Here is a 72,089-nt window from a genome sequence, read left to right on the forward strand (position 1 = left end):
ATAAAGTTAAGAGCAATAAAAGATGCCTTGAATTACAAAGTTTTTGGCCGTATTAAAATATTTAAATATCTTATCAATAAACCAAACAAACTGACTTTAAACTTCAACAACTGGACACTAACTAAATCTTATCAATACTCACAAGCATCACATCAATATACACACAAAATTTGGTAAGAGTAACAAAGAACCAAAGAGAAAGAGACTTGATTTATCAAAATGGCTTCCTTGACCTTGAATTCCTCCGTTACCCTTGTGTTCTTTTCCGTACTAAACTTCCTCAATATTCCTCATTGTTTTCACACACAACACGCATACACTTTGTTAAATTGGCTACTCAACTAGATCTAAATATTAATTAACTAATTTTTGAGTTCTATACATTTTAGTATATGCTATTTTTCTTGATGTGTGAACTGTAAAAAAATATTTTTTAAGAGATATGGTAGATAATAAATGTGCAAATAATATCTCTACTCTTGAGGTTGATTTGAGTTCAAAACACCTTGACACATGAAAACACTTTGCATGTTAATTTTTATATCATTAAGATCTATATTGTATAATCTTAATTGATTATGTCGGGAAGTTTTTGCATGCATTTGTTTGTGGGTCACGTATTGTCGAGTTTGCATATATTGAAAGAGAGAATATTTGTATTCATGTGTATCCTCAAATTATTTTTTAAGTTTGGTTTTTCCCCCCACCTCTTAAATTTTACCCAAAACTGTTTTTCTCAAAACTTGTTTTGTTTTTCCTATTTTTGTACGTGGAGAAAGCTGTTTTTAAAACTTGTGTTGTTCATGGGAGAGTTGTTGCTCGTCATAGGGAGAGTTGCCTCTATTTCTATAGAGCTGAATTCTTTTGTGTTCTCTTAGTTCTCTATTTTCTCTTGTCCTCTGTTGTGTATGTTTACTATTTGCTTTTTGTTTGAGTTGTCTTTGTCAATACATGAAAAATAGGGGGAGAAATAGACGAAATTTGGAAAAGGTCTTTAATTTTTTGTACTTAGGGGGAGATGAAATTGTTTTTGAAAAAGGGAGAAAATAAACGTTTTTGACGTATCTAACTAAGGGGGAGAGTTAGTCTACTTTAGTCTGCATATTTGTTATATATTGTTTATTGTAAGGTTGAATTTAATCAACCATCTTGTTGGCTTTATTTCGTGCCAAATTTGCTTGTATTTTAGCAATTAGTAACCCTGTATTTAGGTGGGATTGTTGTAAGGGTAGTGAGTGAGATAGTGTGATGAAATGCTCAAGAGTGTGTAAGGAAAACAGAGACTCGCGACTGGATCTCGCAGGTGACTTGCGGCTGTAAGCCGCTAGAAGATGCACATGTGCCAGGCATGCCAGAAGTTGAAGCGTCATGCTAGCTGGAGCACTACAGGACAAAATAGGACAACTGGCCATTTTGTTATCTCGCGGCTGGATCTCGCGACTCAGTCAAGCCGCGAGCCAGCCCTGTTTTGAAAAAACCTGACTCTTCACATTCTATTCTCACCCCAGTATAAATACCCCTCATACCCACGAAAGAAAGAGAGCTTCTAGAGAGAATTTTGAGAGAGAAACCCTAGAGAAAAATAAGATTGATTCATCCACAATCTTCACATAAGAGACTCTTCAAATTCCTCAACTCTCTTCCTCTCCATTGTTAAATCCTTGAGAGGCCTTTTACCAAAACCTTTTTCTCACCATATCCATCACTGTGAGAGGGCTGTTTGGTGTTCTGGGAAGCAATTAGGAAGGAACCAATTTACATTGGTTGATGCTATGGTCAAGTAGCGGAATCCGGGAAGCTAGAAAAGAAATAGGTTCGGCACAACCTCGTTGGAGCAAGAAGCTTGGAGGGCTTAGGTACACTGGGTAGATTAGGCTTGGAGGGTCTATTACTATTCATGTATCCCAACTACATTTTCTAGTGGATTACTTACCGCTTGGAGGGCGGCGGAGAGGTTTTACGCCGAGAGCTTCAGTTTCCTCTTCGATAACATATCGTGTGTTGTCCTTGTGTTTGCATCTTCCTTCCCTTAATCTTTGCCTTTTATTTTCTGCTGTGAATGTGATTTTAATTGGCTTAGATTGTTTACCAATTTTGGTTATAGCTTGTATTCATTTTCCACACACTAGTTGTTTGTTATAAAGCTTGAAATGGTTGTTTTGTAATTGGGGGTCTAAACGTTCAAGGGTGTTTTATACACTATTTGAACTTTCAATTGGTATCAGAGCGGATACACTTTTAGTGGTTTCATTACCATAGTGTGATCTTTGACCCCCTATTGAGATGAATCGGTCTCAATCTCTAAATGCACCTCCATATTTTGATGGTAGTAATTATGCTTTTTGGAAGGTTCACATGAGAGCATTTTTATGTTCCATTGATGAATCAGTTTGGGATGTTGTTGATATAGGTTGGACCAGGCCTGAGGAAGCCAAATCCTTATGGGATAAGGCAGCACTCGCCGCATCTAATGCTAACAGTAAAGCACTTAATGCAATTTTCTGTGATGTGTCTCCAGATGAGTTTCATAGAATTTCTCACATTACCGTTGCCAAAGAAGCATGGGAGATATTGGAGACCACCTACGAAGGCACGAAGAAAGTAAAAGACACCAAGCTGCAGATGCTGACCACTCAGTTTGAGGAGCTAAAAATGAGTGAGGATGAGTCTTTTGACTCTTTCTATAGCAAGTTGAATGAGGTGGTTGTCAGCAAGTTCAATTTGGGAGAGAAAACGGAGGATTATAAAATAGTAAGGAAGATCCTTCGATCATTGCCGGAAAGCTTTCGTGCCAAAGTGACAGCGATTGAAGAAAGTAAGGACCTTGATGACATCAAAGTCCAAAAGCTGGTTGGTTCTCTTCAGACTTATGAAATGTCGCTGCCCAATCAACGGAAGAGCAAATCTCTTGCTCTTAAGACCATTAATGAAAAGATGGAAGTCCATGACTCATTGGATGAAGATGTGGTTGACAAAGATGTTGCATACCTTGTAAAAAATTTCTGAAAATTCTTGAAATTCAAGAATAATGGCAAATTTGGTGATAAAGGGAAATTCCAAAGTTCAGGAAGGGAGAAAAGGGAATTCAAAAAGAAAGATGGAAAAGAATCCCAATCTACACAAGGTGTCACTTGTTTTGAATGCAACAGGCATGGACACTTTAAGAAAGAATGTCCGAATTATTTGAAATCGAAAGGCAAGGTGTATGCCACGACACTGAGTGACTCGGATTCATCCAACTCAGATTTTGAGGAAAGCTGTGACGGAGAAGGAAATTATTATGCTTTTATGACTATTGCCCATGTTGAGTCTTCAGACGAGTTGAATTTGCTTGTACGAGAACTTGGAGAACATAGTGATGAAGAATCATTGGGAGTTGTTGAAGAATCAGATGCTGAAGAAGATGAAAGCACAGCCAATCTTCAAGAGAATTATAACTCACTCCTGGAGAAGTCGGGTGAGTACACAAGGGTGGCCAAGGCAGTTGTGAGAAAGATGAAGAAGGCAGAAGAGGACTATAAAAGTCTCCTAATTCGCTATAAGGAGGCCAAATGTGAGATAGAAACACTGAATGGTGAGCTGTCAGAAACCTACATAAAAGTGAGATTTCTTGAGTAAGAGGTTGTGCAAGCAAATGCTAAGATAGAGAGGGTCACCACCAAGAAGCTAAATGATGTTATTTCATCTCAAAAGAACTTTTCAGAAAAATCTGGGTTGGGATATACTGGAGGGAGTAGCTTATCTGGCAATATCACTAAAGAAGTGAAGTTTATAAAGGCTAAAGAGTCAGTTGAAGTTGGCCCTACTGCTGAAAAGCCCAAGATAGAGGAGAAGAGGAATGTGGAGAACCAACAAATGGTGAACAACCCCCATAATCAATTTGTGGGCAGGTCTGAATCTCGAGCCAAGTCTCGTCCATGATCACAAAGAGGTCCTAGATCGAACTATGTGTGTCATCACTATGGACTTCAAGGGCATACTCAGCCAAATTGTCAAAAGCTGAGAGCAATGAATAATGCAACTACTCCAAGTTCACGAGGACCTAGAAATGACAAGAGAAATTGGGCAGGTGAACCATCAAGAGATCAAAGTGGTGATCCCGGAATGATGGACATGATGAAGATGATTGGTGCTTTCACCAACTGCTTGGAAAGCTTCACACGAAGGTTTGAAAGCCCTAACTCTCGTACCCAATCCTATAAGGAAATTACCCCAAATGCAAGTGACGTGTGAGTGAAAAATGGTACTCATGCATAAGCATTACAACATGTCCATGCATCAATACTTCCTATGCTTTGTGACTTTGTTTAGTTGTTTGCTTACTTATTGTGTGGGTTGAAATTTGTTTGTTTGTTTTTGCATTCTATCATTTATTTCTTTTTGTTGATTTTGATCAATCTTTTCCTTCTTTTGTGTTAAAAATCCAAAAACCACATAAAAAGTAGAAAATCAAAAAGTTTGATCGACATTGTTGAGTTTTTGTCTCAAAACTTGTTTTGCCTTGTACCTTTGTGCTAATGGCTTTGTGCATTTACGAGCGTAGCTTGTTCCTTTGCACTCTTATCACTGTGGAAGAAATCTTGAAATCTATGTGACTGTTGTAAATAGATCTTCAAACTTATCATGAATGATTAGTGAATGGTTATGTTGATCTTGAGACATGCATAGACTTGTGCCTATATATCTTCCCACTCTTTATTTTTGTTTTTGCTAAAAAGAGCTCACCAAATGTAAATCTCCAAATGAAAAGAGATATTGAGCTGCAAAAACCTGTCGCACATACTAGTATTCGATTAGGAAAAAGGGAAAGCGACCAAAAAATGAAGTGAATGATTATTCAAAAAGCCATAGGCTATCTCATCAAGGTGAAATATCAAATATCACTCTCACAATGAGAGACGATTGTCTCAAAAGGATTAAAAAGATCAAATGTTATGATTGATAGTGGAGTCAAATGTAAAGCTCCAAATTATGTAATCAAGTCTTGTGGGAGGTCATATATGCATACTTCTATAATTGAGATGGGTCACATGATCTAGTGCTAATTGTGTATGCCTTGGTTGAATTGATCATTGAAACTTTACATTAGACTAAGGACTATCTCATTATTGATACCCACACACAACACACAAGTTTATGTTCAATGAATGCCATATTCATTTGTGTGATTGTACTTGATAAAATGTGTTTTCACATGCTCAATCTTTGTTGATTCAAACACAAAAAGATTTTTGAGTGTTTTAGTTGTTTTTGGAAAGTATTTTGTTCTTCAAAAACTGAAAATTTCAAAAAACCAGTGTTGCCCTGCTTTGGCGACTCAGTCGCGGGTCAGTCAAGTTGCATGCCACAGTCGCGAGATCGTGGGTCAGTTTTGGCGACTTGTTCGCGAGTGGAAGGTCTAGTCGCGAGGGGTACACATAGATTTTTGCGGCTCAGCTCGTGGCTCCCTCGCGAGTGAGACTTCCAGTCGTGAAAAACACTTAGCAAATTTTTCGAAACTTTTGGCTTTAAGTGTTTTGGCGGATGTATCTGGCGGCTATCTGCCGTCTTACCTCAGCCGCGAAAAACGCGTGTTTTGCACAGTGAAGGTAGTTTTTAAAACCATTTTCAGTTTTCCCTCAAACTTTATGTGACTGTTCACTTTCTCTCTCAACTATCTCTTTCCCAAACATTCCGTGTCACCCTCTTCGAACTCCATTTTTGCTTCATCTCAACTCAAAATCTTCAAGAAAAAGGTATGAGTTTTCATTCTCACACTTAGTATTTCTTGTTTTTGAGCTTTTCCCTTTTGATTATATGTGTTGATATTCTAATTTGCGTTGGGTTAGTGTTTCGGTATTGTTCTCTGTTCGTGCTTAGCTAGTTGAGGCTCTTGGTTTTTATGAACTTGTTTAGGTTGCTAGATTTGTTCTTTATCATTTGTCTTTCTCTTAGCTTAAGGTTTGTTGACTGACTTATACCCATCTTGTTTGATCTTATTTTGGTGTGTTGTTTCAAAATGTTTGGGTTTTGTTTGTTAGGTTTTATTGATTTGATTTTGTGGTTGTAGATCATATGTGTGCTTCTGTCTTAAGTATTTTGTGTCATCTCATTCTCATCAAAATATATGTCTCATTGACATATGTTTGTCATGTGGGTGATATTATACTCTGCAACATTAGAACTCTTCTACAGATTGTTGGTTGTTCTTGAGTATCTACCAATGGGTACACTCTTTTGAGTTGTTGGTTTAAGTTTTGAGGCTTTTCCTTTATACATGTCTTTAAGCCATCTTTGGTCTTGTTGCTCTACACTCATATCTTTTTGACACTAACAGAGTATTGATTTGTTTTACACCTGTGCTGTCCTTTGTTGTTGTGGCCTTTTCTGCTTGTTTACAGATGGCTCCTTCATCCCCAAAGAAGAAAACACCTGCCAATAAAGCAGATAAGAGAATGAAAATGGACCCTAATCTGTTTAGGTCTGTTTCCCATTTTGAGAGATATAAGAATTTTTTCTTAAAGGCAAGAATCATACAAGAAAGGTTTTTGAATTTGGAGGACTTGAGAAACACCTTTATCCCTAGTTGTTTTGAGGGGAGAGGATGGGACAAGTTGCTGAGTGATTTACCAGTTGTGTGTGAACCCCTGATTAGGGAGTTTTACTCCAATGCTATGATAAGGGAAGAAGAGCTGAGCTGCTGGGTTAGAGGAACAGAATTTACCTTAGATGCACATGACATTGATGATGTGCTAGGTCTTGAGGGGTTAGAAGATCATGAGTTCATCAACTATAAGGATAGGATGCTTTCTATAGAAATTGTATAGCAAAGGATTGGTGGACAGACAGAAGGGAAATGCCTTAATACCATAGCCTTTCCAGTGGATATGAGGTGTCTCACTGTTATCATGATGTTCAACCTGTATCCTCTAAAGAAGTTGACTACAATTAACAATGCCAGAGCTATTTTTCTGATGGAGCTCAAAGAAAAGTCATTCATTGATATCAGCTCCCACATATTTGATACAATTGTGGATGAGACTAGAACCACTTCTAGGCCTAAACTGATCTTCCCTAGTCTGCTCATGAGGATTTTCAGAAAGAAGGGTGTTGCAATTCCTCGAGACATCAGTCCCATGTCTACACCTTCAACAATTAACAAGCAAACCTTCAAGAGGATAAGTGTTTGTCTTCCAGGTGAAGAAGATGAAGGTGATGAAGGAGAGGGTGTCCCAATGGAGACTGAGGCAGAGACAGCAGGTCAGGCATTAACTTCAACACCCAGAAGGAGTGGCAAGAGGACTAGAGCATTAACTTCTTCAGATATACCTCCAGATGCATTTCAGGTCATTCTGGAAAGACTTGATGGAATCAGAGAGGTCCAGACCGAGCAGTCTGAGAAGATAGCAGCCATGTAGGACCAGCGTGATGTTCTATCAGCAAAATTTGACAGCTTCACCACACATCATGGGCAGTGACCCTTTGGCCATTCCGGTCAAAAAGGGGGAGAAGTTTCTTTTGGAGCAGCCCTTGAGGGGGAGTACTAATTTGAGGGGGAGCGGTCAAAAACTGTGTTTATCTTGTTTACTTGGTTAATGTTTATGGTTATAGTATTATGGTTTGGATATTTGTTGTTACTATGGATTTGATACACTGTGGTTATGGTTTATGTTTGGTTTAAACTCAAACTCATAGCTCTTGGATGTTTTTGAACTTGGTTTACTTTATATATATATATATATATATATATATATATATTGTTATTGTTTTTCAGTATATAATGTAGTTTGTACCCATGTTGCTTTTGTAAGCTTTTAGGGTTTATGTTCATTATCTGTAGACTTTATGGTCTGTACCATGCTTTATGCAGTCTTTATGTTTTGTTAAATCAGTACTTCTAACTAAATGTCATGCATTTTCTTGTTAAGTACTGTCACTCTTGTGCCCTTGTAGGATTGTTCCTAGATGCATATACTTAGTGTATTATGCATTGGTTGAGTGTTGGGCATGCAAGTGACTTGCATTGAGCTTGTTAGCTTGTTTGTCCAAGTGTTCATTCCAAGTGTGAATGAGCATTGTGGTCACTACCTTGTAGTGATTATTTGTTGGATTAAGCCATGGTTTGTTTCTTAACTCCATCTTTGCTTGATCACATATTGCCTGCTTCATATGCATTTCATGCTTTTCTGCATACAATGATCATGGTGTATTGTTGTGTTTCAGGAGATTCATGTTCATATGATTCAAGAGCTTCACAGTTTCTAGAGTTAGGTGTGAGTGAGTTTTGTTCAACTGTTCCCAACTCACATGTTAAGTCTAGAGTCTATTTTAGGGTTTTGTCACGGAATAGCCAAAGGTGGAGATTGTAAGGTTGAATTTAATCAACCATCTTGTTGGCTTTATTTCGTGCCAAATTTGCTTGTATTTCAGCAATTAGTAACCCTATATTTAGGTGGGATTGTTGTAAGGGTAGTGAGTGAGATAGTGTGATGAAATGCTCAAGAGTGTGCAAGGAAAACAGAGACTCGCGACTGGATCTCGTGGCTGCAAGCCTCCAGAAGATGCACACGTGCCAGGCATGCCAGAAGTTGAAGCGTCATGTTAGCTGGAGCACTACAGGACAAAATAGGACAACTGGCCGTTCTGTTATCTCGCGGCTGGATCTTGTGACTCAGTCAATCCGCGAGCTAGCCCTGTTTTGAAAAAACCTGACTCTTTACATTCCATTCTCACCCCAGTATAAATACCCCTCATACCTACGAAAGAAAGAGAGCTTCTAGAGAGAATTTTGAGAGAGAAACCCTAGAGAAAAACAAGATTGATTCATCCACAATCTTCACATAAGAGACTCTTCAAATTCCTCAACTCTCTTCCTCTCCATTGTTAAATCCTTGAGAGGCCTTTTACCAAAACCTTTTTCTCACCATATCCATCACTGTGAGAGGGCTGTTTGGTGTTCTGGGAAGCAGTTAGGAAGGAACCAATTTACATTGGTTGATGCTATGGTTAAGTAGCGGAATCCGGGAAGCTAGAAAAGAAATAGGTTCGGCGCAACCTCGTTGGAGCAAGAAACTTGGAGGGCTTAGGTACACTGGGTAGATTAGGCTTGGAGGGTCTATTACTGTTCATGTATCCCAACTACATTTTCTAGTGGATTACTTACCGCTTGGAGGGCGGCGGAGAGGTTTTACGCGAGGGCTTCGGTTTCCTCTTCGATAACACATCGTGTGTTGTCCTTGTGTTTGTATCTTCCTTCCCTTAATCTTTGCTTTTTATTTTTTTGCTGTGAATGTGATTTTAATTGGCTTAGATTGTTTACCAATTCTGGTTATAGCTTGTGTTCATTTTCCGCACACTAGTTGTTTGTCATAAAGCTTGAATTGGTTATTTTGTAATTGGGGGTCTAAACGTTCAAGGGTGTTTTATACACTATTTGAACTTTCATTTATCTATCTATATTTCCACACATGCATTAATGTGCTCTTTTGAGTGTTTCAAGAAAGATAGGTACATTCTAATCAAGACCTTCTGCCTCTTCTTGCAACTTTTAGGTTTGAAGTTTTAGATTGAGATTTGTGAAGTAATTGAGAATTTTATTGTAATTGGGTTATTCTTGTATTTGAGCCTTTCATTTTGTATTTAAGTTTTATCATGGATTACCAAAGGGGGAGATTGTTAGCTAGGTTTTAAAATTTTAGAACAATTGGCAAACCGTGAGCACAAACTTGTCTAGATATAGATCTTAGAGTCTATATGGTTTATTAAACAATGCTCAAGGTACTGCAAGTCAAAACACAAGAACAAGGAAGCTGTAGGTCCAAGAAATTCAAAACATACCAAGTTCAACCGATCGAGATGCATTTTTGTAGAAATTAATTAAAGCCAAACAACTCATTAAACCCACTAAGTGATTAGGGTTTCAGATATAATACTCCTAGTATTTAAAGGAAACCCTAAGGCATGTTTTGAAGAGACTTTGTAGATGCTCTTTTGAGATCTAAATGATACTGTGCCTTCTCCTTTCAAAGTCACTACTGGAATTCCATCTGCACATTATTAGAACCAATAGATCTAAAGTTGTTGTTAAGATCATACATAGTTGATGATTTAAAGCTTTGAGTGGGATCTTATAGTCACAAACTAGGGTGTTTGTGTTCATCAAATTCAAATAGAAAGAGTTTATGGATTTGGAGCTTCGTGTGATCACATGAGTAAGTATTACAAGTGGTAGCTTTAGATTTAGGATAATTTAGATTAAATCCTCCTCAGGTTTTTTACCTTAAAATTGGATGGTTTCATTGGTTTTCTTGGGTTATCATATCGCTTGTCTTCTTTACGTTTCCACACTTAGTGATATGATTGTTTGTGTTTAACATAGATTTGAATAATAAAACTAAGTAACAACTTGGCTAATTAATTATGTTAAACAATCTGAGTATACAGGGGTCTAAATAATCCAACAAGTGTCTCATATTCTCAATGGGAAGTAACAATATCTAATTTAGGGGAATTCATCCCCAATAATTGCATGGGTATATTGGAAATTTCTAATGTACGAGTCATATATGGAGGCACCATAGATTATTGTAAACCTTTTATGTGAATTTTTTGGCACTCATTCCTGTGGATGTAGGCACGCTGTCTAACTACGTAAATCTCTATGTGAATTTGCCCTCTTTTTCTCTCTAATTTTACTATTATGCTAAGATTTGAAATCATCAATATTTCTATTGGCCTATCCAACTAACAAAGGTAAAGGAAATTTTATTTTTTAATACATCAATAGTTGGGGGTAAGGGGATTTGAACCCTTAATTTCTTGGTTGGAAACACCAAAGTTGTCAACCAATTAAGCTACAAGACTCTTGACAATTGAAGGAACTAGTTGTAGACCCACGCAATGCGTGGGATAAATAATTATTTTGTATAATAATATAATGTGTAATTTTTTCTCTAAATTTTTTTTAAGATAATATTTTCTCCCTAAAAATTTAAAAATTTCTATTCGGTCCAATGAGGTCTATTTCGGTCTCATTCGGTCCAATTTTGGTCTCCATTAATCCATTTTAGACTAATTGGGTGTCAAATTGATTCTTTTTGTAGGTTGCCTTTTTAGGTTTAGCTCAAAAAAAAAAAAAATTCTTAATTTTTGGGTTGAAAAGTTTGAAATTTTATTATATTTGGGTTAAACTCTATAGTTTTGAGTTAAAAAATAAAAATAAAATAGACATTATAAATTAGAAATATGAGCCCAAGAAAAAGAAATATTCAAAAGTCTCATTCAGTCCACATTGGTTCTATTCAATCTAGTTTGGTCCTATTCGGTCCATACGGTCCTAATCGGTTCATTTAGTCCTATTTAGTCCATTCTATCCGCTAAAGTTCTATTCGGTCCAATTTAGTACATTGGTTCTTATTCAGTCCACTTCGATCCTATTTGGCCCACTTTGGTTCTATTTGGTCCTATTTAGTCCATTCTGTCCACTTTCGTCCACTTCAGTCCTATTCGGATCTATTTAGTCCACTTTGGTTCTATTCAGTCCATTTCAGTTCTATTCAATCCACATTGGTCCTATTCGGTCCAGTTTGTACATTTTTGGTCCAAATGGGTCCCATTCGGTCCATTCTGTCCACATTGGTCCATTTGATGTTATTCATTTTACCTTGTTTGTACTTGGTCCATTCGGTCCTATTCTATGCATTCGGTCCACTTTGTTCAATTTGTTCCAATTTGTCCATTCAAACCATTTTGGAACAATCTATTTTGTATAAATCTCAAACTCGTAATATCTAAAATCTTAAGTATAAAGCCTCAATACAATCTATGAAAATTCTCTGCTTGCCATCCTACCGCAATAGTGTCAAAACTATCATTTTATAGTGATTTGCTTCATGAACTCCTTGTTCACATAAACCATAATCTCTAGCACTCAAGGTTATTGATTCCGTACCGTACCGGTCGATACGGCCGGAATATACCGTATCGGCCAGCAATCTGGTACGCTCGACCCCTTGTTTCGTACCGGAAAAAATACCGGCCGGTACAAAAAAAAGTTTTATTTTTTTATTTTTTTAAGTTTTGTAATTTTTGAATTTTTGTTAGGACAGAATGTTAACTTATTTGCATTAACTTATTAGTATTATTTGTTTTCTTAGTATGCAATGGTAACTTTTAAGCTTTTTTTTTTTTTCCCTTTTAATTGATACTAAAGTCTAAAACCATGAATAATTAGTTCTGAATTGAGGAAATGTTTTATGGTAAACTTTTATATTTATTATAATATATATATACACAGACACATACATACATACATACATACATATATATATATATATATATATATATATATATATATATATTTATTTATAAATATAAAAAATAGCGATAAACTCGAAACGGTACACCGGTATGGCCTCCGGTACAGTATTGACATCCTTGCTAGCACTTCAAGGAACCTCCATAAATATTTTGCAACAGTAAACCTCACTTGAAATATGGTTGTAATCTCTCAAATATTAGAATTATATAATTTTTTTTTAAAGATTGGCCTTAATTTCTTAAAACTGAGTTTAAAAAAAAAAATACAAAAATGCTTATATGTGGATGTTTGCATTGGTGGGGTGGGGATGGGATAAGATTTTAGCCTTGCACCACAGGACGGGACGGGAATGAGTTTAGACTTTTTTGAACCTCCCTGCTCCGCTCTGCATTAATAAAGGTTAAATTGTAAAAATTTTATACCTTAAAACCTTACTATTTAAACAAATATATCATCAACTTATTTTCTCTACCTCTTTTTTCTCTCTAGCAAGACTGGAAATAAGATACCAATTTTAAAGTTTTCTTTCGTCTTTCTAAGAAACAAATTATATACTATTGAATCATTGATTCCATTCAACGTCTTTCTCAACAGATTTTATCATGAACATAATAATATGTTTTCTATTTGTAGTTCTTTGTGGCTGTGCGGCTATGCAACCGATTATTGTCTTTTGAAATACAAATTGTGATTCTTTCCAGATTTCATCTTCGTAATCTAATGGGCAAACTTTTGTTATTCTATATTAACCTACACTGATAGACATTTTCATAATCTACTGATAGACGTGTAACCTATATTGAACATTTTACTCATGTAATTATTTATTCCATTATCATAGATTTTATTAGGCTTGGAAGTTTAAAACTCATTGTTTCATTTTATTCATGTAATTTTTTCGTTCTTTCCCATTATTTTATATTATTTTTGTGGGAGATATGTAGAGTTTTACAGGATGAGATGGGGTTTTGCGGAGCCCCAAGAGGCGGGAATGGGGCAAGAAAATTTTTCTTGTTATGCGAGGCGGGGATAGATAAGACAAAACTATGTGAGGTAGGACCGAAGACCCCATCCTTCGGCCATGCCCTGTCCCATCGCCATCCCTAGAAAGAACCAATTGGGATGGTATTGTAACATTTAAGAGCTGAGATTAAGAGTTAATTTTTGAACTTTTTCACTTCGCTATTAGATTGGAAAGTTAAAAAGTTATAAAAAATAATAATAATAATCATCTAATCTAATGGTTAAGGGAGAAAGTTAACTTTTAATTTTTAATTTCAATCCTTGCACCAAATCTTAGTCCAAAAAGAACTATATAGAATTTTATGCCGAGCAATATCATAACAAGGGGAAAAGACTCATGCATAGGGCATGGAACACAAACAAAAGCGCTATTAATTATAGACCGCACTCTGTTTTTCTTGAACCAGATTATAGATTGCATTTTTATTTTTATTTTTGTTAATGTATGGAAGCGGTGTACTAACTTTTAGTGAAACGATTATAAGTACTCATAAAACACCTTAAAAATCTCATGAACTTATAGGGCAGTGGATCAAACGTGCAATTTAGGTGTTTACGTTACGCTCAAGACTAATGAACCCACCGCTCGAGCTCCGGACTTTCACCATATAGGAAATCCTGTTACACCGTTTGTGTAAGACAAACACAGCCCATTGGAAATTGGCAAAAAACTCCATGCTTCGGTCATAGTCCTACTCAGTCTACACCCATCGAAGACTTTACTGCTCAAGCAGCACAACAATTCTGACCAGAATCTTACATTTTTCACTTTATCATTTGTTCTTTCCCTTCTAGAAAGCATATAGAAATTAATTAAAGTTTCTTGACTCGACATGCATACCAGTATCCTGATTCCTGAGACAAAAGTTTGCATCTAATCTGCACCACTACTGTCTTTTTCAAGTTGTATATCAGGATTGATGATGCGTATATTTTTTTAATCATTCCATTCTTCTTCTTTTTTTTCCCTACTCCACTCCGTTTGGTCTAAAATTATATTTTTGTCTTGGCCTTCTTATGTTTATTATTTTATTTTTAATAATTTAATAGTTACAACAATATGGATATTAAGGAATTGAAGTTGAACCAAGATTTTTCTCTTTAAAAAAAAGGAAAAAAAAAAAAATGAAGAAGAAGAATATACTGCCATTGAGTTATAAGGTATTTGGTGTCACCTTCTTATATTATGAACACGAATGTTATTTTATCTACTATTGCTACTGTTATTATTGATAGTGTTATACATATGTATAATTTTTACAAGCCCTCCTTAGACATTTCTCATGTGTTATATTAATTATATATTTTATTGATTTTAATTTTTAACTCAAAATCAATCTTACCAATAAGAGATATGGAGTATGGACAGAAGAAATACATTTCCAAAACAACATTTTCTATATGGTTTAAAATATGTGATTTACTTAACTCATTCTTAAAAATTAAAATTAATGTGTAAGGTTTAAATAAAGTTAAAAACAATAAAAGATGCCTTGAATTACAAAGCTTTTGGCCGTATATAAAATATTTAAATATCTTATCAATAAACCAAACAAACTGACTTTAAACTTCAACATGTGGACACTAACTAAATCGATCTTATCAATACTCACCAGTCATCACATCAATATAAACACAAAATTTGGTCAGAGTAACAAAGAACCAAAGAGGAAGAGACTTGATTTATCAAAATGACATCCTTGACCTTGAATTCCGCCATTTCCCTTGTGTTATTTTCCATGCTAAGCTTCCTCAACCCCATGACAGCCGCACCCGGTGCAAACTACCTCTACCACTTCTGTGCAAACACCACTTTCAGCGCCAATAGCCTCTACAAATCAAGTCTCAACTCTCTCCTCTCTTCACTCTCTTCCAACGCCACACACAACCTCGAATTTTACAACACCACAACTGGCCAAAACACCTCCAACCCTCTCTACGGCCTCTTCCTCTGCCGCGGCGATGTCACGCCGGCAATCTGCCGAGGATGTGTGGCTGCAGCAACCAAAGATGTTGCCAACAAATGCTCCAGAGAAAAGGTCGCCGTGATTTGGTACGACGAGTGCATGATACGTTACTCAAACGAGTCTATTTTCTCTACTGTGGACGTAAAGCCTAGAGTGGCCTTGTTGAACACTCAGAATATTTCTAACCAGGACCAGCTTAATAGGCTAGTGAACTCCACGATGACTGAGTTGGCAGCTCAGGCCTCGGATTTTCCAATCGGTGTTAAGAAGTTTGGGACCAAAGAAGTGACTATGTCTGCGTTTCAAACACTGTACAACCTTGTACAGTGTACAGCGGACTTGTCCAGCACCGATTGCAATAGGTGTCTTCAAGCAGCGATAAATCGTCTTCCAATATGTTGTGGTGGAAAGCAAGGGGGAAGAGTAATGTTTCCTAGTTGTAATGTTAGGTACGAACTGTACCTTTTTTACCAGACAGTAAATGCGACACCTAACCCACTTACACCGGCTCTTCCACCTCCAATTCCAGGTTACTTATACTTTTCTCGTAAATTAATAAGTCATAGAGCTTTTATTTTTAATTAAGTAACGCTAAACATAAACAAAATTCACTATATTTTTCAAAATAATTGAGTTTGCAAGTTTTTCTTGGTTCTTGTTTGAATACATCATCACACTAACATTAGTTTCAGATGTATACATTTTTTGTTAATTTGTAGTTGTCTATAGACTTTCTCTTCTTAATTTTTGAATTATTATAAAATCATAAATTTTTTATCATAACTTTGACATGACAAACTATAAGTAATTGTTTATAATTTTTATATACATAAATCTATATCTTTTTTTTATCACTAACAGCACGTCAAAATTATGGTGAAAATTGTGGCACATAAATTATGGTCATTCATTTTCTTTTAGCCAAAATGTCTACTTACCTAATAAATTTGACAACCTTTTCTTTTATAATTGTGAGATTGACCGTTTGTAATTATGTATAACAAAAGTAGTGTTGAAAGTTAGCTAGGGACAAAGTCAAGCTAGTGGGTTACAACTATGAGTGATGCTATGAGTGATGTAGGAAAACTTTAGGGTGGGAGCCCTATTCATAGTGATATAGATATTATATACACAATAGACCAGAAAATAAGCAATTGTTTATGGAGGAATTGAACAAATTTAGTTTATTTATTATTTTACTTTTCTTTTTTAAAGATCTAGATTCCTTAATGTATAATTTGTTCTATTCTAACCCCAAGTGCATAATTTATTTGGCTAATAACAATAATTTTCCAATTGTCCCCGTTTTCTGTTACTTATGGCTAGGTTGAATCGTAGGTTTTGGATTGGCCATCAAGTGTACTTGATCTAGTAGAACTATCGGAGAATTCCTTGTTTTATTGAATTATTGGAATATCCCTTAAGAAAGATAAAGACTAATTTCATGTATAAATGGATATGACAAAGTTGTAAGAGAATTTTTTTTTATTCCTTCCCAATAAAGATGGGGAAAAAACTTTTTTAGTATTTAAATTGTTCAGTTCCTAATTAATCAATTCATAATTTAAAAATAAGAAGGAATTGATTAACTTCCTCTTGACTATTTTAGTATTTGTATAGCATGTCAATGAGACATGATATTTTTTATGCAGGAAAAAGAAAAATCTCAACGGTAACAATAATCGCCATTATTGTTCCAATCGCTGCCTCTGTGGTGCTACTCATTCTGTCCTACTGTTTCCTAAGGATGAGAGCAAGAAAGAAGTTCGATGCTGTAAATGAAGAGAGTCTTAAGAAATCCGATGATGTCCTAATTTATCATGGTATATATGCAAGTGTTCTTATCTCACTCTCATTTAAATTCGAAAGTCCACGTGATGAAATCCATAATTAAGGTGGTGTCTTCAGCTGCACGTTAGGGTTTTCTTTTTTCCCTTTTAACTTTTTTAGCAAAGTTTGTTTTACAATGATTGTTGCACTTTTTGAACTGAAATAGTAACTTTAAGTCATAATTTTAGTGCAAAATGAAAGTGTATATATTGTTGTATACAACAACCAGTATACACTAGCATTTATTGTTAAATTTTAATACACGTGTGAGGGAGTGTTAAAATATGAAATAAATTAGTGTATTTTTCTCTTTTTAGTTTGTTAAACTTTTAGGATCTTTGGTAATTTATTAGAAAAACAACAAAGAATAAATTGATAATATAAAAAATGTCACCTCTTGAGTGAGGGTTCCAATATTATTAAGGTCTCTCATTCACTGAATTTTCAAAATAGAAGAGTTATTATAGTCATTTTTAAGTAGGGCTGTCACGAATCATCATCCTTACATGATCTTTTATTTGTTCATTAAAAAAAATTACGTATCATCATATCTTCACACATTGCTCCCTATAAAGCAATCTCTTATGTTTTAATTTTTTCTTGGATGTATAGATAAAAGTGAAATAACACCTATCAATACCTTGCAATTTGATTTTCGAACAATTGAAGCTGCCACAAACAAATTCTCGGATAACAATAAGCTTGGTAAAGGTGGATTTGGTGAAGTTTACAAGGTACAAAATCAAAAGTCATTTCTTGATTTTCTTCTAATTTTCCATTTTTTAATTGTAGAAATCAAAATAAGTATATATAGAAAATTTACAGCGTACAAACTATGAATAGGTACTTAATTCTTTTCAAGTTAAGATTTTATAAAGTACATATATATATTATCAGGGTACACTTTCTAATGGACAAGAAATAGCTGTAAAGAAGTTATGGAAAAGCTGTGGACAAGGAGTGGAACAATTTAAGAATGAGGTTGAACTAGTAGCCAAGCTTCAACACAAAACTTTAGCAGGGTTATTGGGATTCTGCTTCCAAGGAGAAGAAAAGATACTCATCTTTGAATTTGTGCCCAATAAAAGTCTCGACTATTTTATACATGGTTTGTCCATCTAAACATACATCCAATGTTCTTATGTGAACAGAATTGCGTAATAGGTCACTCTTAATTGATTTGAATTTGTTATTATCTTTTTATGATTAAAAATTTTCTTTTGATGAACTTGTAGAACCCAAAAAACAAGGACAACTGGATTGGTCAAAGCGATACAAGATAATAGGAGGGATTGCTCGAGGAATTCAATATCTTCACAAAGATTCTCAACTTAAAATTATACATCGTGATTTGAAAGCAAGTAGCATATTGTTAGATGCAGAAATGAATCCAAAAATTTCAGATTTTGGCATGGCTAAGATTATTGAAGTTGAGCAAACTCAAGAGAATGCAAGCAGAATTGTGGGGACTTAGTAAGTTCAAAGTCTTTTCTTCTCCATTACATTACTAGTATTAATGAATTCATTTAAGCATCACCAACGAATAAATCAGTGAAATTTAATAAAATAAAATGTCATCTTGATACTTTGATCTAAACAACATAAGCCATAAAGTTTCTTATTGCCTTTTAGTGACACTGTTATGTTTGTGATGTCGGTTTGCAGTGGTTACATGTCTCCAGAATATGCTATGCACGGAGAATTCTCTGAAAAATCTGATGTGTATAGTTTCGGTGTCTTGGTCCTGGAGATTATTAGTGGCAAGAAGAATAGTAGCTTCGAATCAGAAGGTGCAGAGGACCTCTTGAGTTATGTGAGTATTAACCAAATAGTGAAATTTATTTTTCATATATGTAGTACCGAAAAGTGTAATTTGCTTCCCTTTCTTAATGCCAATATCATGTCCTACAAGTCATGTAACGAGACATTCTAACGCTAATTAATCATAAAATGTGAAGGCTTGGATACATTGGAGGGATGGGCGGCCCCTCGAATTGCTGGACTCGACTTTGCGAGATTCAAATTCGGTAGAGGAAGTACTTAGATGCATCCAAATTAGTTTACTATGTGTTCAAAAGGATCCAACTGACAGACCCAGTATGGCATCAATAATTCTCATGCTTAATGGCCACTTCGTCACCCTACCATCACCTCAGCAGCCAGCATTTTTCCTTCACAATAATGCAGACCCGAACATGCCTGTGGAGACTGATCAATCTACTGTCAAGGAAGCATCCGTTACTGAACTCGATCCTCGATAGTCTACAAAAGCAAGGTGCAAATGGAGGAGGGAAGAATGTTCGTAGTTAGGACATTAGATTGTATAATAAGTACAGGATACAAAGTTTTTCACAACAATTTTCACAGTGACAAGTGGTGAAAAAGTTAGTGAAAAAGAATTGTGCGCTTAACATTACTATATAGATGGTATAAATTTTAGCGTAATAAAGTAAGCGCACTAGCTGCCAGAATGTAAATATTTGTGGCTTGGGAATTCAAGATGATGTTTTGGAACTGCAATCTTCGGTGGTTAATACTCAGGAGCATAATGATGAATGAACTCAAACCCCGTGAGGAGTCAAGTGGTTGACCTTCGTTCGTCCACCCTTTACACCCAGGGTGCAGACCATGCATGAAAGGGTTTATCACATTATCTGACTGGTGCGAAGTGACTAACTTCAAGGATCTCACCTTTTTATTTTTTCTTTAAAAAAAAAAAGATGGATGAACTCGGGCATTTGACAGTTTCTGGTTAGAAGAATATTAATTTTTTTTAAGTATTTGTTCTTGTTGAAATGCTGGATTTATAAATTGATCTCAATGTAATTTCAAATTTCAAATTCTAACAAATCCTATGGTTAAACAACCAAATTGCAATTGAAATTACATAAATCCGATTTTTCATCAACAAATCCCTTTGTTCCCTCTCTCTCTCTCTCTCTTTAATCCACAATTAATGATTTAATACCCTTTCTCCCTCCCCCCCCCCCCCCCCCCCTCTCTCTATGCAGGTAATACATAACCAGGTCTTTAACCCAAAATTAGTACAATCTCCCTGTCTCTCTCAATTGTGGCTAGTTGAGAGAAATGTGCAAATGAAAGGGATGGGGAGGAAAAATTATTAAGTACTTCTAAAGTATGGTGATATGGTGCTCCCTTTATATTCATGATGAACCCCACCATGAATTTGATTAGTGCGTTCAATCATGAATGTAAGAGGAAGAAACACTACGTCACCATACTTCTCGAGTACTTAATAATTACTTGGGAGGAAAAATGTCAAATCCCCAAATAAACGCATGAACACTATTATATTTATTTATCTCTTAAGCAATGAACAAAGCATGTTGCATTCTTTAGTCTTACATAACATCGTTTCATCATGTTACATTCTTGGTTCCTTACTCTAATGTCGGCAATATTGTCTGGCTGATTTTCAATCTAAAACTACAAATTATTTTCTCTCAATATAAGCTCCACCAAGTCTTAGACTCGATCAGGTATATGTTAGACTCAATCGTGGGGTAGCTAATCAAGAATGGTATGATCTTTTTCCTCACTTTGATGTTCATCATTTAAGCTTTTCAAATTCTGATCACATGGCCATTGGGGTACAACTAAGAAGGCGATAGCAGTTTCAAATTAGGATGTATAAACAATGATTTCGGTTTGAGGAAGCATCGGTGAAAGATGAAGGCTGTGAGGACGCAATTGCAAATGCTTGGTTTGTTTCCTTCAATGGAAGTCTTATGTTCCAAGTGTGTAACAAAATAAAAGACTGCAGGACGAGGTTGTTAGCCTGGAGTAAAAATTCATTGTGTTCCTTAGGCAAAAAGATTGAGAAAAAGCGAAATAGGTTGCAAGTGCTTGAGGAAAACAACAGGGATGCATCATGGGCTAAATGTGAAGCTCTTAGGCATGAAATTAATATTTTAATTGAGAAAGAAGAAATTTATTGGAAACAAAGATCCTGTATTAGTTGGTTGCGCGAAGGTGATCATAATACAAAATTGTTTCATGCGAAGGCATCTACAAGGAGGAAAAAAAACTTAATTGTCTCTCTAAAGGAAATGGATGGTACGGTGATAGAGCAACAAAGCGATATAGAAAGGGTGATAATTCAACATTTCTCAACTCTCTTCCAATCTTAAAATTCGAATGCTATTGAAGAAGTGGTGGCCCATATTCCTAGAGTAGTTATGGAGGAGATGAATGATTGACTTGTGAGAGATTTTCATCCAAAAGAGGTTCGATTCGCCTTATTTCAAATGCATCCTTCAAAAGCTCTAGGTTCTGATGGTATGACTGCTTTCTTTTTTCAAAAGTTTTGGCATATAGTGGGTGCTGATGTAACTAATGCTGTGCTATCATGTCTAAATTCTGGAATTATACTTCGAAATATAAATAATACCCACATAGCACTAATTTCCAAAACCAAAGACCTTGAATTAATCACACAATATTGCCCCATTAGCCTATGTAATGTGCTATACAAAATCATATCTAAAATGTTAGTCAACTCGCTGAAGCTTATCCTCCCAAATTTAATTTCTGATACTTAGAGCGCTTTTGTCTCGGGTAGATTAATTACAGATAACATTTTAGTTGCATATGAAACTTTGCATAGCATGAAAAAGAAGAGATGGGGCAAGATAGGTCAGGTAGCTATGAAATTGGATATAAGCAAAGCTTATGACAGGGTTGAATGGGGTTATTTAAAAAGGGCGATGGAGAAAATGGGGTTTCAAGCAAAATGGGTGCAATTGATAATGGCATGTATAACAACTGCTCATTTTTCTGTTTTAGTCAATGGCAATCCTACAGGTTATATCTTGCCTTCAAGAGGACTGAGACAAGGTGACCCTCTGTCACCTTATCTCTTTCTGTTTTGTGCTGAGAGGCTTACCGCATTGCTTAGAAAGGCAAAAACAGATGGAATTATAAGAGGAGTGGCAGCTAGCAGAGGTGGTCCTTGTATTTCTCATCTCCTATTTGCCGATGACAGTTTATTATTTTGTTGTGCCTTAGTAGAGGAGTGCCAATAGGTCATTTCTTTGCTTAATTTATATGAGGATGCTTCAGGAAAAAAAGGTTAATACTGATAAAACTTCTCTTTTCTTTAGTAGCAATACTGGCTTTGAGACTTAAGAATCAATCAAACAGGCATTGGGTGCAGAGACAGTCCTAGAATATGAGAAGTATTTAGGGCTGTCTAGTATAGTGGGGCGTAACAAAAAAGCAGCTTTTGCCCCAATCATTGAAAGAGTCTAGAGTAAACTAAAGGGATGGAAGGAAAAGATGATGTCTCAAGCTGGAAAGGAAATTTTAATTAAAGCCGTGGCACAAGCTATCCCCACATATGCCATGGGATGTTTCTTGCTACTGAAAGGTTTGCATAAAGATCTTGAAAGGATGATGAGTAGATTTTGGTGGGGTCAAAAGATGCAAGAAAGGAAAGTACACTAGTTGAGTTGGTCTAAACTTTGTATGCCCAAGACGATGGGAGGAATTGGGTTTCAGGAGCTTCATTCCTTCAACTTAGCCATGTTAGCCAAACAAGGATGGAGGCCTATGAAAAATAAACACTCCTTGTTCTATCGAGTCTACAAATCAAAGTACTTTCCCAATATATCTTTCTTAGATGCTCCATCACCAAATTCAGGGAGTTTTGCATGGAAAAGTATAGTGACAGCCAAATCTATCTTGGACAGTGGTTTGAAATGGCGAGTAGGAACCAGAAATAAAATTTGAATTTGGCAAGACCGATGGCTTCCAACTCCACCATCATTCAAGGTGGTAAGCCCATACTCCACAATATCAACAATGGCCACAGTTGATAACCTCATTGATCCAAATACAAGATCATGGCGTGTATCCATGATTGATCATGTATTCCTCCCACATGAAGCTGAAGTCATTAAATCCATCCCTTTGAGCAATAGAGCAGTGCAAGACATCCAAACTTGGGCATACACAAACACGGGTGAATATTCGGTAAAAAGTGCATACAAGATGATACAAACTCAACAATTGAGATCTTCTCAAGGCCAATCATCCAATTACTCACAATGCAGTAAAATTTGGATAGCGATTTGGGCAGCCAAGGTATGTAATAAAATCAGAACTTTCATTTGGAGAGCTTGTAGAGATATACTACCTACAAAAGCAAATCTAGCTAGAAGAAAAAATTTGTTTGATGCTAGATGTGAATGTTGTGTGGATGGGGTAGAGTTAACAGACCATATCCTGCTAAACTGTACATATTCTGATATGGTTTGGAAGTCCACATGCTTAAGGGGGACCCTATCTCATTGCACAAATCTTTCATTTGTGGATGTGGCTGATCAAATTATGCAAAGGAAAAATGACCTAGAGATTGCAATATTTTTCACAACCAACTAGATGATTTGGAATAAGCGGAATGAGGCTCACTACGGTACTCCACGTCCTGACCCCTCTTTTCTAGCCAGGTCTACTACAGCCCATGCTATAGAATATTTGGAAGCTAATTATGGAAGCTTGTCTTGAGTTTGTAAGATAGACTTGTTTTTCTTTGGTTTTCCTTGATGTAACCTTGCATATAGTTGTTGTTTTTGATAGGTGTTGGGAAAGCTTTGTAGCTAGTGCAGTTTTCTTTGGCTCTCCTTGATGTTGCCTTGTTCTTGTATAAATTTATTCTTTCATTGAATAAAATTCTGCCATTTATTCTCCAAAAAAAAAAAAAAAAAAAAAGACCTCCACCAAGGAGATTTATGGTATATCCTATGCATGTAATTACTCACACACACTGTGTGAGACTTGTAACTAATTAGAATCTACATATTAAGAGTGTAAAGTTATATGCAAGAATTGGAAGCATTATATATATTTTTCCACTTCAGTCTTCCTTTCTCTCTCTCTTAAGATGTATTTTACATAATTTCTATGTATTTTACATATGTAACATACCTCTTCCAATACATAAGATGTGTTTTCATTTCTCTCTCCCAATATAACGAATGTCCTTAAAATATTTGTTAATGAACTATTTTATAAAACGTTTTAATACAACATTTATGAGAAATATAAAAAAGTTGCTAAAAAAGTTAATTATTCTTTTTCCCCCACAAAAAGTTTCAAAAAATAGTTTTTAAATTAATGCCCTTAGCATATCTGTTAACTTTTTCCTATAATAATTATACTTATATCCAACATACCTAATGTACCTCTCCCAATACTTAAATCCCATGAAAATATTATTGAGCTATATGGAGCCAGTTTTTGTATTTGATCTGGCTTATGACCTATCTTAACTTGGAAGCGTTGTAGTTTCAAATAAAAAATTTTCTAAGGCTTAGTCTATATATATACATATTGTTACTTATATTAGAGTTTGATGCATTGTAATTGCCACTTCTAAATTTTTTTTCCCTAAAATAATGAAATTGCTGCAACTGCGTGCACGTTGTAGGCACGTTACTAAATCAAATAAAAGTTTTGTCGTGTGTGATGGTTTCTTTTGCGCAATTTTTCTTTTACTTTTCGTCTCTTAAATTCCTAACAAATATGTGGATAGCATTCATATGGGAGAGATAACCGCGAAGGACTGCCAGTTGACTCAAGCGTAGGATGATTCGGTCCTAATTGGTGACTAGGCTGGCATGATAATTATGAACCCAACCACTAGATGACTGAATGAAACCACGTGCTTTTCTAGACCCCACAAAACCATGACTGAATGAAATTATGAACCCAACCACTAGATGATTATGACCCGAAGAAAAGTAAACTCCTTCAATTACAGGAAATGGGTTAGCTGTAGACTGGTAGTTAGTTCAGAGTTTTAGATTAGTTATTTGCCCCATCAAACATCAGTCGTCAATGCCAGAGAAAACTGGGAAGGAGTAGCTCTAGAATTGTCTTAGTCAAAACCAAAATATCTGGAAGATATCTTGGATTTGAAAATAAATCCAACAAGACTTGCAATTGCTAGGGTCCATCCTATCCCATCTCATCTCTTGTCTTCTTGCTTTGAAGAAAAGTAAAAATACCGGACAAAGGATTCCGAGCCAAAAAATGACAAAAGAATACACTGTATGTGTGTATATATATATATATATATATATGCGGGTTTGTTCCGGCACATTAATCATTCATTTTAAAAAAAATTTTATAGACAATTTAAAAAGTTGTTAAAACAATGGATTATTTTTTTATATTTTCATAAAAGGTTTCTTATAACAGTTTATGAATATATACCTTAATGATACATATTAATAAAACCTTATTTATATAATCCATAACAGAGCAGGGGTGGAATTAGGATTCTTACTTTGAGGCCAAGACTAAACTATTACATTAGTTTACAATTCAAAAAAAACTTAAAGTACCACACACATAAGCCTTGCATTTTTAATTCCAAAGTGAATCAAAACTCATATATATTGCATACAAAAGTTTTATTTCTACAAAATTATTTTATATGAAAGTTTTACATCTTTCTAAACACTTTTAAGTATACAAAAGTTTTCTAATTCACTACATGGAAATGTCATATATAGCTGGGAAACAACTATTTTCTTAGGGGGCAAGTTTAAGTAAAAAAATTGGTGAGTCTTATATTTGCTTACTACTAATTTTTTTTTAGTGAGAGAAGGGATAATGAGAGATGATGAGGTGAGGTTCGAATCATAAATTCTGACGTCACTGGAAATCACCAACACCTGTAATATATATTTTTGGTTTCCCTAAGAAGGGAGAAACGTTTGCAACATATTTGAAAAATAAAAAAGGTTGAAGTTACTGGCTTGACTGACTTAATTGCGTCTACAAACCCAACAGCCCTCCCGTAAAAAACTTGCTTTTATTGCTTGCTCTCTTCTAGGCCTGGCAAACGTGCCAGATTGATATTCAAAATTCAATTTGGTTCGTTTGAGTTAGATTCAGGCATAAAACTGGTGAACCTCAAATAAATCACTATTTTTATGAACCTTATCTGGATTTTGATGGGTCAGGTCAATCCAAAATGGCTTGTATTTTACTATTAAAAAAAATTAAAAATTAAAAAAATTTTAAAAAATTTTCTAACCTCTTTTTTCATCTTTCTTAATGAAAGAACAAAATCCAAAAATCAGTCAAAGATAAAATTTGAACGATACATAAATCCTTAAGTTTATTATTTGATAATTATTATAAATAAAAAAAGTGTTTAGTATGATAATTTATTTTAATAACCTACTAGTCTATCAAATTCATACTCACCAAAACAATGTTCATAAATAAAATACTATTGAATATCTTGCATAGGTGTAGAGAGCAAGAGATTGATTGATTCATCAAAATGATCACTTCCTTCAATCCCTTCTCTCTTTCCATCGTTTTCGTTTCCATACTTAGCTTCCTCAACCTGACGACTCCGGCAACTGGCGCAAACTACCTATTCCACTTCTGTGCAAACTCCACTTTCAGCGCCAATAGCCTCTACCAAACTGGTATAAACTCCCTCCTCTCTTCACTTTCCTCCAACGCCACACGCAACTTAGAATTCTACAACACCACCACAAACCGAAACACCTCCAACCCTGTCTACGGCCTCTACCTCTGCCGTGGTGATGTAACTTCTGAAGTCTGCCGAGGATGCGTGGCCGAAGCAACCAAAGATCTCACCACAAGGTGCTCCAGAGAAAAGATTGCTGTGATTTGGTACGATGAATGCATGATACGTTACTCAAATGAGTCTATTTTCTCTACTGTGATCGTAAGGCCTAGAGTGGCCTTGTTGAACACGCAAAATATTACCAACCAGGACCAGTTGAATAAGCTTGTGAACACCTCGATGACCAGCTTGGCAAGTAAGGCCTCTGATGTTCCAATCGGTGTTAAGAAGTTTAGGACCGAAGAAGTGAATATCTCTGCTTTTCAAACGCTGTACAACCTTGTACAGTGCACACCGGACCTGTCCAGCACTGATTGCAACCTGTGCCTTCAAACAGCTATAATCCGTCTTCCAATATGCTGTGGTGGAAAACAAGGAGCAAGAGTACTGCTTCCTAGTTGTAATGTTAGGTACGAATTGTACAGATTTTACAATACACCAGAGGCGCCATCGCCATCACCTGGGCTTCAATCTCTACCACCTCCACCTTCTGTAAGTGGACAAGAAGGTAAAGTGGAGCACCCAATATCCCATCTGACTTCTTTTTCATTCTTAACTATATATTAAGTGATGGTATAGTGGTTTGTGTCAACATTCACGGCATGCTTGTTTAAGAGCTTTATGAAATTAGTACTATATTCTATAATAATATGTATTCTCTATTGGTTTGATCTTGGTGTGAATTAAAAAATTAGGCTATTCAACCAAAAAAAAAAAAAAAATTAGGTAAAATGTGATAGTCATATGACCAACTGAGTTGCAATGATGACTGGTAGGCTAATAACAAAAAGAACAGAACCTTTAACATAAGCAAGTGGCAATTAACAGTCATTTATACTCATTAATTTCTATATGTCGACATTAGATTAAAAGGTCATCATAGGTTCTGGACCAGACAATATACGTGTTCCATATGGTAGATCAATTGTACGAAGACTCTAACACAACTAGGAAACTATTCCCGATTTCAAGAATTGAAGTGTTCTATACTAATGTATACAAACTTTTATTTACCAAAATAATATAAAAATCGACGTTTTTGGATGCTGAGAAGTGTTAAGTCAATGACCTGGTTTTTATTTTTTTCCTTCAAACTACATTACATTTATGTGTTTGTGTGATTGTTTGTGGTTATTGGTATTTGGACCAAAAAACATCTCCTCTGTTCCGTAGTGCATAACTTGATTTTACCTTTCAGAAGGTACAGTGTGTGTGCTCCTAGTACTTGCGGAAAAAAGAAGAAGAAATAAATATACTTGCAATAAACTATGACTTATCTCAAATGTTTAAGCAGATGGAAAATGGTGATATTATTTTACGGTTCGAACTCATGACAGTACCTCTAATACTATGATAAACTACCATATGCCTCAAAAATTTAAGTTGATAGGAAATAGTAAATTTAGTCTCTTAGCATGTCACTAGTCCATTTGGTAATGCGCAATGGATTTTGGCAATAACAAGGTAATCATATGATGGTATTTGTGCAGGAAAAAGCAAAATGTCAACAGCAACGGTAGTCGCCATAGTTGCTCCAATTTTTATTGCCGTGGTTCTATTCATTGTGGGCTGCTGTTTCCTGACAAGGAGAGGAAAGAAGAACAACAATGTTGCAGAAGAAGCAGATGGTAAAAAATAAGTAATTTGGATATATACAAGAGCCTTGTATGTCCTCATGTCTGAACACAATGTTCTTTGTAGTGTAATATCTTACTTTAATTGTTTGATTTGTAGCTGCAAATGATATTACAACTGTAGAGTCCTTGCAATTTGATTTTGTTACAATCGAAAGTGCCACAAACAAATTCTCAGAGGATAACAAGCTTGGTGAAGGTGGATTTGGTCAGGTTTACAAGGTATAAAATTAGAATAGCCAATTTATTATATTTTATTTCCGGACAACACTAGTTAGGTATAATAACAAATTAAACACAGAAATATGAATAATTTTAAGATCGAAAGCTCTTGATGTTGGAATATATAAATTATACAAAGTAAAATTGTTTTAAATATTGGTTAATGTATATTTTTAGGGAACACTTCCTAATAGACAAGAGATAGCTGTGAAGAGGCTATCAAAAAGCTCTGGGCAGGGTGCAGAACAATTTAAGAATGAGGTTGTAGTGGTAGCCCAACTTCAACACAGAAATTTAGCAAGGCTATTGGGATTTTGCTTGGAAGGAGAAGAAAAGATACTCGTTTATGAATTTGTGCCCAACAAGAGTCTTGACTATATTCTATACGGTATTTCCACTTGAACATTTTTCTAGTAGTGATATGTCATTATGATAACTAAATAGTCATTTCTAATCAAGATTCATTCTTATAATCTGTTGTTGCTAACATGAAGTAATTGTTGAACTTGTAGACCCTAAGAAAAAAGGACTACTTGATTGGTCAAGACGTTACAAGATAATTGACGGAATTGCTCGAGGAATTCAATATCTTCACCAAGATTCTCGACTCAGAATTATACATCGTGATCTCAAAGCTAGCAATATATTATTAGATGCAGATATGAACCCAAAAATTTCAGATTTTGGCATGGCAAGGATATTTGGAGTTGATCAAACTCAAGGAAACACAAGTAGAATTGTGGGAACATAGTAAGTTCTGAATTTTTTCTGATTTACTTACCAAAATTGAGGAATGAATTCAAGCTCATCCCATCTTATATATCACTGAAATCAAACACATAGGTAGCAAATGTATGCTTTTAGCAAAGTGATTAGAAATGCTAGTTATACGACATCATTTTTAAAACCAGTCAAGAGTCGGCTTTGGCCTATGAACTCAACTTAAATAATTAGAATTATGAGAATTTGGTTAGAGTCTCCTTATTAACATTGTTATGTTCTTGGTGATGGCTTGTAGTGGCTATATGTCTCCAGAGTACGCAATGCATGGAGAATTCTCTATGAAGTCAGATGTGTATAGCTTTGGTGTCTTGGTTCTAGAGATTATCAGTGGCAAGAAGAACAGTGATTTCTATGAATCAGAAGGTGCTGAGGACCTCTTAAGCTATGTAAGTGTGAAATAGACATTGTATTTTTTTTTTCCTGGTTTAATGTCTATATCTTCTACTCCAAGTGCATAGAAGAGAACTGTGTGACATTCTGAACGCTAGTTGTTAAATTGATGCAGGCTTGGATACATTGGAGGGATGGTAGGCCCTTGGAATTGTTGGATCCAATTTTGGGAGATTCCTTTTCGAGAGATGAAGTCATGAGATGCATCCACATGGGTTTATTATGTGTTCAGGAAGATCCAGCCGAAAGACCCACCGTGGAGACAATAGTTCTCACACTTAATAGCGGCTCTGTTACGTTGCCATCACCTCAACAGCCAGCATTTTTTCTTAAAACAGACACATACATGCCAAGAAAGGGCCTGGAGTCTGATCAATCTACAAGACAGTCAATACCATTGTCTGTTAATGAAGCATCCATTACTGAACTACATCCTCGATAATTATAGTTCCTGCTTTATTAGTCTCTGTTTTACAAAGTGAGAAAACTATAAATTACAATTGCATGTTACATTTGCTTTCGAAATCGAAACTCAAATATGTTAAAAATGTTCCCAGTCGTGCAGTTTGAAGATTAGTCCTGGCCCTTTCTATGTTTTGCGTATATTATTATATTTAAGCTCTGAACATGAATAAATGGGGTTGGCGGTGGGCCTCCATGATTTAAGATTCTTTTTTTGGGTTCTCATCTATCTATAGTAATAAATTAAAGTAGAAGTTCTTTTTTAAAAAAAATATAAATTAAACATATTGCTAACCCCGCAGTTTGAACCTTTTCCCCCTTAGACCCTCAAGCAAATTAACAAAATTTATTGTATTTCAATAAAAAAAATTACTTCAAAAACTATGTAAATAGTTCAATAGACTACCTCTGTTTTCCACTTTATTAAAACTAGTCACAGATCCAAGCGGTGTGCAAGAATATATATTATTCTCTAAAAATTATTGAAAATTGAACTATTTTTAAAAGTATTATCCATTTTCGTTCTATTATTTTGGGTTTTTTTTTTTTTTTTAAATTACTAAATCATGAAATCAATGAAGAATCAAAAATCAAAAACAATGTCTACACATATCTATACTATATATAATAATGGAAGTATTGAAAAAAAAAAAAAATTTCTTCCCTTAAAGTTCCTTAGAAATGTCTCTGATCACTTAAGAAACTTTCATTGTCAAACTCTCATGTATCTAGGTCAGTGATCCTAAACCTTGCAAGAACCAAATTCCACATTTAGTATTATCAAATTCATATAAAAATTAAACCCCCAATCATGTTTTGAGATTTTCTATTTCCTTGTGACCAAACTTTTGAGGTAAATTTTTTTATCTATTGAATTGCAAAATCAAATTATTATGTGTTACACATAATAAGAAAAAGTGTGCTAAATATAATATTTGTCGAAACCAAACAGAAATTGAGAAATGTCTCACAACAAAAAAGAACCACTGAGTTAAAAAATATGAAAGCAATAATTTGAGTGTAATTACAGAGTATACTATATTATTGTTTCAAAACTAATAGAAGTAAATACATTAAACTTTGGGTTTTTTTTGTTTTTGTTTTTTTGTTTTTATAATAGAGTTAAACAAATTTCAAATGTAAGAAAACTAAAATGTCAAAGATAAACAATTTGATCGGGTAAAAAATAAAAATATAAAATAAAAATTGTACAACATGAATATAAAGTAAGAAGTTGTTGTAGAGATTTCTAATTGTTGAAAACCCTTCTAATAACCGACAAACCAATCCTAGCCACTCATAGCCCTAAAGTGATCACATTGTTGGCAACCCACAAAAAAACATATCATCCACAAACTTTAGAAATCCAATGGAAAAAATGAAGTTGGGGGAAAAGAAAAAATAAAGAAGGGAAAGAACACTCCTCAAAGGGACTTTTCAAATCTAATGCCACTTTAGCAACTTTTACGGAGGTGGAGGTAAAGAAAGCAACTGGAAATTTTATAGTGTTAAAAATAACATACTTAATTATAGGAGTGGCAATTGAAGGGTTTGAACTTCAAAAGAGCAAAACGGTTTTGAAGGGGAAAATGAAGAATTGAGAATTGGAAGAAGGCAAAATTAATGGTGAGTTGGATTTAATGAATTAAAGAATGTGTAAGGTTGTTCATGGTGAGTTGGATTTAATGAGTTATAGAATGTGTAAAGTTGCACTATTTATTTATATATTAATATTGTTTAAAAATGAAGGGGGGGGGGAAAAAAAGGTGACATGGGCAATGATGTGGATCAACTGGAGCTTAATAACAATAAATGCTACGCTTCAGCTTTTAAATATATATAGATAGGACCATCAAGAATAAGTAATTTGCACACTCTGTTAATTGTACCCTTGCTAATGCAAGGGATTACTCAAAATTAATAACAAAACCCACTAACAAAGGAAATGAGTAAAGCTACAGACACAAACTATTTTACCACATTTTTACAAATTGCTGATGTGGTTTTAGTAATTTTCAAATAATCATTAATAAACATAAATGTAATATTAGTGGTGGACCCATATTAGAACTAATAAGAATTTGTCACATTAATAGCTTGTAAAAATATTGTAAAATAGTTTGTAACTGTAACATTACTCGAAGGAAATAAGTCAATAACTAATTACTTTGAGTGAATCTAGCATATACAACATAATCAAAGCATGTACAGGAATCACAGATTACAGGAAAAAATTAAACTTCAATACTTTACCAAAAAGTGCTACTCTTTCTAGCCTACGAGACGGTTTGGATCCACGTCTTGCATCTACGTTTTTAGCAAACCCACGTTTTTTCCTTTTTTTTTTTTTTTTTTTTTTTAAAGATCAGCGCCTGTGTCACTGTTCATTGTCCATGAAAAGTGATTTTAGGCTTATGAACAGTAAAAAATTAGAGTGAACAGTAATTTTTCACACATTAAAAAATTATTTTGCTACAGTGTTTTCAGTTTTCTGTTTTAGCAAAAATAAGTTGTATCCAAATGGACCCTACATTGTCAATTGAAGCTATAGCCGAACGGCTTTCTTATATCAACCTAGTATGTCACGCAACTTGTAAAATTCAGGACTCTCTCTGTCTGTCTAAATAGAAACTGAATATTATTGATTATGAATAGATGAGAGAGTTGGTGAATTTTGTGCATGTTAACTAAAAAACGATTGATAAATGTGCCAGTTTGAGTGACTTTGGTGCCTCATATGGGTAAATAGACCCCAAAATTAGAATCTATGTACATGAAAAAAACATAAGCATATAAAATAAGATATGCCTAATTTGAAAAGGTCAACTTTGTTAAAGACATTTGGTCAACTTGATCAAAAGTCAATGTTTCAAATTCAGTCTAGCAGTTTGGTCCAGTCTGAATCAGTGATTTGACCAAAGATCGGGTTCAATGTTTTAAGTTTTAACCAAGTTAGGCCAGCTTTTTCAATCATGGTATGGTTGGGTAGGACCTAGATTCTGCTAATGTGGTAATTATGTGTCACTAACATGGCGATGGTGTGGCAATGACATGGTAGTGCTACCATGATGAGTGACGTGGCACTAACATAGTGTTCAAGTGTCTAATAATGTGGCACATATGTGCGTAAGAAACTTTAGCAAGCACCTGTGCTGTGTGAGTGACCCTAATGGCGTTGTTGAATTATCAACGCAAGGTAGGAGACTTAGGACAATTGTGAGAGCACTTGGGTCCTTGTTTTAGGTTGATTTTTTTTGTTGTTGCTTTGGTTTTTAAAGGCCAAGGAATGTCCAAGTGTGGTGTGTGACAAGAGTCCTTTCACCTTCGATCTATGATGGTTGTTAATGTGTATTAGAGTATGTGGGCTTTAGGCCCACCTTGTTTACTTGTATAGTACACTTATTTGTACTGCACACTCTGCCTCCTATATATGGGATTGATTATGAAGAGACATTTGCTTCGGTTGCTTGTATCTCATCTATTCATACCCTTTAAGCTATTGCTACTGCCAGTAAATAGGACATTTTTTAGATGGATGTCAAAAATGCATTCCTTAATGGGGATTTAAGTGAAGAAGTTTATATGCAACCTCCTCCTAGTTTCTCTGTTGAATCAAACAAGGTTTGTCACATTCGACGTGCATTTTATGGCCTTAAATAAGCTCCACGAGCTTCGTTTGCCAAATTCAGTTCTACCATCTCTCGCTTATGTTACATGGCTAGTCATTATGATTCTGCCTTATTTCTTCATCGCACTGACAAAGGCACTATTTTACTTCTTTAGTATGTGGATGATATGATCATAACTAGTGATGACCTTAGTGGCATTCAAGAACTCAAGGATTTTCTCAGTCAGCAGTTTGAGATGAAAGATCTTGGACATCTCAGCTACTTCTTAGGTCTTGAAATCACTCATTTTACAGATGGACTTTATATTACTCAAGCTAAGTATGCCTTTGAACTCTTATCTTGAGCTAGACTCACTGATAGCAAGACTGTTAACACTCCAATTGAGCTTAATGCGCATTTGACTCCCTCAGGGGGGAAAACATTGTCTAATTCCTCTCTTTACAGACACTTGGTTGGCAGCCTAGTTTATCTCACTGTCACTCGTCTAGACATTTCCTATGATGTTCACCATGTGAGCCAGTATCTGTTTGCTTCAGGATCGACTCACTATGCTGCTGTTCTGCGCATTCTTTGATACCTAAAGGGCACTCTCTTCTATGGTCTTTTCTACTCTGCTTAGTCTCCTCTTATTTTTCGTGCATTTTCTAATGTTGATTGGGCAAGACATCCTACTGATCTCAGGTCCACCATTGGTTATTGCTTTTTTCTTGGTTCTTTTTTGATTTTTTGGCAAAGCAAGAAACAAACTCAAGTGGCCCGCTCCAGTATTGAAGCAGAATATCATGCCCTTGCTGATACCATATCTGAGCTCCTCTGGCTATGATGGCTTCTCAAAGACTTAGGTGTGTCCACATCCTCTGCTACTCCTCTTTATTGTGACAACTAGAGTGTCATTCATATTACTCACAATGATGTCTTCCATAAATGAACTAAACACATCAAGATCGATTGTCATTTTATTCGTTATCATTTTGTTTATGGTGCTCTCAAGCTGATCTCAGTATCCTCTAAAGATTAACTTGCAAATATCTTCACCAAGTCACATCTTAAAGGACACCTTCGTACTTTGGTTGACAATCTCAAGTTGGTTTCACATCCATCTTGAGTTTAAGGGGGGCTGTTAATGTGTATTAGGGTATGTGGGCTTTAGGCCAACCTTGCTTACTTGTATATCACACTTACTTTTACTGCACACTCTGCCTCCTATATAAAGCCACTCATGCATATTCTATTTTAAAGAAATGCAATACAATCATTCAGTATTTCTAACAATGATTGTAGTGGTGGCTCTAAAAGTTTGAGTGAAAATCAAGACCATAAAAGCAATATATATATATATATATATATATATTGATTGGGAAGCTCGACTAGGTTGTCTTAAATTGATTTGGGTTTTTGTTGATGGTTGTAGCAACTAGGGTTTTTGGATTTTTATTTTTTATTTTTTATTTTCTATTTTTTTTTATGTTTGTTCGATTGAGACAAAGGGCTCTTGTCGAAAACAATGGTCTTTAAAACATTAAACTAACAAGCAATTGAAGGCCATAGAAAAGTGGCTTTGATACCACCTTATATTATAAGAAATTATAGATAATAGAAAATTGATATAGGAAAGTAGAAGTGAAAAAGAGAAAATACAAAGGATTACGTAGTTCAATCTAGTGTGTTTATGTCCATAGAGGAAGCATTTAACGGGTAGATCTTTGTTGTAATTGTTAAATATATTATTAACAACGCGATGTGTTATATCATATTGTATATGCTAGAGTGGATGCGGAAAGGGAAGTATAGAATAGGAAGATCGAGAAAAAGAGGGTTACGTGGTTCAACCTTATCGGCCTACATCCACGAAGGAATTACATCTTTATTGTATAATAGTGTAGTACAAAATCTATGTTACAATGAATCCTAACATGAGTATATATAGACTACTAAACCCTAAACTACTAGTACAAGTAGGACTGGGTTTGGGTCTATTACATTGGGCTAATATGTCTAATATATTTCTAATACCCTCCCTTAAACTCAAGGCCGAAGCTCGATGAAGGCTTGCGGTTGGATAAGTATGAGAAGATCACTTGGAGATGCCATGAAGAATGCCTTTGAGGAAACCAAAATGAAGAATATGTGAATTGACCAATTTTAGAGTTTCAAATGAAGAAATAGAGTCCAAAATTGGAATCTACGCGAAAAACTGAGCAAGATAGGTCCTTTCGGAAATTTTGACTTTTGGTCAAAGCTCAACCCAAAGTCAAAGTTAATAATCTAGTTAAAGTCAATGGTCAACAAAAGTCAACGGGCTATACAACCGGGTCGGTTCCGGGTCGGGTCACAGATCAACTGTAGAGACGTTGACATCATCATATGACGTGGCGCTGACTAGGATTAGGGTTAACGTGGCATTTGCTGACATAATCAGATGACGTCATGGATGACAGCATCACAAATTTTGGCACGTGGCAGGCATGTGAAGGAAAAGCCAAAACCCAGGCGGCATGTGTAACACCCGATGACCTTCAAATTTTATAGATGTGTAACCATAGTAGGATTTGAACTTGAGAAATCTGCAGCAGTGCATGGAGAAGTTGGTCGAAACGGCCTTAGCGTGTGATGGCACGTGCAACATTCAGTAAAGACCAGACTTCTGGGTTTTTCTTGAGGGAGGTCGTGGGGCATGTCTCTGTGGTTAGTTTTGTTATGCGAAGGCTTGATGTGCACAAATCTGAGAAGTTAAGTCACGGCTTGCTTGGTTGTTGGATTTTGACACAACATAGAGCCATGGTGGCTATGAGATGCCGTAAAGTCTAGATCCAGTAGACAAACATGTGTGACTTTAGATGGTGGTGTGCACGTGATAATCTTCTTTGCTGTGTAGAGATGTTTGTTTGATGCCAAGAACGAAGTTTGGCTCTGATATCATGTTAAATATATTATTAACAACACGATGTGTTATACCATGTTATATATGTTAAAATAGATGTAGAAGAGGAAGTATAGAATAGGAATATCGAGAACACGAGAGTTACGTGGTTTAGCCTTGTCGACCTACATCCACAGAAGAATCCTTTAAGGGTTACATCTTTATTGACATTATTGTATAATAATGTAGTACAAAACCTGTGTCACAATGAACCTTAACATAAGAATATATAGACGACTAAATCCTAGACTATTAGTACAAGTAGGACTGGGGTTAGACCTATTATATTAGGCTAATATATCTAATATATCTCTAACAGTAATGAACGGTGAGTTATAAAGAACCTTAAGCAAGATATATGTATAGAGATTAGGTTAATTCTAGTTAGGCCTACAATACACGTGGCCTTTCGAGTCATTACACATAACAAAATAATGTGGTTGTTGGAAAGAAATGAATACTATTCCCAACATATGGACTAATTTTTCAATCGAGTAGAAAACTAATTTTTTAAACCTAACCATCAGTAACTTCATTTTATGACCGCGAACAAAGTCAGAATTTCATGTGATAAGATTTGGACGAAGAAAAAAAAAAAAAAAAAATTTCTGGATTGTTTTTTCGTCATCACGTGCTGACTAGTCAAAACCGTCGTGCGTTAAGGGGGACCCTCCAACCTCATCTTTTTTCGTTTCGTTTGGTAATTGCCACCTCATCTTTTCTCCATCTCATTTTATGATATCTTACCTAATGCATAAACCAAGACTACAATAAGTAGATGAAAATATTGGTAAAGTGGATCTACAGATACTAGCAAATTGCAGGCAAAAATGGCCGACTTCAAAATTCCTATATCCCTGTTGATCTTATTAAGCTTGCTTAACCTGTTCAGCAGAAGTGAAGGAGCACCAACTTACGCCACTCATTATTGCTCCAATTCAAGCTTTTTCACTCCCAATAGTACCTACCAAGCCAATCTCAACCTCCTCCTCTCTGATCTATCTTCCAACTCCACACGCCTAGATGGGTTCTACAAAACCAGTGTGGGTCAAAACCCTCCAGACGTGGCCTTGGGTCTTCTTTTCTGCCGTGGTGATGTCACCCCAGCTGCTTGTAAAGACTGCATCTCTACTGCAACAAAGGACATACGAAACCGCTGTCCTTTCGACAAAATCATCCTAATCTGGTACGATGTGTGCACGTTGCGTTACACCAACGAATCAGACCTGAACAACTTAGTTCCCTTTGAGAACTTTAACACTACAGCCCAGAATGTCATCGAGCCAGAACGGTTCAACGGGTTATTAGCAAGCACCATGAATTCATTGAAGCAACAAGCTGCCAATTCCCAATCGGACAAGAAATTTGCAACGGCGGCTGTAAAGTTTACGAGCTCGGTGACACTCTACTGTTTGGTGCAGTGCACACCGGAGCTTTCTGTCAGTTTATGCTTGACAGTTTTGGAAAGTGCCATCGGTTCTCTTCCCATGTGCTGCTCTGGAAAACAAGGTGGAACAGTTGTGCTTCCGAGCTCTAATATTAGATATGAAGTCTATCCATTTTTTAATTACACGGCATCATCTACTCCACTTCCTCCTCTGCCTCGAGGTACGCTATATTTATTTATTTATTTATTTTTTACATCAATAGCATCATTAATTTTCTATAAGATTTTTAACGTTTCTGGCTTCAATTCGAGGAGAAATTATACTGTGGACCACGCCAATTGTTAACTATTTTACTTAAAGACTCATCTTTGTTTAAAATTACTGAGTGATATAGTCCATCATAAATACCGTTAACTTGTCCAATTCTTGAGAGTTATAGATGTATAGTCAATATTTGGTATGCTAGTGTTAGTACAGAGAACTCAAAATTGTTATTATGTATGAATATTTCTTGTCCTTTTTGTTGAAGGTATTTATGGTCAGTAAATATTGCCTTTTGCTTTTTTTTTTTGGAGAAAGGATATTGCCTTTTCCTTAAATCCCCTTTTTGTCTCCCATCTTAGATCAAATGATCACTTTCGTAATTTTTTAAAAAGAGACCTTCAGTTCAAATCTCTCTCTCTCTGTCTCTCTCTAAATATCGAATTATAAAATAATAATAATAATAATAATAATAATAATAATAATAATAAATTAAATTAAATTTTTGGAAAGTAAACTAACTTCTTTCTTTCTATCTCACCTTTTTATTAAATAAGCTAATAGAAAAACTAGTATACCAACTTTGTCGTAGGCTCGTAGTAATAAAGTGGAAGACATCACAAAAGCAATGGCAATTGCTTTGAGTTCTCTGTACTAACAGGGGGTTAAATATTGATACCTCTAGTATTCATTTGGTATGATTAATTTTGCTAATTTATTTTATTATTCAGTTTATTTTTATTACAATTTATGAGTTTCACTATAATTTTTAATACTATTCATAGGTCTCACTATACTATTTCAGTTAAGTTTTATTTTTATCTACCGTACTTTCAACAAAAAGTTTACAGTTTCAACAAAATAAGTGAATTTCAAACCGGCCCTAATATCTAAGAAGCACAAACACTGAAAATTTCTCTGATGTATTCGTGTTTGACATGTGTCTTTGTTACACTCGTTGGGAATAGTTGTTAAGATATGTTTTTTTAATGATTTTGATAGTTGTTATTTATTTTAAAATGTGACTATAAAAAAATATAATGTATACCTAAAGATTCATATTGATTACTTAATTAGTTGTTGTATCTCCACCGTATATGGCCTAATTTTTCAAGATTTGTAGTGTAGGAAAAGAATAGATGATCAAGAGACTCATCTTCCTGCCCTGTCTCGTGTCATATAATCTTTAGTGTATAGTATGGTGAATACATCGGAAATGGGTTTTAGTTTTCGATATCTCATAAACTTTTTACCAATTAAGTTTTCAGTACATACCCATATACATATGGCTTCCCGTGGCTCACTTTCTTTATTGATCTGATTGGCCAATTGGTGACCACTTATGTAACATAACCTTACAGAAAATAGGCCTTGTACTACTCTCTTAGCTACATGGACCTTTAATTTCCATTATGGACCATCAAAGTTTTTGCCAAGTCAATGATGTGGTTAATTTTTTTTACAGGAAAAAGTAAGTCATCTACAACAATTATCGCTATTGCTGTCCCACTTTCTGTTGCTATGGTGCTTTTTGCCATTGGAGTTTGCTTCCTGCGTAGAACAAGCAAGAAATACAATAAATTTCTGGAACCAGATGGTAAAAAATAGTTGTCTGATCATCATATATATGTCATTATCCTTGAACATTTGTCGGTAAAAATTTTGTCATTTCGAGAATTCAATATATTTAATGTTTGGTTGTGTAGCTGGAATTGAAATAACAGCCATAGAGTCCTTGCAATTTGACTTGGTTACAATTGAAACTGCCACGAACAAGTTCTCGGATGATAATAAGATTGGTAAAGGTGGTTTTGGTACGGTTTACAAGGTAGGAATATAGTTATATATATATATATATTTCAATAAATAGTTTTTAATTAGATGGCATTATAGTACTTAAAGTTATACTAAGTGTAAATTATTCCTAACCCTATATATTTCCAGGGTACTTTTCCTAATGGACAAGAAATAGCAGTGAAGAGACTATCCAAAAGCTCTGTGCAAGGTGCAATAGAATTTAAGAATGAGATTGTGCTGGTTGCCAAGCTTCAACACAGGAATCTAGTGAGACTCTTGGGATTTTGCTTTGAAGGAGAAGAAAAGATACTTATTTATGAATACGTGCCTAACAGAAGCCTTGATTACTTTTTATTCGGTTTGGCCAATCTGAACTTGCTCTTGATTTATTTTCAATTTTGTGTCCAAGGAAATGCATGGTAGCCTAAAAGTTTATACAATGACATACATGATACATCACTTTAAAATCACTTGAAATCTTAAGGCACAAATGTTTCAAAGATCTACTTGTCATGAACTTTCCACAAGCTGAATACTGGTAATTAACAAGCTGAAAATTTACAAAATAATGAGTATATATAAAGTTGATCTTTTGAATTGTATCAATTAATTTTATCATCCTTTTGAGTCTCATTCATTTCTGAGTTGAATATTTAATTTTAAAAAAATTAATAGACTCAGAGAGGCAAGGGCAACTGGATTGGTCAAGTCGTTACAAGATTATAGGAGGGATTGCTCGAGGGATTCTCTATCTTCATGAAGATTCTCGGCTTAGAATTATACATCGTGATCTTAAAGCTAGCAATGTTTTGTTAGATGCCAATATGAACCCAAAGATTTCAGATTTTGGCATGGCAAGAATATTTGTTGCGGATCAAGCTCAAGGAAATACAAATAGAATCGTTGGAACATAGTAAGTTTTTAATTGCTTTATTTGACCTTACTTAATCTAAATCAACAAAATTGCTTATTGTCTTTTGTAGTATGTTAGAATTATCGAGAAAGGAAAGATGTATACCTTTTAAGGTGATTGATAGCTTGAAAAACAAAAGACTTTACAATTATGCTACTAGAATTGGTTTCCAAAATCAATCTTGTTGATATTGTCGTATTAATGGTACTTGTTGGTAGTGGTTACATGTCTCCAGAGTATGCAATGCAAGGACGATTCTCAGTAAAGTCCGATGTGTTTAGTTTTGGCGTCCTAATTCTAGAGATTATAAGTGGCAAGAAGAACAATTGTTTCTATCAGTCAGAACATGATGAGGACCTCTTAAGCTATGTGAGTGGATCAAATTATCTCAATTTTGTGTTAAACCTTAGGAATGCCAATATTATCAGTTCCAAGTGCTCAAAGAGAAAAAATAATTGGGGTAGTTCTGGCTGGCCAGGGTCCAGTAAATAGAAAATTGTAATGATTCTGAATATTATCTTTGCAGACTTGGAAACAATGGAAAAATGGGACACCCATTGAATTGCTGGATCCAACTATAAGAGGTTCCCATTCAAGAAATGAAGTCATTAGATGCATCCATATCGGGTTATTGTGTGTTCAAGAAAACCCAGCCAACCGACCTACAATGGCAACAGTAGTTCTCATGCTTGACAGTTATTCTGTTAGCCTGCAGTTACCTCAGCAGCCAGCATTTTTGCTTCGGAATAAAGCAAACAGGAATATGCCAAAAAAGGAGCTGCAACATGAGGGTTTTTCAAGCCAGTCGGTGCCATGGTCAGTTGATGGAGAACCGATCACTGAACTGTATCCTCGATAGTGTAAGGAAGCAAGTTGTTATCCAACTTTAATTACATTTTTTTTTTTTGCCATGTGATGAAACTAGAACTTATAGCTACACATGGCTTCGTTGGTTTAAGGAATGTATAGTGTTGAATTTAGGACAAAAAGTCTGAGTACAAGTCCTTTAGTTCGAGAATAAGTACATACATGTTGAAATCTCCTCTTTTCTCTGCCCTTTCGGCCAAAAACTCAATTATAAAGGAAAAACGTGTAACTTGTAAGTGCACATATTGTGGTCGTCACATACGTGAATGCTAATTGGGCTATTTCCTGGGCTAATACAAAACCAAGAGTAGAGGACTGACATAAATGACATATAGTAGATTTAGCATTCAATGTGCTTGCACACTCTGGCTAAGCTTGAATCACCTATCAAAAGAACTCTCTAGGTTTGAGTTTTCAAGGGCAGGGAAAAAAGAAATACAATTTATGGGAGTGTTGATGATTAATTTGCGTACTTTATTGAAATGAAAACAATAAAAGCTGCTATATATTGAAAGATTTATGATCAATAATTTGATAGACAAGATAGATTTAGATGAGAACTAATAAAAATTTATCCTAAGTATTAAAATATATATTTCTTCTTCAAAGGAATTGCAATTTATGCATCTAACCCTTGTTGTTGTTTTCTGTTTTCTTTTCTTTTTTTTTTTTGGTGGAGAAATGACCTTTGAGTTATTTGTTGCAAGAAGATAAAGATCTTGAGACATAATTATAGTCCGACAAGGGTTTTAAGACATAAGGCCTACACTCACTTTCATTTAGTGGGGGTGTTATGGATAACTCTAGTTTAAAGGTTCTAATAACAGCGTGTACATGCATTTACCTCTATCCTAATTCGTAATTCGTCACGATTCAAGAAAATATTAAAGAATATAAATTCACTCGGATTAGGTTGGAAATAAATAGGATTTTCTTGGCATCTCTCTCCATTATAGTGACAGAAATAGAATAGTCAAGTCGCTTTTGTTGTCCTGCATCAAGAGGTCCCATATGCACCACCCATGTCCTCATCATACCTTTATCCCGTTCAGCAATATATTATCCCAACAAAAAAAAAGAAAAAGAAAAAAAAAAAAAAGACTTGAAACTGAACACGGATTGGGTAACTGATCGAACCCTGCCTAAACCTTGCAGTTTTTAAATTTATCCTAAGTACTTCTCCCTTTCTCTCTCCGTTCACTACAATAATGTTGATTGTATTTGTGTAGCTTTTATATAATATATAATGTATGGCAGATATGAATGAATGAGTGACTTTTACTTTCTATTTACCATTGAATGAGTGGATTGAATTCGCTACAGTTGATATGATATTTTGATTATAAAAATATAAAAGTGTTGATTGTTAAAATATAACATATTTTATAATTTTTAATAACTTGCTTAATAGTTGAAGGTACTATGATAAAGTTTTCTATTACTATACCTAGGTTGCGTTTGAGATAAGCTCATATTAGATAGTTTCTTTTATTATTTAACTTATTTTTCTACTCCTTATGTGTCCCAATGCACTTTTTGGTATTTTTCATAGATCTTTCTGTACTATTTTAGTTAACTTTTAGCATTATCTACAGTACTTTCAACAAAAAGTTTTCAATTTTGGCTAAATAAGTTGTTTCCAAACGGACCCTTAAACGTAGTTTATACTTTACTGATCACAAACTGTAAGTTACTTGTCTATAATTGACGCAAAGCAGGAAAAATGTTCAATATTTAGAAACTAGTGTTCAATCCTTTGTCTCAATTGTTAAATCTTTAGATATAGAACTCTCTAGGAGGGCTAAAAAGTTTATTATTACTCTTGTAGTTGCAACCATTTCTATAGAATATGTATTTTCAACCATGAAACTTGTCAAAATGAAATTTTGTAACAAGATAGAAATGAGTTTGTTTTTTTTAGTGATTATTTAAATGTGTACATAAAAAAGTGTTTTTTATAGAAAATTTGGTAACATGAAGGAACTAATGTCACAACTTTAGTCAGTTAAAGTTAACTTATAAATCAAGTATTTTTTTTTCTTTGTACATAAGATTTTTGTTATAGTCATCTTAGCCACCCTGGAGAGATTTTTGGCTCCGCCACTGGTGCTAGACAAGATACTAAAACATTGGTTGAAAACTCTAATTAATCACAGCTTTCTAAAATGACTTTTCCTCGATAGAGACATCGCTGATAACGAATGGTTGAAATGATCAATTTAAAGCTACATTCAAAGGAAAAGAAAGAAAACAAGGGTTTGCAACCCTAGAGATTGACATGTCAAAAGCATGTGACAAAATGAGGCATGAAAGCTCGAATTTATGTATAAACACAAGAGCTTGTTTAGACCCCCAATTAAAAGTTACGGATCGGTTGCTTTTACCCTAACTTAAACTAAGTGCGGAATAAGAGTAAATGCGTGCGAACCACCGATAAACTACTCTAAGCCATATTCATTTAATATCAATAATAATAAAAAAAAAAAGCTTAAAGAGTAGGGAAAAAGGATGCAAACATAAGATAACACCGAGACATGTTATCGAAGAGGAAACTGAAGAACTTGGCGAAAAACCTCTCTGCTGCCCTTCAAGCGATAAATCAATCCACTAGAGAATAAGTTGGGAGTACACAAATAACAAAAAACCCTCCAAGCTCCCGCTACCAACTAGCTTCTTGGAACCTTGTCTTCTCTAGCTTTCCCAGATCCCGCAATTCAACCCAATTGCATCCGCCAATGATTGACTTCTTTCAATGTTTCCCAGTAGCACCAAAACCTCACTTGACACTCGGATTGGGTGTGGTAAGTGTTTGGGCTATTAACCTCTCAAGGATATAGAGATGGAGAGGTAGGAGTAAAGGAAAACCACAAGAAAATGTGTAGATGATTGTGGGTGTAACAATCTCTAACTCCCAAGTATGTATGCTAAGGTTTTTTCTCTGAAAAGCACTCTTTACAATATGTGGGTAATGAGGGTATATATAGTGTGAGTAAAGACTTGGTGGAGCACAAATGACAAAATAGCAAAACAGAATGTTTCATGAGTATTTCGCGGGAAGGCCTTATCCGCGAGACACTCGTGAAAACTCCAGGCTGTCATGACTCTTGGCATTCCAGTCATGTTCTCAACACGAGGTTACTTCGCGGGTTAGCTTCTCGTGAGCTTCTTGCGAAATCCACTTGATGTTCAATATAAGCTTGAGTCTGCACACTCTCTCACACACACAATCCTTACAATAAAAATCCCACATAAATATAGGAAAAAATGATTGAATAGAATTACAATCAAATTTGACACAGAATTAGAGCCAACACAAAATAGTTGTAAATAGCAACTTTACAAGATGGAATTAAATCACTATTATGATCAAATTAGTAGGGTTTTAGCCATCACGGGATACACCAACTAGCATAGTGTCTCACTACAGTCACTAATGAAATGTTAATTAATTAATGGGGGCAATCACTTCATCCTAAAAGAGGTTTATGAAATGAAAATCCACCTCACCTTTGGCTTTTCAACAACTTAGCCCATATCAAGGGCGGCTCTTGCTTTAGTCTAGTTAGGCGACCGCTTAAGGCCCTCAAATGGAGGAAGTTTCCCAAATTTTAACCAATTTAGTTAGTTCTTTAGTTTTAAAAAATTAAACAAGTGAAATTTGTAAAATGAATAAATTAAACCCAAAATTATTGCCCAAAAAAAAAATAAAAAGGAGAAAAAGATTCAAAGAAAAAAAAAAAAAACAAAGGAAAGAAGGCCCCAATGTAAGAGTAATAAATTATATCCGAAATATTTTAAAAATAAAAACAAAAATGGTTAATTCTTTTTGTGACTAGAAGCTGAAATCTCTCTCTCAACAAAACAAAACAAAACAAAAGTTTGAGCTAAAATATGGGCCATATTTGAGTCAGGTTTTGAGCAAGCTTGCTTATCATAAGTTTCATCACTGTTGTGCTCAAATTAGTAAGGTTTAGCCATCAAAATACACTTGCTAACATAGTGTTTCACTATAGTCACTTATATAGTGTGGATTAATGGGGCAACCAATGAACCACTAAATCCTTTAAACCCAAATCCCAAAAGAGACTTGAGGCAAGTGAGTCTCACCTTATCTCTTCATTCTAGTCTCAAACCTTTTGTCACAGGAACTTAGAAAACATGTCTAAAATGGGCTTAAACCTTGTCATGTGGGTTGTTGGACCTATATTTAAGCTATATTAGTTTTGGTAGGGACGAAGGGCCGTTTGGTTAGAGATTTCTAGTATCGTTGTTTAAGTACTGTGGAAATACGTGTGGGTTAAAAAGTGTTGTGAAAATACGTGTTTCAGTGTATAAACATGGAAAATTGTTGTTTAAAATTTAGTACCCAACAGCCCCTAAGACTCTAGATATTGGTAGGTATAAATAGGAGAGTCTACAATTTTTTAAAAAAAAAATAAAAAAAAAATAAATAAATATCAAATAACTAAAGAACCAATCTTAGTAAATTATTGCCTTGTGGATTGTTTATGTTAAATCCTCCCTAGGTTTTTTATCTTGAAACTAGACTATTTCATCGGTTTTCTTGAGTCATCATATCATTGTATTCTTTACTTTTCCCCTATTTTGATATGATTGATACTAGTTTAACCTAGATCTGCTTAATTGAACTAAGTGACAAGTTGGCTCTAAATTAGATTAAACAATCTGTGTTTTCAGGGGTCTAAATTCTAACAGTTTTGGCTTGCCATTGGAATAGTGAGCTAACAACCACGAGCTAACAACAAGATGACTGGCGAAGCAAGGGACAAGTGCATAGTGCACACATAATAACAAAGACATATTTATTTTATTTTACTTTGTTTTATTTTGTTTTTAATGCTGATCTCTAATTCTCTAGTGATTTGGAATGTGATTAACAAGAATTTGGATATTTTTTTAGTGTATTTGGAAGACCATAGGCTGAGGAACTGTCCATCTATTGGGTATTTTCTTTTTGAGATGTGCTACATCCATAACATTTATACAATAAATTCTAGGTGGTAGTTTGTTATTGATTTTAATTTGAACCTCTTATTGAAATTAATTTTTTTACCCACCATTAACAGCAAGTAATAACCTGCCATCTAAAATTTGTTATTGATGGAACACAAATTCGTCAGTAAGAGTGGGCAGATGGAATCCCCTGTAGAATATGAAGGTCCGCTCGATGAGGGCCACCGGTGTGGTGCTTGCCACAACGTCTCCGATGCCAAAGTTAGAATAATGGACAAACACAATAAAGAAGTAGCATGTGCTTTCAGAGTATTTTTTGCATATATCCTACCTTCCGTTGATTGTATGAAAGCTTTATACCTGAGGCCTTAGGGGCTAACCGTTGAGGCTGTTAATGCTTTCTGAAGTAACGCCCCTGGTCCAGTAATGAGACTTTTAAGAGGCTCCCAACGGTCTGCTTGGTCGATTTAGTAACTGCTCAGGTCATTGATTGACTGCATTGAATGACTCCCTGCCTTCGTCAGTGATGATGGCTTTCTTCGTTGTTTCTGATGACCTCGTCATGGATGATTCCTTCGTCATTAATGTTATCTTTGTCAGTGGGATGTAGAATCGTCATTCCTGTCAGTTGCCCCCCAGGTTCTGGGGTCGTCGGTGACACGTCATGACAATCACAGAAGATGAAAAGTTTTTCTTGTGACTCTTGGGGTTCTGTTCCGCTTTTAATACTTAGTGGCGGCGCTACACGCAATCATGGCCACGTGGCGCGTGATGATCTGTGGAATTAATGGCATGACCCTTGGGTTTCCCGCTGGTTTTTCAATCGTTTTTTGGCCCACATTTAAAACTTCTCCTTTTTAACTTTTCGTCTACTTCTCAGAGAGCAAAAACAGACCAATTCTTCAGTGATACTTTGAGCATTTTCTTGGGACTTCCTTTCTTCTCCAAATTGCCTTGCGCTGTGCTTCTGCTGTTCCGCCATTGGAGGTACGTTTCTCTTTCCTTTTTCTTTCTTCTTTTTCTTCTTTTACTGTAGCATAATTTCTGATTTGCTATTCCCTTTTGCTTCTCTTCTGTTGTTGGTCCTTGTTTTTCTTTTGGGGTTTTAGTTTTGTACCTTATTTTTCTGCCCTCCGATTTCTGCATTTTCCATGGTTGATAGCTTGGAGGTTAGGATAGCTTGCCCGTCGATCTCCTTCCTTTTTGCGCGTCTAGGGGGGTCTTTGGGTAATTATCCGTTTTTAGAAAATTTTGTGTACGAGGGCAATAGTCTGAGCGTGGTTTTGGGCGAATTATTGCCCTTGCTCCGTCAATCGCTCAATTGGTTCGAGGGTTTAGGAGGGAGAGGACTAATGTCTGAGGTTAGGTCTAGTGACCTTGAGACTGGGCTATCATCCAGTGGTGACCCGGCTGAAGGAGATACAGCCGTTTCTGGCCCTCGAGAGGTTAGGGCTTTTTATGCCCTCAATGAGATTTGTGGTCTGGATGCCGAGACTGTAAATAGATTCAAGGATAGGTTTCAGTTTCCGTCTAGGGTTCACGTTCGTCTACCTAGGGAAGAAGATAGGGCCTGTCACTTTTTTCCAGGCGAAATATGCTTTTACGAGTCAACCTTTACCTGCGGGCTTAGGCTCCCCGTCCACCCGTTCCTGATGGAACTTTTAGATCACTTTGGTATAGCTCCCGGGCAGCTCATGCCTAACTCGTGGAGGATCGTCATCAACCGTATGCAAATATGGTTGGCCTCCAATGGGGATATGATCAGGATAGGCGAGCTCACCCACCTGTATCGTTTGAAAGAGTCTAAGGAGTGGGGGTATTATGAATTAATCCTTTGGGAAAGAAAGACTAGGATCGTTAAGGGATTGCCCTTGTCATTCAGGGATTGCCCTTGTCATTCAGGTATTGGAAGTCGCGCTTTTTCTTTGTGTCTGGGGACGACTTCGAGACTCAATCCAGCAGTGATTGGGGTGATATCCCGAGGTTGCTCCGTCGGTGGGGAACCCCGACCTTAGGTGTGTCAGTATTTCTTCCCGTCGTTTCAATTTTGCCAATTTTGAGGCTCTGGTCTTGCTAACTTCTTTGTTTCTTTGTTTGGTATAGTTAAGAGACGGCCTGGACTGAAGAGTCGGTATAAGGAACGCATAGAGACTGCGATCGGGTACGCTGAGACGATTGAAAGCTGGGACGAAAGACTAGGATCGTCAAGGGATTGCCCTTGTCATTCAGGGATTGCCCTTGTCATTCAGGTATTGGAAGTCGCGCTTTTTCTTTGTGTCTGGGGACGACTTCGAGACTCAATCCAGCAGTGATTGGGGTGATATCCCGAGGTTGCTCCGTCGGTGGGGAACCCCGACCTTAGGTGCGTCAGTATTTCTTCCCGTCGTTTCAATTTTGCCAATTTTGAGGCTCTGGTCTTGCTAACTTCTTTGTTTCTTTGTTTGGTATAGTTAAGAGACGGCCTGGACTGAAGAGTCGGTATAAGGAACGCATAGAGACTGCGATCGGGTACGCTGAGACGATTGAAAGCTGGGACGAACTGGTTGACCCTCGGTCTCTTGCATTTTACAACCTTGGTCCTGACCCGTCTCCTTTCGTTCTTCGTCAGCTTGGCATTGAAGGCAAAAAGAGTAAGTTTTAACTTCGTCAATGCTGATTCTTCATATGTACACTTAAGCAATTTTTGACAGACATTTTCTTCTTGCAGAGATGACGACAAAATTCAACAAGGATATGTACGCAAAGATGAGATCAAAGAAGGACGAACCCCTGTCCAATCTGGGGAAGAAGGCTGTGCGAGTCACCGGGAAGGGTCCTGCATCCATCCCCCTTAGTAGCGTTCCTTCCATAGCTTCCGAAACGACGAGGACTGCCTCCCCGACTGTTTCAATAGAGGAGATTCTTACTCCCGGCTCCAAAAGGCCGCGTGTGGCTGGCAAAGGGAAGGAGAAGACTGATACTCGTTCATCCACAATATGGGATGACGAGTCATTGGCCGTAGAAAGAGCTCATGAGGTCGTCACTTCAGCGGACTTGAAGGCTCTCTCTGACTTGTCCTTAAACGATGTGGCCTCTCGTCATGTCCACAAACTCGTCCAGGTATGGGGTTCTTCCCTCTTCATCATTTTTTTTTTTTTTTTTTACAGACGACTTCATAATTCCCTCCAGGTGTTGGGAGAGAGCCTCCATATTACCGTTGAGTACCTTACTCAAGGGGCCAAGGTGGCGTCTCTGACAACCCGGATGGAGGCCTTGGAGAAGGAGAACTCTGACCTGAGGACGAACCTGATCACTTCTATGGACGAGGCAACGACATTGAAGGAGAAGGTCAAAGTGCTGGAGGACGACCTTAGGGTTGAGCGCGGGTTGACTCACGAGAAGGACGAGCAGCTTCTTGCAGCCAAGGAGAAACTTGCGACCATCGCTGCTCGATCCGTGGAGGCTTTCCAGACCACTGACGAGTACAATACCGTGCTCTTCAGTTGGTATTTCAAAGGTTTTGAGCTTCTCCGGAGGTATATGATCAAGCATCCTTTTGGAGTCAACCTGGAGAGTCTGGATTTGGAAGAAGTTGACAAGGAAATGGCTCTGGAGGAGGCGGCTTCATCTTCTGCCCCTGGTGATGATGCACCTGAGCCTGTTGCTGACGTACCGGCCAGTGAAGGCACAGCTGATGCCTGATTTAATACTTAGAAATTTTCCCTTTTGTTTTATGGTGGGTGCCCGTCTTGTTTTGGGCCTTTTCTTTTTGTAAATCTAATCTCAAAACAGTTAATTTTATTTTGAAAACAATGATAGTGGCCCAGTGGTTATGGGCTTAAATGAAGCGTACTTACTTTTCCTCTAGATGTTTTGATTTACATCCGTCTACAGCTTTTGTGCTTTGTTAATCAGTTGTTGCATCCTGTTTTGATTTGATGTACTGCACTCTTTTTTCCGTCAAATAGACTCCTGCCACTTGCAACTGCCAGGGGGTACTGCCTGGGTGGCTCGTGTCTGTCCAGGCGGACTCTTGTCCCTTGTTTTTTTTTTTTTTTTTTTTTTTTTTTTTTTTTTTTTTTTTTCGTCAGTAACTTACATCCGTCAAGGCGGAATCTTGTCACTTAGTTTTTTTTTATTTTTTTTTATTTTTTTATTTTTTATCGTCTGTAACTTACATCCGTTAAGGCGGAATCTTGTTACTTAAGTCTTTTAACCGTCCTACGATGGTCGTCAGTAACTTACATCCGTCAAGGCGGAATCTTGTTACTTAGTTTTTTTAATCATGGTTGTTAGTAACTTACATCCGTCAAGGCGGAATCTTGTTACTTGATCTTTTAATCATCCTATGATGGTCGTCAGTAACTTACATCCGTCAAGGCGAAATCTTGTTACTTAGTGATTTATAGACCTCATGGTTGACCAGTCGTACTGCCTGCGCAAAAACATCAGAGGAATAATACTTTTATTAACTTCAAGAACGAATGCATTCGTGTATTACATTTACTCATGGTATTTCTTTAAATGCTCAATATTCCAAGGACGAGGGAGCTTTTGTCCATCTATAGTTTCCAGATGGTAACTTCCCTGTCTAGAGTAGTGAACGACGCGGTAAGGCCCTTCCCACGTAGGGCCCAGCTTCCCTTGAGTAGGGTCTTTAGTTGCTATAGTGACTTTGCGAAGGACGAGGTCCCCTATGTCCAGTCGCCTAAGTTTAACCCTCTTGTTGTAGTACTCGGCCATTTTTTTTTGATACTTTGTCATTCTACTGGATGCATTGTCTTTTACTTCATCCAAGCAATCCAGGTTGAACCGCAGTTCCTCGTCATTGAGTTCATCTCTGAAAGTTCCTCGTCTGATGCTTGTTACTCCAACTTCTACTGGGATTACTGCCTCTGTGCCATAGGTAAGCCTAAAGGGTGTCTCTCCTGTTGGGGTTCTGGCTGTAGTCCTGTATGCCCACAGGACACTAGGTAGTTCTTCTGGCCAGGCACCTTTTGCTTCGTCCAGCTTGGTTTTGATTATCTTGAGCAGCGTCCTGTTCGTTACTTCCGTCTGTCCGTTTGCCTGGGGGTGTCCCGGGGATGAGAACTGATTCTTGATCCCGAGGTTCTAGCAGAAGTCTCTGAAGCCTTGGCTGTCGAACTGCCTCCCATTATCAGATATGATCGTCAAGGGAATCCCGAACCTGCAGATTATGTTTTTCCACACGAAGCTCCGGATCCGAGCCTCAGTGATGGTTGTTAGGGCCTCTGCTTCAACCCATTTTGTGAAATAGTCAATAGCAACTAGAAGGAATTTTACCTGACCTTTACCTTGGGGCAGTGGACTGACGATATTGATTCCCCATTGTGCGAATGGCCATGGAGAGGATATGGTCGTCATCTTCTCCGCTGGAAGCCGTTGTACATTCCCGTACCGCTGGCATCTGTTGCACTTCTGACGATGTCAGCAGCATCCCCCTGCATGGTTGGCCAAAAGTACCCTGCTCTTATCACCTTGTTGACTAGGGATCTGGAGCCGGCATGGTCGCCACAGACTCCTCCGTGTACTTCTTCTAGGATGTATTTGGCCTCATCCTCGTCGACGCACTTTAGATAAGGCATAGAGAAGCCTCTCTTGTACAAGACGTCATTTAGGATCGTGAACCTGGCCGCTCTCTTTTTGACCTTTCTGGCTTCGTCAGTATTCTGAGGTAGGTGCCCGTCTTGGAGGAAGGATATTATGGGCATCATCCAGGTGTCTGTGCTCTGGATGGTGAGCACCGCCACCTCTTCAATACTTGGGTGTTTCTGGATCTCTATTGCCATGTCTGTGCTCGTCCCTCCTACTTCTGATGACGCTAGTTTCGATACTTCGTCGGCCCCAATATTCTGGTTTCTTGGTATCTGGACAAACTCCACTGTGTCGAACTCCTGAGTTAGTTGCCTTGTCAGTTTAAGGTATTTCTGCATCCTTTCTTCCTTTGCCTCGTACTCTCCACTGATCTGTCCGATTACCAGCTTTGAATCACTCTGGATCAGCAAATTTTTGGCACCAAGAGCTTTCTCAAGCCTCAAGCCCGTCAATATTCCTTCATACTCGGCTTCGTTATTGGTGGCTGGGAACTTTAGTTGAACCCCATATTTCATCACTTCTCCGTCGGGGGTGGTTATGACGACCCCTACTCCCCCCCTCTTTTGGGCTGACGAACCATCTGTCTGTATTGTCCATTTATCAGCTTCGTCTGTAATTCCATCTTCATCTGGGAGAGTGAATTCAGCGATGAAGTCAGCCAGAGCTTGTGCCTTGATAGCTGTTCTTGGATGGTACTCGATGTCAAATTGGCTGAGTTCGATTGCCCATTGAACCATTCTCCCTGCTGCTTCTGGTTTGTTCATTGATTTCTTAATTGGTTGATCTGTCATCACAAGGATAGGATTTGACTGGAAATATGGCCTGAGCTTGCGCGAGGCTACCATAAGTGCAAATGCAATCTTTTCGATCCTTGGGTACCTGAACTCAGCTCCTTGAAAGGCTTGGCTGACGTAGTACACCGAGAGTTGCTTCTTGCCTTCTTCTCTAATCAAGGCTGCGCTTACTGCCGAGGCTGACACCGCCAGGTACAAGTATAGGTTCTCTCCTCCTTTGGACGGGCTCAGGAGAGGTGGACTGCTCAGGTATTGCTTCAGCTCTTGGAACGCTGCTTCGCATTCTTCGGTCTAAGAAAAAGCCTGCTTCAGGGTTTTGAAGAAGGGAAGGCATTTGTCTGTGGCCCTAGAGACGAACCTGTTTAGAGCTGTTATCCTCCTTGTGAGTTTTTGTACATCTTTGACGGTCTTGGGTGAGGCCATGTCAATGATTGCTCGTACCTTCTCTGGATTTGCTTCTATTCCTCTCTGGGACACCATGAATCCCAAGAACTTTCCCGAGGCTACCCCAAAAACACATTTGCTTGGATTCAACTTCATCTTGTGTTTTTTGAGGGTTGCAAAAGTCTCCTCCAGGTCGTCCAGATGAGCGAGCTCTTCCTTACTCTTGACAAGCATATCATCTACGTATACCTCTATGTTTCTGCCAATTTGTTGGTTGAACATTTTGTTTACCATCCTCTGATATGTAGCTCCAGCATTTTTCAACCCAAAAGGCATCACCTTGTAACAGTAGAGTCCTTGGCTTGTGATGAAGGCGGTCTTCTCCTGGTCTCCTTCAGCCATCTTTATCTGGTTGTACCCTAAGAAGGCGTCCATGAATGTCAATAGCTTGTGTCCGGCGGTGGAGTCCACGAGCTGGTCTATCCTTGGTAGAGGGAAGCTGTCCTTTGGGCATGCTTTGTTCAGGTCGGTGAAGTCTACACACATTCTCCACTTTCCATTCGCTTTCTTTACCAGGACGACATTGGCGAGCCATTCTGGATAGTATACTTCCCAGATGAATCCAGCCATCAAGAGTTTGGTTACTTCCTCTGCTACTGCCTGATCTCGTTCTGGAGCGAAGGTTCTTCGTCGTTGCTGAACGAGCTTCCTGCTGGGGTCCACATTCAGCCTATGTTGGATGACTTCTGGAGATATGCCTGGCATGTCCTCGTGACTCCATGCAAAGACATCTAGATTCCCTTTAAGGAACTTTATGAGTCTCGCTCTCATCTCGGGGCTTAGCGTCGTCCCTATCCTGGTTGTCCTGTCCGCATTTCCTTCTACCAATTCCACTGCTTCCAGGATCTCCATCCCGTCTTCCTCTTTTTCTTCTATCGTCCACGTGTGGTTCTCCTTTCTTGCCAGTACGGCCTGATAGCACTCCCTTGCCAGGACTTGATCACCCTTCACTTCACCCACACCGTTGTCTGTTGGGAATTTCACCTTCAAACAGTAGGTTGACGTTGCCGCCTTCCATTTATTTAGGGTGGGCCTCCCAATGATGACATTGTAGGACGAGGGGCAATCTACCACCAGGAAGTCTACTTGTTTGGTCAACTGCAATGGATAGGTCCCTGCTGTTACCGTCAGAGTCACTATACCCCTGGGGTAGACCCTGTCTCCATTGAAACTGATGAGCGGAGAGTCAAAAGGGCGGAGCCTTTTTGGATCTAATTTCAACTGCTGGAAGGCTGGGAGGTAGATGATATCCGCTGAGCTCCCGTTATCAACAAGGATCCTTCTGGTATTGAACCCTTCTATATTCAGCACTATGACCAGGGGATCGTTGTGAGGCTGCTTTACTCCCCTGACGTCTCCTTCATTAAAGGACATGTCTTGGTATGTTCGTCGGTGCTTGGACGGAGGCATGGTGTGGACGCTGTTCACCTGTCTATGGTATGCTTTTCTGAGTGATCTAAATGATCCCCCTGAGAATGGTTCTCCTGTGATCGTGTTTATCTCCCCGATCACTTTGCGTGGAGGCTGGGACGGATGGTCGTCATCCCGAGTGAAGGATTCATGTTGTGTCCTGTTGTCGTCTCTGAACTTGCTATATTCTCCTTTCTTTACATACTTCTGTAACTTTCCTTTCCGTATTAATTCCTCTATTTGTTCCTTCAGGTCTCTGCAATCTTCTGTGTTGTGGCCGTGGTCTCTATGGAACCGGCAATACTTGTTCTTGTCACATACGTTGGGGGACGAGTGTAATGGCCTGGGCCATTTGAGATAATGCTCGTCTTTGATCTGCGTGAAAATCTTGTCAACAGGCATAACCAGAGGAGTAAATTTTACCTGACGAGGATTTTTGTCGTCCTTCCTCCTATTCCCGTCATTGTTCCGACGTTTTGATCTGTCTCTCTTTTGCCCTTTACGGTCGTCTTCCCGTTTGGACTTGTCTCCTGGCCTCTCAGTATCTTTTATGGCAGCTAGGGCATCTTCCGCGTTCATGTACTTTTGTGCCTTCAGGAGCATCTTAGCCATCGTCTTCGGGGGGGTTTTTTGCAAGAGAGGCCACGAGGTCTCTGGATCTTAACCCCGCTTTGAAGGTCGTCAGCTGCACCTTGTCATCAGCTTCGTCTACTTCCAGAGTTTCCCGGGTGAATCGCTTGACATATGACCTCAGAGTCTCCTTCTCTCCCTGTCTTATGGTGAGCAAGTAATCTACTGGTCTCCTTGGGCGTTGTCCCCCTATGAAGTGACGCAAGAATGCACTACTCAGCTGATCGAAATTGTCTATGGACGAGTTTGGCAACTTGGTAAACCATTCTCTTGCAGCTCCTTTGAGAGTCGTCGGGAAGGAACGACACAATATCTCGTCAGGTGGTTGCTGAAGACCCAGAGTCGTCTTAAAGGTATTAAGATGATCCTGAGGGTCCTTGAGTCCGTCGAATGGCTCTAATTGAGGCAGGCGAAACTTTGACGGCATGGGGCAATCAAGTACCGCTGCAGTGAAAGGCGAATCCGTAGCCCTTATCATTTTGTCTACACTCCGGTCTGTCTTTTCTTTGATAGCGCTCCTTAGTTCGTCCATCTCTTTCCTCATCTCCCGAAGAAGATCTGATTTCTGTTCGTCCGGAGTAGTTGGTCTCCGGGGGGTTTCTCTTCTTTGGCTATTCCCCTCTTCCTCCGTGTTACCCTTGGACCGGTTTTCTTCCTGTTGAGCTTGTTGAACCTGCTGGAGCCGCAGCTTCATTTCCTGGTTCTGTCTGGTGAGTTCCTCAATGGTGGCTGCAAGGGCTTGAACTTGCTGGGCCAAGGTTGCTGAGTCTGGGTTGGATTCCATCTGGATATGGAGAATTGATGGAAACTACGTTTTTGAGTATGAATCTGAAAACTCGTTCCCACAGACGGCGCCAAACTGATTGAACACAAATTCGTCAGTAAGAGTGGGCAGATGGAATCCCCTGTAGAATATGAAGGTCCGCTCGATGAGGGCCACCGGTGTGGTGCCTGCCACAACGTCTCCGATGCCAAAGTTAGGATAATGGGCAAACACAATAAAGAAGTAGCATGTGCTTTCAGAGTATTTTTTGCATATATCCTACCTTCCGTTGATTGTATGAAAGCTTTATACCTGAGGCCTTAGGGGCTAACCGTTGAGGCTGTTAATGCTTTCTGAAGTAACGCCCCTGGTCCAGTAATGAGACTTTTAAAAGGCTCCCAACGGTCTGCTTGGTCGATTTAGTAACTGCTCAGGTCATTGATTGACTGCATTGAATGACTCCCTGCCTTCGTCAGTGATGATGGCTTTCTTCGTTGTTTCTGATGACCTCGTCATGGATGATTCCTTCGTCATTAATGTTATCTTTGTCAGTGGGATGTAGAATCGTCATTCCTGTCAGTTATGAAAGTGTTATGAGATTATTCTGATTTTTAAATTAAAAGTTATAATGAAAAAAAAAAATCACTAAAACACAGATAAAAAAAAATCAAGATTTTAGGGACTTAGCGAAGGAATTTGTGCGTAAGGCGGCTGGGGTTTTGGATACGAGGTTTGTTCCTAATGCTATTTCCCTTCATGTCGGCAATTTTCACTCAATTTCGTTACAAGCATTGATGATTTTTACTAACACTTTTACACTTTTTGAATTTCTGTGTGTAAAATTTTGCAGTTTTTTTTCAGTTCATGAAAAGCCTATATTGTCTATATTATGTCAATTAAGGAAGAAAAAAAATGGTAAAAAATCTTTTAAACAAATGGTGTCTTACTAAAAAAGAATTTTAATTACATTAAAAACCTTAAAATAAATAATAAAAAAATTTAAACCTAATTTTAAAAAAATCAAATTGAATAAAAAATGAGATGATTTGAGATGGTCTCCTAAAGTAAATTTTTCAATGCAATTGCTACTACACGTAAACTTGCAGACGTGCACGTGACTCTCTTTGACCAACTGACAGAGACTATTCCACCCACAGAAGCACCCCTGCCGAAAAGTTCACTTCTGTCCCCATCCACCGTAGCGTATGATTTGTGATACTATTGTCATCTTCGTTACTCTTTGGTCTTTTCCTCAATGACGACAAAGTCGTAGGAAAAAATTAATAAAAAGATCAAGGTGGCTCAACCGCGACTCTAGAAATTTTTGCTTTTTTGTTAGGGGTAATTAAAAAATTTAAATTAAACAAAATTTAATATAAATGAAAAAAATTTGAATATATTAAGTTATTGAAAGAAAAAATACACATAAATACATGAAATTTTATAATTTCCTTCTACAAATTTTAATATTTTGAAATTGTCTCATGATAGTTTATTATTAATTGTTATTATCTATTGTCAATGTAAATATGACAATAAAAGCTGTTATATATTGAAAGATTTATGATCAATAATTTGATAGACAAGATAGATTTAGATGAGAACTAATAAAAATTTATCCTAAGTATTAAAATATATATTTCTTCTTCAAAGGAATTGCAATTTATGCATCTAACCCTTGTTGTTGTTTTCTGTTTTCTTTTCTTTTTTTTTTTTTGGTGGAGAAATGACCTTTGAGTTATTTGTTGCAAGAAGAAAAAGATCTTGAGACATAATTATAGTCCGACAAGGGTTTTAAGACATAAGGCCTACACTCACTTTCATTTAGTGAGGGTGTTGTGGATAACTCTAGTTTAAAGGTTCTAATAACAGCGTGTACATCCATTTACCTCTATCCTAATTCATAATTCTTCACGATTCAAGTAAGATTTTCTTTATTATTGTCTTATATCTCTATAAAATTGATGATGCCCAGATCATCAGTTAAGGGATTCGTCCAGAGTGGAACCGTCCACGAGTTAACCTGATTAAAAACAATCCAAGAAAAGAAAAATAAGGACACCGGTGTGACGTCTGCCTATACGCCTCCGATGGCAAAGTCAGAATAGCTAGCAATGAGAGAATAATAAGAGGGTAGTATTTTTGGAGACTATATTTGTGTACCTCCTTTTCGGGTTTCACCAATGGGTATATATAAGATCCCTTCTTCTAGCCGTTGGCCTTGCTTTGATGGTCAAATCATTGCAGGATTCATAACACCTATGTAAGATATTAAATGGACAGAATGATCATCCAACGGCATTGAAGACCGTTGTTCGTTTGTGTAACGCTTCACCATAACTGCGGGATGATGGTGGAGTCTTTGTCAGCCAGTTCTCAGTATCGTCCTTTGTTATCGTCCTTCCACGATGCACGAATATCTCTTCAGGACCATTAGCTGCCCCCCTATTTCGTGATCGTCCTCAATTCGGACGGTCGCGTGAATATGAGAGGTCTTTTCCTTCTTTTTTTTTTGTTGAGAAGTTTTCTAACGCTTGGGGTTATGTTCTCCGCATTTATGGTTTTATGGTGGCGTGGCACGCGTCGTGGCCACGTGTCCTTTTCTGATCATTGAGCAATTCTCGTTTCTGGTGACTGCCTTTTCAGTTTCCCGCATTTTTCAATGCAAAAAAGAACCTTTTACCTCTTTTATTTTTTATCCTTTCACTTTCCTTTTGCGTTTGACATTTCTGACTTCCATTTTTTTCTTTTCTCTATGTCTGATTTCCCTGAGTTTACTGTTGCTGCGGCGCATTTTGCTCCACCTATCCGGTTTTCCTCCTTATTTTCAGGTACGTTCGCCTTCTTCTGCGCTTTTTCTCTTTTTGGTTGTACTGTGTTCTTCTCTTCCGTATTTTTCCTTTTTTGGGGTTGTATATTTTTCCTGAATGGTGGGTTATACTAAATTTAGGAGCATTTCTCCCTCCATCGCCTTTCTTTTCGCTCGTTTGGGGTGCTTGTTAGATTCTTCCGAAGACCGATACCCACAGATTGGGGATTTCGCTATAGGGGATAGTGGTCTTAACTTAGCCTTAGGTGATTTGTACCCTTTACTTCATCGGTCCTTATCTTGGTTTAAATCAGTCTGTGGGGTTCTTAGGTGGGAAGTTATGGGATTGGAGTTGGGAACGAGTGGTCAAGAGAGGGGTTCGTCTTCTGGTGTGGCCACGGACGGGGCTGTTAGGGATACAGCCACCTCCGTGCCTCCGCCTTCGTCCATTCTTCCTTCTACCTCTAGATCAACCCGTCCTTTCCACGCCCTCAAGGAAAAGTGTACCTTGAAGCTGGATGTCTTTAATAAGTTTAGGGATAGGTTCCAATTTCCCGAGGAAACTAGGGCTCGTCTGCCTAGGAATGGCTAGAAGGCTTGTGCCTTTGCCCATGGCGAAGTCTGTTTTTATGAAGCTGCTTTTTCGTGTGCCCTGAGGTTTCCCATTCATCCATTCATTATGGAACTCTTAGATCACCTACACATTGCCCCTGGGCAACTTATACCGAACTCCTGGTGGATCGTCATAAGTTGTATGGTGATCTGGACGACCATAGCAGATGGTGACATGATCACTCTTAACGAGTTTACCCACCTTTACCGTCTAAAAGAATCTAAGGACTTTGGGTATTATGAGTTCGTTCCTTGGGACCGGAGCTCCCGTTTTGTAGTTGATCTTCCTTCGTCCTTCTGTTATTGGAAGTCCAGATACTTCTTTGTTTCGGGCGATGGTTGGGAGACTTTGTCCGACGACTTTTGGGGGAATATCCCTAGGTTGCTGCGCCGGTGGGAGACCCCTTATATTGGTGCGTTTGCTTTTTAAGCCTTTTTTTGGGTACATAAGCTGATTTTGATCGTCCTCCTTACAAAATTTTTTTTTTATTATTTTATTTTATTTTATTTTTTTCAGTGAAGGAGCGCCCTGATCTTGAGAGCCAATTTGAAGAAAGAGTTCAGGAGGCCATCAAGTACGCGAGGACGATCGACGATTTTGACGAGCTGGTTGATCCGTGCACGTTGGCCTGTCACTGTCTAGGTCTTGAGCCTTCCCTCTACGTCCTTCAAACAATAGACCGAGAGCAGAGAAAACGTGAGTCGTCTTCATGCTTACGATCATCCATTCTCCTTTATTTCTTATTTAGATTCTTGAATTTTTCTTCTCTTCTGGTGCAGAGATGGCGAGTAAATTTAACAAGGACATGTACGCCAAAATCAAGGCGAAAAGGAATGAACCTCTTTCAAGTATTGGCCAGAAAACACTGAGGATAACTGACAAGGAGAGAGAGAGAGAAAGAAAGAAGTGGCTGAAAGGGGTTCGTCCACTCCTACTCTGGACGAAGGGCAGACAGCTTCGCCTGCCATTTCTCTCGAGGAAGTCCTTGCCCCGAAGAAACGGAAGACCGGGTACAAGGGCAAGGAGAAGGTGGGCTCCAACATTTGGGTTGATGCTGAGGCTGCCATGACTCGAGCAAACGAGCTCTTAACTCCTGAAGAAATGAAGAAGATTTCCTTGGTGCCTTCCCATGAGATGGTGAGCCAGCATGTTCACAAGCTTGTCTAGGTAACTTTTCCGTTACTCCGCTAGTCCTTTCTTTTTTGGTTCAAGTTTTGACGGTGTCCTTTATTGTTAGGTGTTGGGAGAGACGATGCACCTTACTACGCAATTTCTGGCGAACGAGGAAAAGGCAGTCATGGCTACTTCCAAAGTGGAGGCTCTGGAGGCTAAAGCTTCGGGGCTGCGGAGGGACTTGATAGCTGCTATGGACGCTCACAATACCTCTAAGGAGCAAGTGAAAGTCCTGACCGAGCAACTTAAGGCAGAGAAACTGTTGACGAAACAGAAGGACGAGCTTCTTGCGACGACCAACCAGAGGATGAAAACTGCAGTCACTAAGGCCGTCCTTGCCTTCCAGACGACTAAGGAATACAACACCATTTTGTTCCAGTGGTATTTCAAGGGTTTTGAATTGCTAAGGAGGTATTTACTGAAGCACGGACCTAGAACCGATCTGGAAAACTTGGACTTTGAAGCTGTCGCTAAGGAAATTGAGGCAGACGAGGCGGCCCAAGCTATTCAGCCTTCTGGCGAGGATCCTTCCGTGGCTGACAAGGACGGCGATGACGCACCTCTGGCTTGACTAGGCTTCACTTTTGAAAACACTCCACATCAACCTTTTTTTTTTCTTTTCTTGGGTGCCCTGTATGTTTTTTGGGCTTTTGTCTGAACAATATTCTTATGCCTGGTATGTTTTGGTGCTTTCAAACAATTTGCGCCTCTTTATATATGATATATGGGTTGGTTTTTTCTTTATTTGTTCTCAATTGTGGATGTCTTGTCTTCGTCTTTTGTTTGAATATTCCTTCCATCCTTATGGGGACTTAGAGGAAAAATGATTTTTTGTTTAAATGCTCTTCTCGTCCGTACATGGACTTAGAGGATTTTTGCTTAAGTGCTCCCTTCGTGGACTTAGGGGATTTCTGAATGCTCCCTTCGTTTTTATGCAGACTTAGAGGATTTTTTTTTAAATGTTCCCTTCCTTCATATGTGGACGATGTCTATTCATCTGACGAATGTCATCGTCATTCTGGTTTGGATAACTTACATCCATCTAAGGAATCTTCATCATCTCTTTGATTTGGACGATGTACGTCCACTTAAGGAATCCTATCGTCCATTTAGCTTGGACGATGTACATTCATTTAAGGAATCTTATCACCTCTTTTGTTTGGACAATGTACATCCACTTAAGGAATTTCATCGTCTCTTTTGTTTGAACGATGTACATCCACTTAAGGAATTTCATCGTCTCTTTCGTTGGACGATGTACATCCACTTAAGGAATCTTATCGTCTTTTATTTGGATGATGTACATCTACTTAAGGAATCTCATCGTCTCTTTTGTTTGGACGATGTACATCCACTTGAGGAATGTTATCGTCTCTTTGGGCGACCTTTTTTGGTCTTTTGAGAAGGAGACAATTGGAGTGTACGAATTGCTGGATAATGCTCGTAAATAACAACTTACAAAACTCCAAATATTCAATCAGGCTATGGTTCCTTTTTCGTAGTACCTTTTTAGATGTTCGATATTCTAGGGACGAGGTAGCCTTTTTCCATCTAAGTCTTCTAGGTGGTAGCTGCCTTATCGCGAATAATGGATGACTCTATAGGGTCCTTCCCAGGACGGACCAAGTTTGCCTTGTGCTGGATCTCTTGTTGCAGGAGTCACTTTTCGAAGTACTAGATCCCCGATGCTGAATCTTTTTAGCTTTACCCTCTGATTGTAGTACTCGGCCATCTTTTGCTGGTACTTGGCCATCTGTTGGGAGGCTTGGTCTCTGACTTCATCCAGGCAATCAAGGTTCAGCTTCAGTTGGTCGTCGTTGCCTTGTTCGTCGAAGAACTCTCTCCTGAGGCTGGTAAGTCCTACCTCGACTGGGATGACTGCTTCAATGCCGTATGTCAGATTGAAGGGTATTTCGCCTGTTGGTGTTCGTACCGTCGTCCTGTAAGCCCACAAGGCACTCGGCAATTCCTCTGGCCATGCTCCTTTTGCCCTCATCAGCCGGGACTTGATAATCTTGAGCAAGGTTCGGTTGGTTACTTCTGTCTGTCCGTTGGCCTGAGGATGTCCTAGCGATGAGTATTTGTTCTTGATGCCTAGGCTCGAGCAAAACGACCTGAACTCGTGGCTGTTGAAATAATGACCATTGTCAGAAATGATCGTCCTTGGTATCCCGAACCTGCAAACAATATTTTTCCATACAAAATTTTGTACCTTTCCCTCGGTGATTGTCGCAAGGGCCTCTGCCTCCACCCACTTCGTGAAGTAGTCTATTATGACGAGTAGGAACTTCACCTGTCTTTTTCCCTGTGGTAGGGGGCCCATGATGTCGATCCCCCATTGTGCAAATGGCCATAGTGAGAAGATGGTCGTCATTTTTTCCCCAGGGACTCGTTGGACGTTCCCATACCTCTGGCAACTGCCACATCTCTTCACGAACTCCGCTGCGTCTCGCTGCATCGTGGGCCAAAAATATCTTGCCCTCATGATCTTCCTCACGAGCGACTTATGCCCCATGTGATCTCCACAAATTACCCTGTGTACCTCCTCCAGGACATATTTGGCTTCGTCCTCTTCTATACACCTCAGATAGGGTTGGGAGAAGCCTCGTTTGTAAAGTTCACCGTTCAGTACTGTGAACCGGGCAGCTCGTTTTTGAACCTTTTTGGCTTCTTCAGGACTTGATGGTAATTGTCCGTCTCTAAGGAATGATAGAATGGGATCCGTCCACCTTGATTATGTATGCACGGGGAAAGTTTGAAGCTCTTTGATGCTAGAAAATTCTTGTTCTTCCATATTCCAATTGGTTAATTTCCCCTGGTGGTCTGCTGAGGCACTTCGTGCTATCTCGTTAGCTTTTGCATTCTGGTCCCGTGGGATCTGAACAAACTCCGTGTGATGGAAAGTACTTACCAGGTGGTTCGCCAATTTAAGGTACTTCTGCATTCTTGTCTCTTTTGCTTCAAAGTCTCCCCTATCTTGCCCTACGACGAGCTGTGAGTCACTCTTGAGCACTATATTTTCTTATCCAAGTACCCGAGCTATTCTTAGTCCTGTCAACAAGGCCTCGTACACTGCCTCGTTATTAGTTATGCGGAATTTGAGCTGGACTCCATACTTCAGGACGTCTTTTTCTGGAGAAATTATAACAACGCCTACTCCGCCTCTCTTCTGGGTGGACGATCCGTTAGTGCTTATCATCCAAAGGCCTTCTTGGTCGTCTACGTTCTCGGGGATGGTGAATTCTACTATGAAATCGGCCAATGCTTGAGCTTTTATGGCTGTTCGTGGACGATATTCTATGTCGAACTAGCTGAGTTTGATAGCCCATTGTACCATCCGTCCAACAGCCTCGGGTTTGTTCATCGCTTTTTTGATCGGCTGGTCCGTCATTACTATGATGGGATTGGCCTGGAAGTATGGACGGAGTTTTCTTGAAACCACTATTAGGGCGAAGGTGATCTTCTCTATGCACGGATATCGCACCTCGGTACCCTGAAAAGCCTAGCTGACATAGTATATAGGGAGTTGCAACCGGTTTTCTTCTCTGATTAATGCTGCGCTGACTGCTGTAAGAGATACTGCTAAGTACAAGAATAAGTCTTCGCCTTCTTTGGACGGACTTAAGAGTGGGGGGTTGCTCAAGTAACACTTCAACTCTTGAAACACAGCTTCACACTCTTTCATCCAGGCAAACGCTTTCTTCAGAGTCTTGAAGAATTAAGGCATTTGTCTGTGGCCTTGGAAACGAACCTATTGAGGGCTGCTACCCTTCCTGTGAGAGATTGTACTTCTTTTACCGTCTTTGGAGACGACATCTCGAGGATGACCTTGACCTTCTTGGGGTTTGTTTCAATTCCCCTTTGCGATACCATAAACCCAAGGAATTTCCCTGAGGAAACCCCGAATGCACATTTGGATGGGTTCAGCTTCATGCTGTACTGTCTGAGCGCGTTGAACGTCTCTTTGAGGTCGTCCAAGTGGTCTTCTTCCTCTTTGCTCTTGATGAGCATATCATCAACATACACTTCCATATTTCTCCCGATCTGTTTCTTGAACATCTGGTTCACCAACCTTTGATAGGTAGCCCCTGCGTTCTTGAGTCCAAAAGGCATGACCCGGTAGCAATAGAGCCCTTGACTAGTGATAAAGGCAGTTTTCTCTTGATCTTCTTCAGCCATTTGTATTTGGTTATATCCAGAAAATGTGTCCATGAACGTGAGGAGTTTATGTCCGGCAGTGGAGTCTACCAGCTGATCAATTCTGGGCAAGGGAAAACTGTCCTTTGGGCAGGCTTAATTAAGATCTATGAAGTCGACACACATTCTCCACTTCCCATTTGCTTTCTTGACCATGACCACGTTGGCCAACCACTCAGGGTAATGAACTTCTCGAATGAAATTGGTAGCAAATAGTTTATTTACCTCGTCCATTACTGCTTTGTTTCGTTCGGGGGCAAAGACTCTTCTTCTCTGTTAGACAGGCTTCTTCCCTGGGTCTACATTCAGGCGATGTTAGATGAGGCTTGTTGGGATCCATGACATATCCTCATGGCTCCAAGCAAACACATCGAGGTTATCTTTTAGGAAGTTGATGATCCCTTCCTTCGCCCTGGACTTAGGGTCGTCCCTATTTGGGTCGTCTTCCCTGAACTTCCCTCAACCAGCTCTATCGTTTCTAGCTTCTCAATGATCTCTGGCGTTTTTTCCTCGATTGTCCACATATGGTTCTCTTTTGAGGCTAGGACGGCCTGGTAACACTCTCGTGCCAACACCTGGTCCCCTTTTATCTCTCCGACCCCATGTTCCGTTGGAAATTTTACCTTCAAGTAGTATGTGGAAGTAGTTGCTTTCCAGCGATTGAGTGTTGGTCGTCCTATGATTACGTTGTAGGACGAGGGCGAGTCTACCACCAAGAAATTATGTTGATTAGTTTCCTGGAGGGGGTATGAACCAGTAGTGACGGCCAGCGTTACTATCCCCCTGGGGTATACCTTGTCTCCACTGAAACTGACGAGGGGGGACTCGAAAGGACGAAGCCTTTTTGGGTCTGGCTGTAGCTGCTGGAAGGCGGAACGGTAGATAATGTCAACCGAGCTCCCATTGTCTACCAAAACTCTCCTTGTGTTGAACCCCTCGATCATGATCATAACGACCAGGGGGTCATCATGTGGTTGCCTTATGTCCCTTGCATCTTCTTCTGAAAAGTACATGTCCTGGTTTGTCCGTCTTTGCTTCAGAGGTGGTAGGCTGTGAACACTATTTACCTGCCTTTGGTGTGATTTCCTGAGGGATCTGAACAACCCCCTTGTGGTTGGTCCCCCTGCGATAGTCCTTATTTCCCCTAATGCATTCTGTGGACGAGGCGATGGTTGGTCTTCGTCCCTCTTATTGCCCCCGTGCTGACCTTTCCGGTTGTGTTTGTTGGAATCTCCTCTTTTCACATATTGCTATAGTTTTCCTTTCCGTATGAGTTCTTCAATCTGCTCCTTCAGATCTCTACAATCCTCTGTGTAGTGCCCATGATCCTTGTGAAAATGACAGTATTTCCTCTTGTCACGTAAACTTGGTGATGAATGGAGTGGCCTTAGCCATTTAAGAGAAGGTTCGTCTCTTATTTCTGTCAAAATCTGGTCGACAGGCACCACTAACGGTGTGAACTTCACTAGACGAGGGTTTTTGTCCTCCCTCCGTCTATTCCCTTCGTCATTACATCGATCTGCTCAATCTCTCTTTTGCCTTCTTCGATCATCCTCCTTCTCCTTCTTCTTTTCTTTGCTCTTTTCTGCTCTGTTAATGGCTGCCAGAGCTTTTTTGGCATTCATATACTTCTGTGCTTTCAATAACGCCTCTGCCATCGTCTTGGGGGGATTTTTGGCCAAGGAAGCCATGAAATCTCTAGACTTCAAACCTGCCTTGAAGGTTGTGAGCTGTACCTTATCATCTGCCTCGTCTACTTCCAGCATTCCCCGGGTGAAACGCGTCACATAAGACCTTAACGGTTCCTTCTCTCCTTGTTTGATGGTGAGCAAATGGTCGGTAGTCCTGTTTGGTCATTTCCCGTTGAAAAAATGACGGACAAAGGAACTGCTCAGCTGCTCGAAGTTGTCAATGGACGACGTTAGCAACTTATTGAACCACTCCCTGGCTGCTCCCTTGAGGGTAGTGGGAAAGGAGCGGCATAAAATCTCGTCAGGGGGTTGTTGAAGACATAGGGTCGTCCGGAAGGTATTCAAGTGATCCAGTGGGTCTTTCAGCCCGCTGAAGGGCTCTAGTTGTGGTAGACGGAACTTGGAGGGCACAGGACACTCTCGGACGGCCATGGTGAAAGGTGAGTTCGTCTTTCTGATTATTCTTTCCAAGCTTTAGTCTGTCTTTCCCTTGATGGCCTTTCTCAACCCGTCCATCTCCTTTCTCATCTCCCTGAGGAGATTTGAGCTCACCTCTTCTGAGGTGCTGGTTCGTTTCTTGGTACTGTCTTCATCGTCATCCCTGTTGACATCTGTGAGGTTATCTTCCTGCTGCAACCGTTGCCTCATTTCTTGGTTTTGCCGAGTAAGTTCCTCCACAGTGGCTGCGAGTGACTGAATCTGTAGAGCCAATGTGGCAAGATCTGGGTTAATGTTGGTTTCCATCTGGACTGGTGAGTTGATTGGGACAAGTCACGTGTTGAATAGTACTCGTCCCCACAAACGGCGCCAAACTGATGATGCCCGGATCGTTAGTTAAGGGATTCGTCCAGAGTGGAACCGTCCACGAGTTAACCTGATTACAAAACAATCCAAGAAAAGAAAAATAAGGACACCGGTGTGGCGTCTACCTATACGCCTCCGATGGCAAAGTCAAAATAGCTAGCAATGAGAGAATAATAAGAGGGTAGTATTTTTGGAGACTATATTTGTGTACCTCCTTTTCGGGTTTCACCAATGGGTATATATAAGATCCCTTCTTCTAGCCGTTGGCCTTGCTTTGATGGTCGAATCATTGCAGGATTCGTAATGCCTATGTAAGATATTAAATGGATAGAATGATCATCCAACGGCGCTGAAGACCGTTGTTCGTTTGTGTAACGCTTCACCATAACTGCGGGACGATGGTGGAGTCTTTGTCAGCCAGTTCTCAGTATCGTCTTTTGTTATCGTCCTTTCACGATGCACAGATATCTCTTAGGACCATCAAAAATTATTAAAGAAAATAAATTCACTCGGATTAGTTTGGAAATAAATAGGATTTTCTTGGCATCTCTCTCCAGTTTGTAGTGAGTTTGGTAGAAATAGAATAGTTGAGTCGCTTTTGTTGACCTGCATCAAGAGGCCCTATATGCACCACCGATGTCCTCATCATACCTTTATTCCCGTTGAGGATTATATTATCCGAACAAAAAAAAAAAAAAAAAAAAAAAAAAAAAAAAAAAAAAAAACTGAACAAGGATTAGGTAACTGATCGAACCCTGCCTAAACCTTGCAATTTCACATATAAAGTGGTCTTTAAAGTCTAAGGTGCTAGTCACTAGCGGAAATGACACAACAAACCCAAACCCAATATTAACCATATCTTCTCTAAAAAAAAAAAAAAAAAAAAAATTATTACCTATATCTAGCTCATTCCTCCTACAGAGGCCCTTCCAGAGTTCAAATACAAAACCCCTCTCTCCTTAAACAAATCCCCAAATTACAAATAAATAAACCCAAATCTGTCTTTTTCAACCAATTCCTAATCACCAATTACAAAGAAAATAATCCCAAATTTGTCTTACGGTTTCCCATTGTGCCACTTTCACCTTGTTACCTCCCTTACTGAAGGAGCCGCTTGCAAGGCATCTCACCGAACGGTCCACACTCACCAGTAGCTAACCACTAGTTCTTCTTCCTTTCTCTCTCAATTCACTACAATAATGTTGATGTAATTGTGCACCTTTTATATAATATATAGGGTCTGTTTGGATATAACTTATTTTGCTGAAACTGAAAACTGAAAACTGAAAACTGAAAACATTGTAGCAAAATAATTTTTAAATGTGTGAATAGTACCGTGGGACTCATTTTTAATGAAAAAGTTGTTGAAAAGTGAAATTTGTGGGTCCATGAATAGTGCACGGATGCACTGTTCACGGACAAAAAGTCAACAAGTGCGGCTACCAAAAAAAAAAAAAAAAAAAAGGGCTGAAATGCGTTGAAAGCAAAACGTGGACGCAAGAAGCCAAATCCAAATAGTCACATAATGTATGGCTGGCATGAATGAATAAGTAACTTTTACTTTCTATTTACCATTGAATGATTGGACTATATTCGTATTATAAAAATATAAAAGTGTTGATTGTTGAAAAATAACTTATATTTTATAATCTTCTCAAAAAAAAAAAAAAAAAACTTATATTTTATAATAATGCTTTAAAAAAAATATTATATGGAGTTATTATATGCTTAATAATTGAAGGTACTATGATAAAGTTCTCTTTTACTATACTTAGGTTATGTTTGGGATAAGCTTATATTAGATAGTTTTTTTTTACTATTTATCTTATTTTTCACCTATTCATATGGGCTAAGATGATAATGGGCTAAGATGAGACCTAGTCATCCATTCCGCCACTGGTGCTAGTCAAGATATGAAAACATTGGTTGAAAACTCTAATTAATCATAGCTTTCCAAAATGACTTTTCTTAGATAGAGACATTGCTGATAACGAATGGTTGAAATGCGAAATTTATAGCTACATTAAAAGGAAAAGAAAGAAAACAAATGTCAGGAACCCTAGAGATTGACATGTCAAAAGCATGTGACAAGATGAGATGGAATTAAATCACTGTTGTGATCAAATCAATAGGGTTTTAGCCGTCACGAGATACACCTACTAACACAGTTTTTCACTAAAGTCACTAATGAAATGTTAATTAATTAATGAGGGCAATCACTTCATCCTAAAAGAGGTTTAAGAAAGAAAACCCACCTCACCTTTGGCTTTCAACAGCTTAGCCCATATCTAGGGCAGCTCTTGCTTTAGTCTAGTTAGGCGACTGCTTAAGGCCCTCAAATTGAGGAAGTTTCCCAAATTTTAACCAATTTAGTTAGTTCTTTAGTTTTTTTTTGAAAAAAAAAAAATTAAACAACGTAATTTTGTAAAATGAATAAATTAAACCCAAAATTATATCCAAAAAAGGAGAAAAATAGTCAAAGAAAAAAGAAAGAAAGAAGGCCCCACTATAAGATTAATAAATTATACTTGCAATATTTTAAAAATAAAAACAGAATTGGTTAATTCTTTTCATGACTAGAAGCTGAAATCTATCTCTCTCTCAACAAAACAAAACAAAAGTTTGAGCTAAGATATGGGCCAGATTTGAGTTAGTTTTTGAGCTAGCTTGCTTATCATAAGTTTCATCATTGTTGTGCTCAAATTAGTAGGGTTTAGCCATCAAGATACACTTGCTAACATAATATTTCACTACAGTCACTTATATAGTGTTGATTAATGGGGCAACCACCAAACCACTAAATCCTTTGAACCCAAATCCCAAAAGATACTTGAGGCAAGTAAGTCTCACCTTATCTCTTCATTCTAGCCTCTAACCTTTTGTCATAGGAACTTAGAAAACATGTCTAAAATGGCCTCAAACCTTAGGAAGTGGGTTGTTGGACTTAACATTAAGCTATATTAGTTTTGGTAGGGATTAAGGGCCCGTTTGGTTAGAGATTTCTAGTATCATTATTTAAGTGTTGTGAAAATATGTATGAGTTAAAAAGTATTGTAGAAATACGTGTTTTAGTGTTTAAACATTGAAAATTGTTGTTTAAAGTACCAAATAGCCCCTAAGACTTTGGATATTGGTAGGTATAAATTGGAGAATCTACAGTTCTTTTTTTTTTTTTTAACAGAAAATATCAATAACAAAAGAGCCTATCTTAGTGAATTGTTGTTTTGTGGATTGTTTATGTTAAATCCTCCCAAGGTTTTTACCTTGAAGCTGGACTGTTTCATTGGTTTTCCTAAGTCATCATATCATTGTGTTCTTTACTTTTCAGCTGTTTTGATATGATTGATACTTGTTTAACCTAGATCTATTTAATTGAACTAAGTAACAACTTCACTCTAAATTAGGTTAAACAATCTGTGTTTTTAGGGTTTGAATTCTAACAGTTCTGGCTTGCCACTGGAATAGTGAGCTAACAACCACGAGCTAACAAGAAGGTGACTGACGGAGCAAGGGAAAAGAGCATAGTGCACACATAGTAACAAACACATATTTATTTTATTTTACTTTGTTTTATTTTGATTTTAATGTTGATCTCTAATTCTCTAGTGATTTGGAATGTAATTAACGAGAATCTGGATATTTTTTAGTGTATTTGGTAGACCATAGGCTGACCAATTGTCCATCTATTGGGTATTTTCTTTTTGAGAAGTTTTACATTCACAACATTTTCACAACAAATTTTAGGTAGTAGTTTGTTATTGATTTCAATTTGATCATCCTATTGAAATTACTTCTTTTACCCACCATTAACAGCGAGTAACAACTTGCCCCCTAAAATTTGTTATGAAAGATTTTTGAAACTATGAAGATTTTTAAATTAAAAGTTATAATGGAAATAAAAATAACTAATAAAAGAAAAAAAAAAGATTTTAGGGCCTTTGCGAAGGAATTTGTGAGATGGTATGAGATGGTAGACATGGCAAATTGAGTCAGAATTTTCTTACCTGGCCCAAAAAATATTGAACTCGAACTCAATTTTTTTGATCTAAAGCAAAAATAGGTTGACTCGTGACCCAACCCGTGTTTTTTGCAAGTCAACCCGCGACCCAACCCGTGACCTGAACCATTTTTTAAAACATTTTTTTTTCTGGTAAAAAAAAAGTATAATTAAGAC

The 72,089-nt window shown here is 37.8% G+C and overlaps 2 protein-coding genes across 4 annotated transcripts; both read left to right on the plus strand.

Moving 5' to 3' along the window:
• The first annotated feature begins 14,915 nt into the window (after positions 1-14,915).
• Positions 14,916-19,632, plus strand: LOC126727219 (cysteine-rich receptor-like protein kinase 10). Its single transcript, XM_050432788.1, has 7 exons — positions 14,916-15,817; positions 16,941-17,111; positions 17,731-17,852; positions 18,016-18,226; positions 18,354-18,591; positions 18,784-18,931; positions 19,077-19,632. Exons 1-7 carry the CDS (start codon positions 15,013-15,015, stop codon positions 19,377-19,379), a joined length of 1,998 nt encoding a protein of 665 aa, XP_050288745.1. The 5' UTR covers positions 14,916-15,012; the 3' UTR covers positions 19,380-19,632.
• Positions 19,633-26,340: 6,708 nt separating this feature from the next.
• Positions 26,341-42,259, plus strand: LOC126727218 (cysteine-rich receptor-like protein kinase 10). 3 transcript variants are annotated; one of them, XM_050432785.1, is made up of 7 exons: positions 26,341-27,260; positions 28,243-28,380; positions 28,487-28,608; positions 28,786-28,996; positions 29,121-29,358; positions 29,627-29,777; positions 29,897-30,357. In XM_050432785.1, the coding sequence occupies exons 1-7, from the start codon at positions 26,438-26,440 to the stop codon at positions 30,221-30,223; spliced, it is 2,010 nt and encodes a 669-aa protein (XP_050288742.1). In that variant the 5' UTR covers positions 26,341-26,437; the 3' UTR covers positions 30,224-30,357. The 3 variants fall into 3 exon arrangements, with proteins under 3 accessions (XP_050288742.1, XP_050288741.1, XP_050288743.1); XM_050432784.1 differs by lacking the exon at positions 29,897-30,357 and adding an exon at positions 41,678-42,259 and having other exon boundaries at positions 26,347-27,260; XM_050432786.1 differs by lacking the exons at positions 26,341-27,260; positions 28,243-28,380; positions 28,487-28,608; ... (2 more) ...; positions 29,627-29,777; positions 29,897-30,357 and adding exons at positions 37,536-38,400; positions 39,907-40,038; positions 40,148-40,269; ... (2 more) ...; positions 41,370-41,520; positions 41,678-42,193.
• The last annotated feature ends 29,830 nt before the right edge of the window (positions 42,260-72,089 follow it).

Source organism: Quercus robur, chromosome 5, assembly GCF_932294415.1.
Source record: "Quercus robur chromosome 5, dhQueRobu3.1, whole genome shotgun sequence".
In the NCBI taxonomy this organism is placed as follows: Eukaryota; Viridiplantae; Streptophyta; class Magnoliopsida; order Fagales; family Fagaceae; genus Quercus; species Quercus robur.

What these genes read in the sequence shown, in the direction of transcription:
- LOC126727218 (XM_050432784.1), top strand. Translation starts at nt 26,438, where the DNA reads ATGATCACTTCCTTCAATCCCTTCTCTCTTTCCATCGTTTTCGTTTCC. An exon ending in TGTTGCAGAAGAAGCAGATG is followed by an intron (nt 28,381 to 28,486) that starts GTAAAAAATAAG and finishes TTTGATTTGTAG; the next exon opens with CTGCAAATGATATTACAACT. An exon ending in CTGAGGACCTCTTAAGCTAT is followed by an intron (nt 29,778 to 41,677) that starts GTAAGTGTGAAA and finishes TTATCTTTGCAG; the next exon opens with ACTTGGAAACAATGGAAAAA.
- LOC126727219 (XM_050432788.1), top strand. Translation starts at nt 15,013, where the DNA reads ATGACATCCTTGACCTTGAATTCCGCCATTTCCCTTGTGTTATTTTCC. An exon ending in TCTCGACTATTTTATACATG is followed by an intron (nt 18,227 to 18,353) that starts GTTTGTCCATCT and finishes ATGAACTTGTAG; the next exon opens with AACCCAAAAAACAAGGACAA. An exon ending in CAGAGGACCTCTTGAGTTAT is followed by an intron (nt 18,932 to 19,076) that starts GTGAGTATTAAC and finishes TAAAATGTGAAG; the next exon opens with GCTTGGATACATTGGAGGGA.